General features: G+C 35.7%; 2 protein-coding genes across 5 annotated transcripts; one reads left to right on the top strand and one right to left on the bottom strand.

Annotated features, from left to right (window-relative positions):
- Window positions 1-32,116: 32,116 nt before the first annotated feature.
- On the bottom strand, window positions 32,117-42,202 carry LOC130222097 (gastrula zinc finger protein XlCGF57.1-like). Of its 4 annotated transcripts, none has more exons than XM_056454725.1 (4): window positions 42,151-42,202; window positions 41,663-41,812; window positions 36,510-36,569; window positions 32,117-33,704 (listed from the first exon to the last, which is right to left on the bottom strand). In XM_056454725.1, the coding sequence occupies exons 2-4, from the start codon at window positions 41,745-41,747 to the stop codon at window positions 32,488-32,490; spliced, it is 1,362 nt and encodes a 453-aa protein (XP_056310700.1). In that variant the 5' UTR covers window positions 41,748-41,812; window positions 42,151-42,202; the 3' UTR covers window positions 32,117-32,487. The 4 variants fall into 4 exon arrangements, 2 of the variants coding, with proteins under 2 accessions (XP_056310700.1, XP_056310701.1); XR_008836356.1 differs by lacking the exon at window positions 42,151-42,202 and adding an exon at window positions 37,308-37,410 and having other exon boundaries at window positions 33,668-33,704; window positions 36,510-37,180; window positions 41,663-41,733; XM_056454726.1 differs by lacking the exon at window positions 36,510-36,569.
- Window positions 42,203-45,486: 3,284 nt separating this feature from the next.
- On the top strand, window positions 45,487-54,687 carry LOC130222118 (gastrula zinc finger protein XlCGF57.1-like). Its single transcript, XM_056454750.1, has 2 exons — window positions 45,487-45,619; window positions 50,760-54,687. Exons 1-2 carry the CDS (start codon window positions 45,535-45,537, stop codon window positions 51,887-51,889), a joined length of 1,215 nt encoding a protein of 404 aa, XP_056310725.1. The 5' UTR covers window positions 45,487-45,534; the 3' UTR covers window positions 51,890-54,687.
- The last annotated feature ends 1,104 nt before the right edge of the window (window positions 54,688-55,791 follow it).

The raw sequence follows: 55,791 nt of genomic DNA, 5'->3' as shown, positions 1-55,791 counted from the left end.
TTACAAAAAACCATAACCACTTCAGTAGGCATTGATTATGTAACAAATTTTGTTTATGACTGCTCCGATCATGATCAAATTTATTATTTTTTTTTAGATTGGAACAGTCAGTACTTATGTGCAGTCATATGTGCTCATAGAACACTGTTTCTATAGCAATCTATGTACTTTTAATGTCATGAATTAATAATGTATAATCACAAACATCAAAGAAATAAAGAAAAAAGACAGAATCAATTTATTTTTATTTTTCATATATGTGATTATAACCACACCTATAACCATGTAATACATGAAGCTAGAATACATTTTTTTTTTTGAGTGTAAAAGCAGAACATCTGGTGTCTATTTTGAAATATTTTCTGTGCAGATATTCGTGCAACGATATATTGTGGGGGTCATGAAAATTAGATGAAAATCATTAAAAACACTGGTGGTGGCTGGCAACCTTTAAAAAAAAACATTGGAGAGGAAAGAAAGCACATAACAATTGTATGTTACAGAGTGTAAACCATGTATAAGGCCGTACTCACGCTATGTACAGTTGCCTTGAACCGGGCCAAAGCACGCTTGTCTCCCCCAATGGCCCGCACTCACATTAAATTCGGGCCTGGGCATGCTTACGTCATCGTTGCTGCGCTGCTTAGTAAGCGCTTTCGCACAGCACAGAGGTGATTTCTTAAGTTATATCATTTTAGTCATTTGATATGCAGTGACTCAGTCAACTATTTTGCAGAACAGATTGCTGCCCCGTTAGCAAAATGCAGCCTGCAGGTTAATGATGACATAACTATCATTCCACCCCAAACCACGGCACCTTAGTGAATAAAACAATTCAAATAATTAATATTAATGAATATTACACCTGCTCAATGAAAATCAAATGATTCACTACATCAATAAATCTGACATAACTTGATCAGAAATCTAAAAAGGCGAGAAAAAGATTAAGCCATCAATAGAAAATAATACTGTGGTAAAGAGTCTTGCGGGGGCAATGTTTATTTTTTATTCCCACTGCAACAGTGCTATTGTGGTCCAGTGGTCAGCACGTTGAGTTACAATGCTGCCGACCATTGTTCGAACCTCACCTGAATAATTATAATTTTTTTATTATTGTTAAGACATGTAATACTGTTAGGGTTGTTGAACATTTGAAGTTCTAAACCAGCTGTTTTCTTGAAAAAGATGTGATAGTGTCATAAGAAACTGAATTGATATAGTCAGTCGTGAACTGAGGTGGCCCGGTCTAAGGCTTAAACTCCAGGGCTGAAAAGGTGTCCCTCTCCGGCCCTGAGTCCTCGTGCTGCAGAAACAAAATATATGCTAATAGGTATATGCTAACATGCCAATAGGACATTTAATTTGGCAGTAACCTGGGTTAATTGCTTCTGGTAAACTGACTGCCATCACAAAATCGCTTCGTTTTATGCTTGAACAACTAAATGAATGCCAAAGTCTGTTTAACTGATTGTATTTTAATTACATTACAACATCGATGCTGTGAAGGGGGCCGTATAAAATGGAAAAAAAAAAAAAACACAATAAAAGGTCACTGTAAGTTTATCAGTATAGGAACAACATTAGCTTGGCATATACCCTATTATGAGGTTTGCTGAAGGTGCGCAGCTGTCGTGCAGTGAGGGTTTTGCGTCTTAAATAATCTACAACAGTTTGCATTTACTGAACAGCAAGAATGATTAATAAATCCATATCAAACAGTCCCTTATAAGTCACGTCTCGCTTTCAGTTTCAGGCTCTGGCGCATTTTGCACTCACACACAAGCACTGGCCCACCACTTCCCGATTCAGCGCACTCACACTTCTCAAACTATCCGGGAAACAAGCCTGGGCACGGTTCGGATAGCATAGTGTGAGAAGGCCCTAATATAACCCAGTGGTTTTCAACCCTGTTCCTGGGGACTTATTATCTCAGAGTTTATCTGCAACCCTTATCAAACACACCTAAAGTGGCCAATTAAGCTCCCCAAGACAGCTTGAAAATTGTAGTCAAGTGCACTTAATCCGTTTGGAAATAAACTTTACAGGATACCAGTAACAAGGTTGAAGACCTCTGATATAACCAATTGTATATTACCTTCCACATCTAGAAGCCAGTCCCTCCAGAAACAAACAATCCTGTTTTCTATGTCACGGTTCAGTAAGGGGAAAAAGGGGCGAGGACCCAAATGCAGAGTAAATTGGAATTTATTTACAATAAAACAAAACAAAAGGCAAAAACAGCAAAACAAACTACCCCGAGGGGGAAAACATGAATAATAAAGCAAAAACAAACTTGACTGGGTTGGCTGGACAAAGCAGGGCTAGACACAACAAGACAGGGAAATATCGACGACAAACTGGCACAGGACAGCAGACATGAGAATATAAGCAGGAGTGAATTAATACACAAACAGATGAACATAATTAACTAATAATGGGTAACAAGGAGGGTGGGACTAGACAATAGACGGGAGAGCACCTGACACAAAGAGACAACACAAGCCAGGTGCTCACATTAAACAGGACAAGAACACGCAGCCAATGAGAGAACTCATTAACTGAGTGTTCTTATGACTGGACAAACACTGAAGCACACAACAAAAGCACGCGACCAATGTAAACACAGAGCCACGTGCTTTGACAACAGACGCAAGACACGAGCACACGATAAGTGAACACCTTACCGTGCGCTCACATAAATGCAACGCGCATGTTTCATCTCAGCGCCAACCAAAACCAACTAGACGGAGACGCTGAGAATGAAGCAGCGCGATGCTGACGAAACAAAACACAAACACGAGTACAAGAGCGCGCGTCCCAAGGACGCGCAGACCCCGCGCGCCCGCATCAAGCGGAAACGCGCACGGTCCGCGCGCACCCTCGATGACGCGCACCCAGACAATGACAAAACAAGTGCTCGACCCAAGAAAACTCGAGCCGAGCACTACAGGACAAGCAAAACAGAGCTAGTGTCCGGACTCTGCCACCAAAACAAGAATTTACAAGACCAGAGTGGCAGAACCCTGACACTAGCCCCCCCCAAAAGGGACACCACCTGGCGTCCCTAAAGGGAACATCCAACAAGGTACAAGACAAACAAGAAACACCACAAGACAACAAAACAGGCAACATCAACAAACACAAGACAGGGAAGTGAACAGGCAAGACAACATAAAGGGGGGGAGGGAGGGGAGCCAAGCCAGGCCCAACAAAACGAACAAGGGAGGGATGGGAGGGCAAGACTAGGGAGGGACAGGAGGTACAGTCCAGGGCGGGACCAGAGGGACAGTCCAGGGCGGGCTTAATGGGTCAATAGCCCCAGCAGGAAACCAGGGCTGAGCCGGAGGGTCCGTCCAGGGTGGTAGAGGGGCACACCAGGGAGGAGCAGGAGGAATGACCCAGGGACAGTCTGTCAGGGGAGACAAGGCAGGCTGCCTGATGGGAACAGGCAGGGCTGGAGGCCTGTGGGGGGCCGGCAGGGCTGGAGGCGGCTTGACTGAAGGCCTGAAGGGCGCCGGCTGGACAGGAGGCCTGAGGGGAGCCACCAAAGCTGAGGGCGGCTTGACTGAAGGCCTGAGGGGAGCCGGCTGGACAGGAGGCCTGAGGGGAGCCGGCAGGGCTGGAGTCGGCTTGACTGAAGGCCTGCAGGGCGCCGGCTGGACAGGAGGCCTGAGGGGAGCCACCAAAGCTGGAGGCGGCTTGACTGAAGGCCTGAGGGGAGCCGGCTGGACAGGAGGCCTGTGGGGAGCCGGCAGGGCTGGAGCCGGCTGGACAGGAGGCCTGTGGGGAGCCGGCTGGGATGAAGGCCTGCGGGGAGCCGGCAGGGCTGGAGCCGGCTGGACAGGAGGCCTGCGGGGAGCCGGCTGGGCTGGAGCTGGCTGGACAGGAGGCTTGTGGGGAGCCGGCTGGGATGAAGGCCTGAGGGAAGCCGGCTGGGCTGGAGCCGGCTGGACAGGAGGCCTGTGGGGAGCCGGCCGGGGTGAAGGCCCGTGGGGAGCCGGCCGGGCTGGAGGCCCGTGGGGAGCCGGCAGGGCAAGACGTCTGGATGGTGCCGGCAAGGCAAGGAGCCGGGCTGGGACCGGCAGGGCAAGACGTCTGGATGGAGCCGGCAGGGCTAGACGTCTGGGTGGTGCCGGCAGGGCTAGACGTCTGGGTGGTGCCGGCAGGGCAAGACGTCTGGGTGGTGCCGGCAGGGCAAGACGTCTGGGTGGTGCCGGCAGGGCAATGAGCCACGCTGGGGCCGGCGGGGCAAGACGTCTGGGTGGTGCCGGCAAGGCAATGACCGGGGCTGGGTCCGGCAGGGCAAGACGTCTGGGTGGTGCCGGCAAGGCAATGACCGGGGCTGGAGCCGGCACGGAGCGGCGCTCTGGGGCTGGAGCCGACACTGGCGGGCGCTCTGGGGCTGGAGCCGACACTGGCGGGCGCTCTGGGGCTGGAGCCGACACTGGCGGGCGCTCTGGGGCTGGAGCCGACACTGGCGGGCGCTCTGGGGCTGGAGCCGACACTGGCGGGCGCTCTGGGGCTGGAGCCGACACTGGCGGGCGCTCTGGGGCTGGAGCCGACACAGGCGGGCGCTCTGGGGCTGGAGCTGACACTGGCGGGCGCTCTGGGGCTGGAGCCGACACTGGCGGGCGCTCTGGGGCTGGAGCCGACACTGGCGGGCGCTCTGGGGCTGGAGCCGACACTGCAGCAGAGGCCTTCCTCTTTAACCTCCGCTTCTGAGTGCGGGTCAGCCCATGAGGGCTGGACATGGGCTGGGAGGTGGTGCTGGTGCAAGGGATCCTCTCCTCTTGAAGGACCACTCTCTCCTTCTGCTGAACCATGTGAACAATAAACTGCTGGTATGACCAGTCCACCATTCTCTGGATCTGCAGAGGAAGAAGGGGCTTGTCCAGAGCAAAATTCAGGTGGGTTATCAGCAACCAGTCATTTGTATGTAGCCCCTCAGCTGCCAATGTAGCCCCTCAGCTGCCTTACGGAATTTATCCGCAAACTCCTCTAGATCCGAGCCGCGTTGCTGCAGTGATTGTAGGTGCAGGAACTGGGAAATGCGGCTGGAGAGGGAGGCATCTTTACTCCGCTGGGTCCTCATGTGGCCAGTTCGTACTGTCACGGTTCAGTAAGGGGAAAAAGGGGCGAGGACCCAAATGCAGAGTAAATAGGAATTTATTTATAATAAAACAAAACAAAAGGCAAAAACAGCAAAACAAACTACCCCGAGGGGGAAAACATGAATAATAAAGCAAAAACAAACTTGACTGGGTTGGCTGGACAAAGCAGGGCTAGACACAACAAGACAGGGAAATATCGACGACGAACTGGCACAGGACAGCAGACATGAGAATATAAGCAGGAGTGAATTAATACACAAACAGATGAACATAATTAACTAATAATGGGTAACAAGGAGGGTGGGACTAGACAATAGACGGGAGAGCACCTGACACAAAGAGACAACACAAGCCAGGTGCTCACATTAAACAGGACAAGAACACGCAGCCAATGAGAGAACTCATTAACTGAGCGTTCTTATGACTGGACAAACACTGAAGCACACAACAAAAGCACGCGACCAATGTAAACACAGAGCCACGTGCTTTGACAACAGACACAAGACACGAGCACACGATAAGTGAACACCTTACCGTGCGCTCACATAAATGCAACGCGCATGTTTCATCTCAGCGCCAACCAAAACCGAAACCAACTAGACGGAGACGCTGAGAATGAAGCAGCGCGAGACTGACGAAACAAAACACAAACACGAGTACAAGAGCGCGCGTCCCAAGGACGCGCAGACCCCGCGCGCCTGCGTCAATCGGAAGCGCGCACGGTCCGCGCGCACCCTCGATGACGCGCACCCAGACAATGACAAAACAAGTGCTCGACCCAAGAAAACTCGAGCCGAGCACTACAGGACAAGACAAAACAGAGCTAGTGTCCGGACTCTGCCACCAAAACAAGAATTTACAAGACCAAAGTGGCAGAACCCTGACATTCTAGGGTCCTTTTGTTAGTGCCAACTGGTGACAGCTGCGGGATGAAGAGCTCCGCTAAGTCTTTTGCTGTCAGTGGCTTCTCTTTAAACATCAACATTTCTCGAAAGAGACTTGGATGTTGTTCCAAATGTTGCAGAAGCTGCAAACATTCCAGGCCTTCCTTGAATCTGAAAAAAATAATAATATTGATTTAAGCATGAACAAACTATGGTGTTTTTTTTTTTAAGTGATAGACACACCTCTCTAGCAGTACTACATAAGGTAAGCATAAAAAACAAGGCCTTTTTTCTTAGTAAGGGCTTAGACAAGCCAGGATTAGGCCGAAGATCAATTAGGACATTTAAGTAATTTTTATAAACATGCTTAAAAAAATTATTGGTGTGCATCTTGAGACAAAACAAAGGCACTGATATTTAACAATCAATCACTGCATTTTTTTTTTTCAGTTGAAACAGCTCAGACTTACTTTTTATTAGAGGACTAGGCTTAAGCCTTGTCTGTGAAACCAGGGGTAAGAGTCTTATTTTTGTTACAGACATATTTTTAAACATATCATATTTAATAATATGTCACAACTGTGTAGGGCTGAGACCAAAATATTGATTTCTTTATTCTCATAGATTCAAATGTTTATGAGCTGCTATCCACTTTTAAATCCCTAGTATCAGTCTTGACCCCTTGGCTATTGTCAGATGAATGAACAAAACCTTATAAAATACCTGTATAACATACCATTTAATAAACGCTAATGATCTTTGAGGTTTGTAATTGTTGATATCAAATTTAAGGAATAAATAAATAATTTTGGTAAAATTTTTTGTTTGTGGCATGGCTGAGCAATGTAACTCCTTAGATCAAACAAAAATATACCAAAATGCTTTTTTCTAACGCTTTAATACTACTTACAATGCGAAGTGATCATAAAAGAACATATATATATAAACACACACACACATACAAATAACGTCCAACAACACAGGGCACATCCAAATAATACAAATAATAATTATACTCACAACAATAATAGAAACTTAGCAACAACAAAAAATAGCAAAAATCACAAATGTGATCTTGAGTTTATCCAACAGTTAAATAAACATGAAGTTAATATTCTCAGACAACATATTGGCTATTTTTGTTCTATTTATCAAAAAAAAAAGATTTTTTTTTTTTTTTTTAGCAAACTGCAAACACAGCCACGGCGCTGTTTTGCCTCTAAGCAATATGACATTGTTTCGTGTTGAATTATCAACCGTTTAAATGAGAAATGATTCAATTAATAGTGACATTCTGCCACCTACTGGCGATTTCACTTTAACATTTAAAGCACATTTTCACACACACACAAAAAAAATAAAAAATAATAATAATATAATAATGATAATAATGATATATATATATATATATATATATATATATATATATATATATATATATATATTTCAAATAACAGTAGGCTAACGTTTTAGGATTATACACTGTTTTGGTTATGTATTTTTTATTAAATGGTCGGGGTTTGGTTAATAGAAAATATTATTACAATTTAAAATAATTATTTTCTAGTTTAATATACTTTGTTTATTTATGTGATGCAAAGTTTAATTTTTAACATTTTTATGTCGCCTGATAATTCAATGGATTAACGTTGTGCTATTAAATAAGTTTTTCAATGATATTTTTACAGGATTGATTGATTGATTTGAATCCTGGCAAATTATTATCAAAAAAATAAATACTATCAACATAACATTATTGCTGAATAAAAATCTAAATTTTCTTTCTAAAAAGAAAGAAAAAAAGAATAAAATAAGTTGTTTTCTTCTTCAAAGAATCCTATTACGTTTTAAACGTAAAATGAAGACAGGTGCTTTAAAAATAACACAATAATGGTTAACGTAATGTTCTATTTTTCTAATATTTTTACAGCAAAAGTATCAGATCTAACAGGCGATTGCGATCGATGAGTTGGTCATCACTGATATGCTGTAGGCTACATTAAACATGTAAAAAAATAAAACACAATAAGACTCAAATGTAAAACGAATTTAAAAAGGATTTTCTAAAACTAAATGACATGATTATACTAATAAACAACCTAAACTTTACTTCCGGAGACATTTGTTATTTATCTTATACATTTTTATACGTTTTTATGCTATCTTGAAAACAAATATCATTATATATTTATATATTTATGTTTAATTTGCAGAACATTATTGAATATTGTATAAGTTAGCTGGCAAAAAGCTAACAGCCGCACTAAAAACTGCTCAAAAATATATATTTAAAAAAAAAAAAGGTAGACGCAGACGTCATGTAACAAGTCAGACGCTGATGTCACGTCTATTGAGAGGAATGTATGAAGGGCAAGAAAATTGTGCACTGGCTCACACACTGCACTGAGCCGTGTGAGCAGCGTGTTATGATACGTGTTAGCGAAAAAATAAATAACTTCACTGCTACACGTGAATCAACGTCACGTCAACGTCGCTTCTGCGTCTTAAATTGCATGGATTTAATAGCAAAAAAAATATTTTTTTAAGACGTCAGTGAGACGTTCAGTGAGACGTTCGGTGAGACGAGTGCACGTTGCAGCGTCAGGTTAAAGAGCTTGGAGGAACGCCATACTATAAGAGTTAACAAGTTAACAAGTGCTGGAGAGCAGGCGCCACCCCTCCCCCACTGCTATGTTGTGCTGGGGGATGGGGGCGCTGCTGCTGATCACACACACACACACACACACACACACACACACATACACACACACACACACACACACACACACACACACACACACACACACACATAGCGCAGATACCCACACAAACAAACACAGAGAGAGAGAGAGACAGAGACAGCGCGTGTTTAGCTTCGCACTCTGTTTGCACACTTACTGCTGTATGGATATCTGTTATGTTAATGTACAAAATAAACCTGATTTAACATCCACAAACCGGGATTGAAGCGTCTTCTTTTATAATTGTTCTGACCCGCAGCTGTGCTGATTAAGTGAATCTGAAGTGAATCGCTGTAATTCATTACACACATGCTCTATTTTAAAGCATTTTAAACATGTGAAACTCACTCTTGATCACATTTGATGATGATTGATGATCCTAGCGAACTGAACAGACCTTTTATTCCCGGTTGCTTGCACGTCTGGTATTGTTGATATGATTATACACGTGACAACCGGGACATGTTAATACGCACAGCTGTCAATCAATTCAGTGAGCGGGGGGACCACACTCTTACGTCAAGTTGCGGTCGATCTGAAAACCGCTCCAATTGGTCCACCATTTTTATGATGTTAAATTTGAAAAAAAAAAAAGGACTGGGTGTGTTTATATCACCCCAATATGACTGTCTATACACTATATCTACACACATGTCTGTGCAAACAGCTTGAAAAGTAGATTTTTCACCATAGGTGCCCTTTATATCAGTGTGTTACCACCATGCTATTATTTTAATCAACCTAAACTAACAATCCATTGTTATCTCAACAACTTTAGTGAATCTAGTTGACTTGACAAAAAAAAATATGTTGTGATAACAAATAAAGGATATAATTTTATACAGAATAGACAAAATCAGATAAAACAAAACTTAACAAAATTAACAGAAGTAGACAAATTCAGGCAAAACTTAACTAGGCAAAACTATACAAAATTGGACAAAATAAAACTACACAAAACTTGACAAAATCAGACAAAAAAGATAGACAAACATAGACAAAATCAGACAAAAGTAGACCAAATCGGACAAGACAAAAGTAGACAAAATCAGACAAAACAAAGGAGACAAAATAGGACAACAAAACTAAACAAACGTAGACTAAATCAGACAAAACAAAGGAGACAAAATAAGACAACAAAACTAAACAAATGTAGACAAAATCAGACAAAACAAAACTAAACAAACGTAGACAAAATCTGACAAAACAAAAGTAGACAAAATCAGACAAACAAAACTAGACAAAACAAAACTAGACAAAAGTAGACAAAATCAGACAAAAGTAGACAAAAAGAAATTAAACAAAACTAGACAAAATTGGAAAAAACAACACAAAACTAAACAAATCTAGACAAAACTAAACAAACCTAGACAAAACAAAACTAGACAAAACGAGACAAAACTAAACAAAACTAGACAAAAATAGACAAAATCAGACAAAACAAAACTAGACAAACGTAGAAAAAATCAGACAAACAAAACTAGACAAAAGTAGACAAAATCAGACAAAACTAGACAAAATCAGACAAAATGAAATTAAACAAAACTAGAAAAAATCGGACAAAACTAGACAAAACTAAACAAATATAGACATAACTTAACAAACCTAGACAAAGCTAAACAAAAATATACAAAATCAGACAAAAGTAGACAAAAATAGACAAATGCAGACAAAACAAAACTAGACAAAAGTAGACAAAATCAGACAAAACAAAAATAGACAAAATCAGACAAAACAAAACTAGACAAAAATAGACAAAATCAGACAAAACAAAACTAGACAAAAGTAGACAAAATCAGACAAAACGCATCTAGATAAAATCAGACAAAAGTAGAAAAAATCTGACAAAAAAAACTAGACAAAAGTAGACAAAATCAGACAAAACTAAACAAACCGAGACAAAACAAAACTAAACAAAAAAATAGACAAAATCAGACAAAACTAAACAAAACAAAACTAAACAAAACTAGACAAAATCAGACAAAACTAAACAAAACAAAACTAAACAAAACTAGACAAAAGTAGACAAAATCAGACAAAACAAAACAAAAGTAGACAAAATCAGACAAACAAATGTAGACAAAACCTGACAAAAGTAGACAAAATCAGACAAAACAAAATTAGACAAAATCAGACAAAAGTAGACAAAATGAGACAAAACAAAAAAAAAGATAAAAGTAGACAAAATCAGACAAAACAAAAGTAGACTAAATAAAACAAAAGTTGATAAAAACAGACAAAACAAAACTAGACAAAACAAAACTAGACAAAAGTAGACAAAATCAGACAAAACTAAACAAAAGTAGACAAAATCGGACAAAACTAAACAAATCCAGACATAACTAAACAAACATAGACAAAACAAAACTAGAAAAAACTAGACAAAATCAGACAAAACCAAAGTAGACAAAATCCGACAAACAAAACTAGACAAAACAAAACTAGACAAAATCAGACAAAATTAGACAAAAGCAGACAAAATCAGACAAAACTTGATAGACAAAACTAAACAAAATGAGACAAAACTAGACAAAATCTGACAAAACAAAACTAGACAAAAGTAGACAAAATCAGACAAAACAAAATTAGACAAAACTAAACAAAACTAGAGAAAAACAGACAAAATCGGACAAAACTAGACAAAACTAAACAAACCTAGAAAAAACAAAACTAAACAAAAGTAGACAAAAGTAGACAAAATCAGACAAAACTAGACAAAATTTGACAAAACGAAATTAGACAAAACTAAACTAAACTAGACAAACAAAATTAAACGAAAATAGACAAAATCAGACAAAACTAAACAAAACGAGACAAAACTAAACAAAAGTAGACAAAATCAGACAAAACAAAAGTAGACAAAATCTGACAAAACAAAACTAGACAAAAGTAAACAAAATCAGACAAACAAAACTAGACAAACGCAGACAAAATCGGACAAAACTAGACAAAACTAAACAAATCTAGACAAAACTAAACAAACCTAGACAAAACAAAACTAAAGAAAAGTAGACAAAATCAGACAAAACTAGACAAAAGTAGACAAAATCAGACAAAACGAAATTAGACACAACTAAACAAAACTAGACAAAAGTAAACAAAATCAGACAAAACTAAACAAACCTAGACAAAACAAAATTAAACGAAAATAGACAAAATCAGACAAAACTAAACAAAACGAGACAAAACTAAACAAAAGTAGACAAAATCAGACAAACCAAAAGTAGACAAAATCTGACAAAACAAAACTAGACAAAAGTAAACAAAATCAGACAAACAAAATTAGACAAACAAAACTTGACAAAATAAGACAAAAATAGAACGAAATTAGACAAAACTAAACAAAACTAGGCAAAAGTAGACAAAATCGGACAAACCAAAAGTAGACAAAATCTGACAAAACAAAACTAGACAAAAGTAAACAAAATCAGACAAACAAAATTAGACAAAACAAAACTTGACAAAATAAGACAAAAATAGAACGAAATTAGACAAAACTAAACAAAACTAGGCAAAAGTAGACAAAATCGGACAAAACTACCCAAAACTAAACAAATCTAGACAAAACTAAACAAACCTAGACAAAACAAAACTAGACAAAACTAAACAAAAATAGACAAAATCAGACAAAACAAAACTAGAAAAAATCTGGCAAAACAAAACTAAACAAAAGTAGACAAAATCAGACAACACAAAAGTAGACAAAATCAGACAAAACGAAATTAGACAAAACTAAACAAAACTAGTCAAAAGTAGACAAAATCGGACAAAAATAGTCAAAACTAAACAAATCTAGACAAAACTAAACAAAATGAGACAAAACTAAACAAAACTAGACAAAATCAGACAAAACAGAACTGGACAAAAGAAGACAAAATCAGACAAAACAAAAGTAGACAAAATCAGACAAAACAAAAAACTAGACAAAAGTAGAAAAAGTCAGAAAAAAGTAGACAAAATCAGACAAAACAAAAGTAGACTAAATCAAACAAAAGTAGACAAAATCAGACAAAACAAAACTAAACAAATCTAGACAAAACTAAACAAACCTAGACAAAACAAAACTAAACAAAAATAGACAAAATCAGACAAAACTAAACAAAACTAGACAAGGGTAGATAAAATCAGACAAAACAAAACTAGACAAAAAAAGACAAAATCAGACAAAACTAAATAGACAAAAGTAGACAAAATCAGACAAAACGCATCTAGACAAAATATGACAAAACAAAACTAGACAAAAATAGACAAAATCAGACAAAACAAAACTAGACAAAAGTAGACAAAATCAGACAAAACTAAACAAACCGAGACAAAACAAAACTAAACAAAAAAATAGACAAAATCAGACAAAACTAAACAAAACGAGACAAAACTAAACAAAACTAGACAAAATCAGACAAAACAAAACTAGACAAAAGTAGACAAAATCAGACAAAACAAATGTAGACAAAACCTGACAAAAGTAGACAAGATCAGACAAAACGAAATTAGACAAAATCAGACAAAAGTAGACAAAATGAGACAAAACAAAAAAAAGATAAAAGTAGACAAAATCAGACAAAACAAAAGTAGACTAAATCAAACAAAAGTTGATAAAAACAGACAAAACAAAAATAGACAAAAAAAGACAAAATCAGACTAAACAAAATAGACAAAAGTAGACAAAATCTGACAAAACAAAACTAGACAAAAGTAGACAAAATCAGACAAAACAAAATTAGACAAAACTAGAGAAAAACAGACAAAACTAGACAAAACTAAACAAATCTAGACAAAACTAAACAACCCTAGAAAAAAACAAAACTAAACAAAAGTAGACAAAATCAGACAAAACTAGACAAAAGTAGACAAAATCTGACAAAACAAAACTAGACAAAAGTAGACAAAATCAGACAAACAAAACTAGACAAAACAAAACTAGACAAAAGTAGACAAAATCAGACAAAACTAGACAAAAGTAGACAAAATCAGACAAAAAGAAATTAGATAAAACTAAACAAAACTAGACAAAATCGGACAAAACTAAACAAATCCAGACATAACTAAACAAACCTAGACAAAACAAAACTAGACAAAACTAGACAAAATCAGACAAAACTAAACAAAACGAGACAAAACTGAACAAAACTAGACAAAGGTAGATAAAATCAGACAAAACAAAACTAGACAAAAGTAGACAAAAAACATCTAGACAAAATCAGACAAAACCAAAGTAGACAAAATCTGACAAAACAAAACTAGACAAAAGTAGACAAAATCCGACAAACAAAACTAGACAAAACAAAACTAGACAAAATCTGACAAAATTAGACAAAAGCAGACAAAATCAGACAAAACGATATTAGACAAAACTAAACAAAATGAGAGAAAACTAGACAAAATCTGACAAAACAGAACTAGACAAAAGTAGACAAAATCAGACAAAACAAAATTAGACAAAACTAGAGAAAAACAGACAAAACTAGACAAAACTAAACAAATCTAGACAAAACTAAACAACCCTAGAAAAAACAAAACTAAACAAAAGTAGACAAAATCAGACAAAAGTAGACAAAATCAGACAAAACGAAATTAGACAAAACTAAACAAAACTAGACAAAAGTAAACAAAATCCGACAAAACTAAACAAACCTAGACAAACAAAATTAAACGAAAATAGACAAAATCAGACAAAACTAAACAAAACGAGACAAAACGAAATAAAAGTAGACAAAATCAGACAAAACAAAAGTAGACAAAATCTGACAAAACAAAACTAGACAAAAGCAGACAAAATCAGACAAAACTAGACAAAACTAAACAAATCTAGACAAAACTAAACAAACCTAGACAAAACAAAACTAAACAAAAGTAGACAAAATCAGACAAAACTAGACAAAAGTAGACAAAATCAGACAAAACTAAATTAGACACAACTAAACAAAACTAGACAAAAGTAAACAAAATCAGACAAAACTAAACAAACCTAGACAAAACAAAATTAAATGAAAATAGACAAAATCAGACAAAACTAAACAAAACGAGACAAAACTAAACAAAAGTAGACAAAATCAGACAAACCAAAAGTAGACAAAATCTGACAAAACAAAACTAGACAAAAGTAAACAAAATCAGACAAACAAAACTAGACAAAACAAAACTTGACAAAATAAGACAAAAATAGACAAAAGTGGATAAAATCAGACAAAACGAAATTAGACAAAACTAAACAAAACTAGGCAAAAGTAGACAAAATCGGACAAAACTACCCAAAACTAAACAAATCTAGACAAAACTAAACAAACCTAGACAAAACAAAACTAGACAAAACTAAACAAAAATAGACAAAATCAGACAAAAACAAAAGTAGAAAAAATCTGGCAAAACAAAACTAAAAAAGTAGACAAAATCAGACAAAACAAAAGTAGACAAAATCAGACAAAACAAAATTAGACAAAACTAAACAAAACTAGTCAAAAGTAGACAAAATCGGACAAAAATAGACAAAACTAAACAAATCTAGACAAAACTAAACAAAATGAGACAAAACAGAACTGGACAAAAGAAGACAAAATCAGACAAAAGTAGACAAAATCAGACAAACAAAGTAGACAAAATCAGACAAAAAAACTAGACAAAAGTAGAAAAAGTCAGAAAAAAGTAGACAAAATCAGACAAAACAAAAGTAGACTAAATCAAACAAAAGTTGACAAAAACAGACAAAACAAAACTAGACAAAAGTAGACAAAATAAGACAAAACAAAACTAGACAAAAGTAGACAAAATCTGACAAAACTAGACAAAACTAAACAAATCTAGACAAAACTCAACAAAACGAGACAAAACAAAACTAAACAAAAATAGACAAAATCAGACAAAACTAAACAAAACTAGACAAGGGTAGATAAAATCAGACAAAACAAAACTAGACAAAAAAAGACAAAATCAGACTAAACAAAATAGACAAAAGTAGACAAAATCAGACAAAACGCATTTAGACAAAACAAAACTAGACAAAACTAAACAAAAATAGACATAATCAGACAAAACTAAACAAAACGAGAATAAACTAAACAAAACAAGACAAAAGTAGACAAAATCAGCCAAATACATCTAGACAAAATCAGACAAAACAAAACTAGACAAAAAAGATAAAATCTGACAAAACAAAATTAGACAAAAATAGACTAAATCTGACAAAACAAAGTAGACAAAATCTGACAAAGCAAAACTAGACAAAACAAAACTAGACAAAAGTAGACAAAATCAGACAAAAGTAGACAAAATCGGACAAAACTAAACAAAACTAGACAAAAGTAGACAAAATCAGACAAAACGCATTTAGACAAAATGAGACAAAACAAAAGTAGACAAAATCAGACAAAATGCGTCTAGACAAAATCAGATAAAACCAAAGTAGACAAAATCTGACAAAACAAAACTAGACAAAAGTAGACAAAATCAGACAAACAAAACTAGACAAAAGTAGACAAAATCAGACAAAACTAGACAAAAGTAGACAAAATCAGACAAAACGAAATTAGACAAAACTAAACAAAACTAGACAAAATCAGACACAACTAAACAAAACTAGACAAAGGTAGATAAAATGAAACAAAACAAAACTAGACAAAAATAGACAAAATCAGACAAAAAAAACTAGACAAAAGTAGACAAAATCAGACAAAATACAACTGGACAGAAGTAGACAAATTCAAACATAATAGACAAAATGAGACAAAACAAAAGTAGATGAAATCAGACAAAACAAAACTAGACAAAAGTACAAAAAAATCAGACAAATCAAAACTAGACAAAACTAAACAAAACCAGACAAACTAAACAAATGTAGACAATTCAAACTAAATAAAACTAGACAAAAGTAGACAAAATCAGACAAAACAAAACTAGACAAAACTAAACAAAAGTAGTCAAAAGTAGACAAATCAAACAAAATAAAATTAGACAAAATCTAACAAAAGTAGACAAAATCAGACAAAACAAAACTAGACGAAAAAACACAAAATTATACAAAAGTAGACAAAACCAGACAAATCAAAACTAGACAAAACTAAACAAAAGTAGACATAATCAAACAAAACAAAACTAAACAAAACTAGACAAAATCTGACAAAACTAAACAAAACTAGACAAAAGTAGACAAAATCAGACAAAACGCATCTAGACAAAATGAGACAAAACAAAAGTAGACAAAATCTTACAAAGCAAAACTAGACAAAAGTAGACCTAATCAGACAAAACAAAAGTAGATAAAATCTGACAAAATAAAAGCAGACAAAAGTAGACAAAATCAGACAAAATGCATCTAGACAAAATCAGACAAAACCAAAGCAGACAAAATCTGACAAAACAAAACTAGACAAAAGTAGACAAAATCAGACAAACAAAACTAGACAAAACAAAACTAGACAAAAGTAGACAAAATCAGACAAAACTAGACAAAAGTAGACAAAATCAGACAAAAAGAAATTAGATAAAACTAAACAAAAGTAGACAAAATTCGACAAAACTGAACAAATCTTGACAAAACGAAACAAACCTAGACAAAACAAAATCAGACAAAACTAAACAAAACTAGACAGAAGTAGACAAAATCAGACAAAATGCATATAGACAAAATCAGACAAAACCAAAGTAGACAAAATCTGACAAAACAAAACTAGACAAAAGTAGACAAAATCTGACAAACAAAACTAGACAAAACAAAACTAGACAAAAGTAGACAAAATCAGACAAAATTAAATTAGACAAAACTAGACAAAAGTAGACAAAATCGGACAAAACTAAACAAATCTAGACAAAAGTAAACAAACCTAGACAAAACAAAACTAGACAAAACTAAACTAGACAAAATCAGACAAAACAAAAGTAGACAAAATCTGACAAAACAAAACTAGACAAAAGTAGACAAAATCAGACAAAATTAAATTAGACAAAACTAGACAAAAGTAGACAAAATCGGACAAAACTAAACAAATCTAGACAAAAGTAAACAAACCTAGACAAAACAAAACTAGAAAAAAGTAGACAAAATCTGACAAACAAAACTAGACAAAACAAAACTAGACAAAAGTAGACAAAATCAGACAAAATTAAATTAGACAAAACTAGACAAAAGTAGACGAAATCGGACAAAACTAAACAAATCTAGACAAAAGTAAACAAACCTAGACAAAACAAAACTAGACAAAACTAAACTAGACAAAATCAGACAAAACAAAAGTAGACAAAATCTGACAAAACAAAACTAGACAAAAGTAGACAAAATCAGACAAAATTAAATTAGACAAAACTAGACAAAAGTAGACAAAATCGGACAAAACTAAACAAATCTAGACAAAAGTAAACAAACCTAGACAAAACAAAACTAGACAAAACTAAACTAGACAAAATCTGACAAAACAAAACTAGACAAAAGTAGACAAAATCTGACAAACAAAACTAGACAAAACAAAACTAGACAAAAGTAGACAAAATCAGACAAAATTAAATTAGACAAACTAGACAAAAGTAGACAAGATCGGACAAAACTAAACAAATCTAGACAAAAGTAAACAAACCTAGACAAAACAAAACTAGACAAAACTAAACTAGACAAAATCAGACAAAACAAAAGTAGACAAAATCTGACAAAACAAAACTAGACAAAAGTAGACAAAATCAGACAAACAAACCTAGACAAAACTAGACAAAAGTAGACAAAATCAGAAAAAACTAGACAAAAGTAGACAAAATCAGACAAAACTAAACAAACCTAGACAAAACAAAACTAAACAAAAATATACAAAATCAGACAAAACTAAACAAAACGAGACAAAACTAAACAAAAATAGACAAAAGTAGACAAAATCAGACAAAACAAAACTAGACAAAATCAGACAAAACAAAAGTAGACAAAATCGGACAAACAAAACTAGACAAAATCGGACAAACAAAACTAGACAAAACAAAACTAGACAAAAGTAGACAAAATCAGACAAAACTAGGCAAAAGTAGACAAAATCAGACAAAATGAAATTAGACAAAACTAAACAAAAGTAGACAAGATCGGACAAAATTAAACAAATCTAGACAAAACTAAACAAACCTAGAGAAAACAAAACTAAACAAAACTAAACAAAACGAGAAAAAACGAAACAAAACAAGACAAAAGTAGACAAAATCAGCCAAATACATCTAGACAAAATCAGACAAAACAAAACTAGCCAAAAAAAGATAAAATCTGACAAAACAAAATTAGACAAAAATAGACTAAATCTGACAAAACAAAGTAGACAAAATCTGACAAAGCAAAACTAGACAAAACAAAACTAGACAAAAGTAGACAAAATCAGACAAAACTAGACAAAAGTAGACAAAATCAGACAAAACGAAATTAGAAAAAACTAAACAAAACTAGACAAAATCGGACAAAACTAAACAAAACTAGACAAAATCAGACAAAACGCATCTAGACAAAATGAGACAAAACAAAAGTAGACAAAATCTGACAAAACAAAACTAGACAAAAGTAGACCTAATCAGACAAAACAAAAGTAGACAAAATCTGACAAAACAAAAGTAGACAAAATCAGACAAAATGCATCTAGACAAAATCAGACAAAACCAAAGTAGACAAAATCTGACAAAACAAAACTAGACAAAAGTAGACAAAATCAGACAAACAAAACTACACAAAAGTAGACAAAATCAGACAAAACTAGACAAAAGTAGACAAAATCAGACAAAACGAAATTAGACAAAACTAAACAAAACTAGACAAAATCAGACACAACTAAACAAAACTAGACAAAGGTAGATAAAATCAAACAAAACAAAAATAGACAAAATCAGACAAAAAAACTAGACAAAAGTAGACAAAATCAGACAAAATCAGACACAACTAAACAAAACTAGACAAAGGTAGATAAAATCAAACAAAACAAAACTATACAAAAATAGACAAAATCAGACAAAAAAACTAGACAAAAGTAGACAAAATCAGACAAAACACAACTAGACAAAAGTAGACAAATTCAAACAAAATAGACAAAATGAGACTAAACAAAAGTAGATGAAATCAAACAAATCAAAACTAGACAAAACTAAACAAAACCAGACAAACTAAACAAAAGTAGACAAATCAAACTAAATAAAACTAGACAAAAGTAGACAAAATCAGACAAAACAAAACTAGACAAAACTAAACAAAAGAAGACAATCAAACAAAACAAAACTAGACAAAAGTAGACAAAATCAGACAAAACAAAACAAGACAAAACTAAACAAAACTAAACAAATGTAGACAAAATCAGATGAAAGAAAATTAGACAAAACTACACAAAAGTAGACAAAATCAAACAAAACAAAGTAGAAAAAATCAGACAAGAAAACTAGACAAAAACAGACAAAACAAAACTAGACAAAATTAGACAAAATCAGACAAAACAAAACTGGACAAAAATATACAAAACTAGACAAACATAGACAAAACAAAACTAGACAAAACCAAACAAAAGCAATAAAAGTAGACAAAATCAAACAAAACAAAACTAGACAAAAGTAGACAAAATCAGACAAAACAAAACTAGACAAAAGTAAACAAAATCAGACCAAACAAAATGACAAAATCAGACAAAACAAAAGTAGACAAAATCAGACAAAACAAAACTAGACAAAACTAAACAAAAGTAGACAAAACAAAACTAGACAAAAGTAGACAAAATCTGACAAACAAAACTAGACAAAACAAAACTAGACAAAAGTAGACAAAATCAGACAAAATTAAATTAGACAAAACTAGACAAAAGTAGACAAAATCGGACAAAACTAAACAAATCTAGACAAAAGTAAACAAACCTAGACAAAACAAAACTAGACAAAACTAAACTAGACAAAATCAGACAAAACAAAAGTAGACAAAATCTGACAAAACAAAACTAGACAAAAGTAGACAAAATCAGACAAAATTAAATTAGACAAAACTAGACAAAAGTAGACAAAATCGGACAAAACTAAACAAATCTAGACAAAAGTAAACAAACCTAGACAAACAAACCTAGACAAAACTAGACAAAAGTAGACAAAATCAGACAAACAAAACTAGACAAAACAAAACTAGACAAAAGTAGACAAAATCAGACAAAATTAAATTAGACAAAACTAGACAAAAGTAGACGAAATCGGACAAAACTAAACAAATCTAGACAAAAGTAAACAAACCTAGACAAAACAAAACTAGACAAAACTAAACTAGACAAAATCAGACAAAACAAAAGTAGACAAAATCTGACAAAACAAAACTAGACAAAAGTAGACAAAATCAGACAAAATTAAATTAGACAAAACTAGACAAAAGTAGACAAAATCGGACAAAACTAAACAAATCTAGACAAAAGTAAACAAACCTAGACAAAACAAAACTAGACAAAACTAAACTAGACAAAATCTGACAAAACAAAACTAGACAAAAGTAGACAAAATCTGACAAACAAAACTAGACAAAACAAAACTAGACAAAAGTAGACAAAATCAGACAAAATTAAATTAGACAAAACTAGACAAAAGTAGACAAAATCGGACAAAACTAAACAAATCTAGACAAAAGTAAACAAACCTAGACAAAACAAAACTAGACAAAACTAAACTAGACAAAATCAGACAAAACAAAAGTAGACAAAATCTGACAAAACAAAACTAGACAAAAGTAGACAAAATCAGACAAACAAACCTAGACAAAACTAGACAAAAGTAGACAAAATCAGAAAAAACTAGACAAAAGTAGACAAAATCAGACAAAACTAAACAAACCTAGACAAAACAAAACTAAACAAAAATATACAAAATCAGACAAAACTAAACAAAACGAGACAAAACTAAACAAAAATAGACAAAAGTAGACAAAATCAGACAAAACAAAACTAGACAAAATCAGACAAAACAAAAGTAGACAAAATCGGACAAACAAAACTAGACAAAATCGGACAAACAAAACTAGACAAAACAAAACTAGACAAAAGTAGACAAAATCAGACAAAACTAGGCAAAAGTAGACAAAATCAGACAAAATGAAATTAGACAAAACTAAACAAAAGTAGACAAGATCGGACAAAATTAAACAAATCTAGACAAAACTAAACAAACCTAGAGAAAACAAAACTAAACAAAACTAAACAAAACGAGAAAAAAACGAAACAAAACAAGACAAAAGTAGACAAAATCAGCCAAATACATCTAGACAAAATCAGACAAAACAAAACTAGCCAAAAAAGATAAAATCTGACAAAACAAAATTAGACAAAAATAGACTAAATCTGACAAAACAAAGTAGACAAAATCTGACAAAGCAAAACTAGACAAAACAAAACTAGACAAAAGTAGACAAAATCAGACAAAACTAGACAAAAGTAGACAAAATCAGACAAAACGAAATTAGAAAAAACTTAACAAAACTAGACAAAATCGGACAAAACTAAACAAAACTAGACAAAATCAGACAAAACGCATCTAGACAAAATGAGACAAAACAAAAGTAGACAAAATCTGACAAAACAAAACTAGACAAAAGTAGACCTAATCAGACAAAACAAAAGTAGACAAAATCTGACAAAACAAAAGTAGACAAAATCAGACAAAATGCATCTAGACAAAATCAGACAAAACCAAAGTAGACAAAATCTGACAAAACAAAACTAGACAAAAGTAGACAAAATCAGACAAACAGAACTACACAAAAGTAGACAAAATCAGACAAAACTAGACAAAAGTAGACAAAATCAGACAAAACGAAATTAGACAAAACTAAACAAAACTAGACAAAATCAGACACAACTAAACAAAACTAGACAAAGGTAGATAAAATCAAACAAAACAAAAATAGACAAAATCAGACAAAAAAACTAGACAAAAGTAGACAAAATCAGACAAAATCAGACACAACTAAACAAAACTAGACAAAGGTAGATAAAATCAAACAAAACAAAACTATACAAAAATAGACAAAATCAGACAAAAAAACTAGACAAAAGTAGACAAAATCAGACAAAATACAACTGGACAGAAGTAGACAAATTCAAACAAAATAGACAAAATGAGACTAAACAAAAGTAGATGAAATCAAACAAATCAAAACTAGACAAAACTAAACAAAACCAGACAAACTAAACAAAAGTAGACAAATCAAACTAAATAAAACTAGACAAAAGTAGACAAAATCAGACAAAACAAAACTAGACAAAACTAAACAAAAGAAGACAATCAAACAAAACAAAACTAGACAAAAGTAGACAAAATCAGACAAAACAAAACAAGACAAAACTAAACAAAACTAAACAAATGTAGACAAAATCAGATGAAAGAAAATTAGACAAAACTACACAAAAGTAGACAAAATCAAACAAAACAAAGTAGAAAAAATCAGACAAGAAAACTAGACAAAAACAGACAAAACAAAACTAGACAAAATTAGACAAAATCAGACAAAACAAAACTGGACAAAAATATACAAAACTAGACAAACATAGACAAAACAAAACTAGACAAAACCAAACAAAAGCAATAAAAGTAGACAAAATCAAACAAAACAAAACTAGACAAAAGTAGACAAAATCAGACAAAACAAAAGTAGACAAAATCAGACAAAACAAAACTAGACAAAAGTAAACAAAATCAGACCAAACAAAATGACAAAATCAGACAAAACAAAAGTAGACAAAATCAGACAAAACAAAACTAGACAAAACTAAACAAAAGTAGACAAAACAAAACTAGACAAAAGAAGACAAAATCAGACAAAACAAAAGTAGACTAAATCAGACAAAGCTTGACAAAATTGGACAAAATTAAATAAAACAAAACTAGAGAAAAGTAGACAAAATAAGACAAAACAAAACTAGAGAAAAGTGGACAAAATCAGACAAAAAACTAGGTAAAATCAGAAAAAACAAAAGTAGACAAAATCAGACAAAATAAAACTAGACAAAATCAGACAAAACAAAACTTGACAAACTAAACAAAACTAGACAAAAGTAGACAAAACAAAACTAGACAAAAGAAGACAAAATCAGACAAAACAAAATTAGACAAAACAAAACCAGACAAACTAAACAAAACTAGACAAAACTAGACAAAACAAAACTAGACAAAAGAAGACAAAATCATACAAAACAAAAGTAGACTAAATCAGACAAAACCTGACAAAACAAAACTAGACAATTCTATACAAAACTAGACAAATGTAGACAAAACAAAACAAAAGTAGAAAAAAGTAGACAAAATCAAACAAAACAAAACTAGACAAAACTAAACAAATGTAGACAAAATCAGACGAAAGAAAATTAGACAAACTAGGCAAAAGTAGACAAAATCAGACAAAACTAGACAAAACTACACAAAACTAAACAAAAGTAGACTAAAGTGGACAAAATCAAACAAAACAAAGTAGACAAAAGTAGACAAAATCAGACCAGAAAATTAGACAAAAATACACAAAATCAGACAAAATAAAAGTAGACAAAATCAGACCAAACAAAACTCGACAAAATCATACAAAACAAAAGTAGACAAAATCAAACAAAACAAAAGTAGACAAAATCAGACAAGAAAACTAGACAAAAATACACAAAACTAAACAAAACTAGACAAACTAAACAAAACTAGACAAAAGTAGACAAAAAACTAGACAAAAGTAGACAAAACAAAACTAGACAAAAATAAACAAAACTAGACAAACTAAACAAAACTAGACAAACTAAACAAAACTAGACAAAAGTAGACAAAACAAAACTAGACAAAAGTAGACAAAATCAGACAAAACAAAACTAGACAAATCTGTACAAAACTAGACAAATGTAGACAAAACAAAACAAAAGTAGAAAAAACTAGACAAAATCAAACAAAACAAAACTAGACAAAAAAACACAAAATCAGACAAAAATAGACAAAATCAGACAAAATCAAACAAAACAAAACTAGACAAAAATACACAAAATCAGACAAAATCATACAAAAGTAGACAAAACAGACGAAACAAAACTAGACCAAAGTAGACAAAATCAGACAAAAAAACTAGACAAAATCAGACAAAACAAAAGTAGACGAAATCACACAGAACTAAACTAGACAAAAGTAGACAAAATCAGACAAAACAAAACTAGACAAAACTAAACAAAAGTAGTCAAATGTAGACAAAATCAGACAAAACAAAACTAGACAAAACTAAACAAAAGTAGACAAAATCAGAAAAAAACTAGACAAAACTACACAAAACTAAATAAAAGTAGACAAAAGTGGACAACATCAAACAAAACAAGACAAAAGTAGACAAAAGTAGACAAAAGTAGACAAAATCAGACAAGAAAACTAAACAAAAGAAGACAAAATAGTAGACAAAGTCAGACAAAACAAAACTAGACAAAACTAAACAAAACAAAGTAGACAAAAATAGAATAAATCAGACAAGAAAACTAAACAAAAGAAGACAAAAAAGTAGACAAAGTCAGAAAAAACAAAACTAGACAAAAGTAGACAAAATCAGACCAAACAAAACTAGACAAAATCAGAAAAAACAAAACTAGACAAAAGTAGACAAAATCAGACCAAACAAAACTAGACAAAATCAGACCAAACAAAACTAGACAAAATCAGAAAAAACAAAACTAGACAAAAGTAGACAAAATCAGACAAAACAAACCTAGACAAAACTAAACAAAACTAGACAAATGTAGACAAAATCAGACCCCTTGTCAAAAAATCCTATTGGAATTTCAGTTTATCCTTTAGGATCCTACAGGATCTTAAAGGATTCCTAAAATTCTAATAGGCATTCAGATTTTTTCTTATATGATTTCCACTTTGTACTATAGGATTGTAAAATTCTAATGGACATTCAGAATTTTTTATTGGATTTTCACTTTGTCCTATAGGATTTTAAAATCCTTTTGGGCGTTATGACTTAATTTATTGGAATTTCAACTTTGTCTTTAGGATCTGATTTTGAGTTTTAGAATTATTAGACTGGGGTGTCCAAACTACGGCCCGCAGGCCATCTACGACCCGCAATCAGTTTTGTGGTGGCCCGCGAGGCTTTTTATAAATATTAATAGAATCTGGCCCGCTTTACAAAAAGGAACGTAATTCAATAAATAACCACCGGGTGTCGCTATGGAATGCCTTCAATTAGGCAGCAGTTCCTGTTATGAAGTAAAACGAACCGAACAAACTGAAGGAAACATAATTGATAATCATGTTTTGGCGAGCCATGGCACAACCAAGAAAAAGAAAAATCACCAGTGAGTGCAGGAAATTTCAGTCACGTTGGGGCAAAGAATATTTCTTCACAGAGGTCAGCGGAATATGTGTCTGTTTAATTTGCCAGGAATCAGTTGCAGTAATGACGGAATATAATATTAAAAGACATTATGAAACAAAACATCAGGCCTTCAGCTCTTACTCTGGTGCTGAACGATGTCAAAAAGTGAAATAATTAGCAGCTGCTCTATTAGCTCAACAACAGCAGTTTTTTTGTGTGCTAATAAAGTGCAAGAAAATTCTACGCTGGCTAGTTATGAGGTATGAGACCATTCTGCTTACAACCTCAAAACAACAACAATTATACTCCTATATAACATCTTTAAGTGTAACGGTGGCCAGCTAGTGAAGTGCTGTGCAGGTAAACCTCACTCCTCTGACCTCTAAAGGTGCTCTGGTGACAGATGCTGGGAGCCATGGTTTTTAGCATTTTTGTTAGAGCAACTGCCATGCGAAACGTCGCCGGTTCGATCCAAGCTTAGAGCAGGTTGGGTGGTGTAGGGCCTGCAGGGTTACACAGGCCTGGGTAACCTCACTGTTCAAAAAACCATCACCCAACACCTCATTGGATGAAAAATACAGACCAGTCTCTCTCCTTCTATTTATTGCCAAAACACTTCAAAGGGCTTTTTTCAACTAAATTATTTCCAAATTTTTAACTCACATCAAACTGCCTGAAGGATATCGGTTTGGAAAAAACATCACCAACTGCTTACTCATCTGCTTACACCACCTTACCTGCAACTCCACACATTCAACACAATTTCTCAATCCAGCTGGGATCATCCATCCCATGTAGTTCGGTAAGAAATCTTAGGGTGATTCTGGATGATCAGTTGTCCTTCAAAGAGGACATTGCTAACACAGCTCCATCATGCAGATCTGCACTTTTCAACATCAGAAAAATCTGACTCTTCTTAACACCAGTTAAACTCTGCGGGCCCGGTACCGTGACGTCATCGACTTTCGCTTTAAGATTTATAGGGCTAGCATTGCACCAGACCCCCTTAACTGGCTTTGTTAGAAAGTGTAGAATCTATATTTTATGCACATATGCATCACTTTGGTTTTTAAGTTTAAAAGTTATTTACACTTAAATACACAGTATTTTGGATACCCGAGCTGGGTATTGAACATTGGTTCATTTTCATATTTTTCATATGGTTCATATATGACACATGTACAAGTTATAGCTCAAATGAAAGCTCTTGCCGGTGTTCATACGGTTCTAGCATTCTTTTTACTGAATTCTATTCTCATATCAAACGGTTGTCAAATGAATCGCGGTGTTTCCATGGAGCAGAAGTGAAAACAATACATTTATGATCAATAAGCAGCCCCAGATAGCACAGACAGCTGTCATCTCTTACCTTATGCTGTGCACTTCAGGGCCTTTTCCCCTCTGTTTTTGAGGTGGTGTGCATAAGTAATCCTTTTATATGTCTGACGTGGTCCAAACACAGTGAATTATGTTTGATCAAACAAAAGAATAGTGAAATATAAAAATAATAACCGGTCCCTGACCTCTCATCAGTTGGAATACAATAACTTTTGCATAGATTATGGTAGAGACATTTTTCTTTTTTCCTATGATTACAGACATGTGCAGGAACCACCAAAATTAATTACAGCAAGCTAGACCACACAGAACCTATAAGGTACACTTTCAAATTTGAGTTTATAAAAAAAAATACAAAAAGCACCTCTTTTTTAGGTGTTTATTATAACACAGACAACATATACAGTTATTTTAAACACTTTCAATAGTGTTTTATGAAAATTCAAAGGGTTTTCTTTAAAATTATACCAAATTTTTGCATTTACACCTCTGTATGTGGATTTGGGAATCTTTTAAATTTGGGTAGGCAAAATCCAGGCGGAAATCCCAAAATAGCACTAGAGTTTAACTGGTTAACAGATCATGCTGCACAACTTTTACTGCAAATTCTTATCATTTCAAGGCTGGACTTCGACAGTGCCCTTCTAGCTGGACTCCCATCCTGCACCCTTAATCCTCTACAGATGCTCCAGAACGCTGCAGCTCACCTGGTCTTCAATGAGAGCCCATGTAATTCCTCTCTTTATCTCTCTGCATTGGTTACCGCTCGAGGCTCGTATCAAGTTCAAATCACTGGCACTGTACCCCCCTACCTCCACCTACTGCTGAAGGTCTACATATCCTGCAGAAGCCTCCAGTCTGGGAGTGAGCACAAGCTATAAATCACTTTCCAAAACCTTTCGCTCCCTCATGCTCGCTGCTGCTCTCTGCCCCCTCTTGCCTTGCTTTCGGACACTGCACTGTCACGCAATCAGGTTGCAAAGAACTTTCCATGCAACACCGAAACTGCAAAAAAACCTTCTGTAAATCGACTCGCAGCAGAGTCTGTCACCCCGGTAACCCAGGACAACTTCCACTCACATGCGAGTGAATCCCAAGATTGTCACTTAAGTCGAGTCACCAACCAATCAGGAACGCCAAGTTTCGTCGAGGCCAGTCAGCGAAAGAAACTCAAACAAATGTTGTCTCTTGATGATCTGGTGCAAATTGATCTTAAGCAGTTATAGAGAAGCCAAATCTCTGCTTTTGTGGTTTCTCAGGTGTGATTCTAAGATTTAGTAATAAGAGATATAATTTATTTGGGACGGTTGTCAACTCATTTTGCACAAGCACCAGAATTGAGAACCACTGCTCTGAGGTAGTCAAAATAACAAATTGTTAGGGGTGTCAAAATTACTTGTTTCTTCGGTGCACCGCGATGCAGACGCTGACATTTCGGTATCGGTTCAGGTCATAACCGGTTATTGTGTACTGACGTCATTTATCTCATATGCGCTATGGCGAGGGAGGCGAGCACGAGTATTTACAACGCTCCATCTAATTAAAACTCAGAAACTGTGCACAATTTCACTACCTGTGTGTTTGCTGGATCAGTCTTTCACTAACACAGCAGAAGCCCCTATTTCACTGTGATTGAGAGAATGAAAATACTTCATTTCTTTCTTTCTCTCTCTCACTCTTTCTCTCTCACTGTTGCCCATTTGACCTGCTGGCGTGACTTTTTCTCTACTCGGCTGTTTTACAGCGATACTTCTGGATTCAGGCACGAGCACGTGCCTGCAGAGTTTTCTCCACCTTATCTATGATGGATCAGCTGTGATCGCCGCTGCCGCCTGCCACTTATCAGTGTTACTCATCTGTAAAGAGCACAGCGTGCAAGAGCCAATCGCGGGTGTGACCAATCAAAGGGGTGTAAGAGAACTAGACAAAGATCAGAAAGTGAGCGGGATATTTATATTTGTTTAAATTAATTGCTATAAATGCTCGTGTTATTTAAAGGTAGTTTATATATCTGACTGTTTATATTAAATGACAAAATTGTATTACAAATAGTATATAAATATATTCATACATTTTAATACAAGAATTGCTGCTATGAAGAAAATATAAAACTGTGTATGGAAAGCATTGTCAATGCACCGTGATATCTAATTGAACCAAATCAATTGCATGATAATTGTAACCGAACTGAACCGTGAGACCAGTGTAGGTTCACAGCTCTACAAACTATCATACTCAAAATGAATGTCCTTCCTAAAGTTACTTCTCTATTTCAGTATATCCCTGTAAATTTTTATTTACGATATTTAAAACATTTTGATGATTTAGTCAATTTATTTGGAACAATAAGCACCCTAGGTTGCATAGGAGTACACTGCAACAGCCAGTTGATAAAAAAAGGGTTGAGACATCTCGTGCACTGGTCCATCCCTCCTGAGAGAGCTCCATCTTGGTTTATAGTTGAACAAGCCATCCTACTTCCCCTTCCACCACTACAATGTCTATCTATCTATCCATTTATTCATTTTATTTTGTAAATGTGTTTCTTTTAAGGCTGATCTCAAAAATATAATAATTTTTACTGACAGAATTTTAGGTGCAGGCTAGAACTGTCTCTTCCATTTCCATATAACAGCGTTTTGGCTTCACAGGACATGGACCTTCAGCATGCATTGGGACAGTTTGCTACTGAGTGTGACATGGAAGGGAAAGAAACAGCACCTCTAAGTCAGAAAGCATGGAGCTTGACTGGAAAAAGATAGCCATCTCCAGTTTGGTGTTGAGTTCTTACCCTAAATAGAGTATCTGCGATTTTTTTCTTTTTACATGAGGAATGGAATGTAAGATTTCAAGATGGATCAGTGCAGCGGCAGCAGTAATGCAGTTGATGTGATTGTCTGTTATGGTGAAGGAGCTGAGACAAAAGGCAATGTTCTCAATTTATCGCTCAGTCTTGGTTCCTACACTCACCTATGATCATGACTGAAAAGACAAGATCTCAGATACAACCGGACACATTTTACAAAGTGTTATGGCCCGCTTGTTTGAGTCGCAACATAAAAGAGAGATGAGCCAACAAAATAGCCTGAATGCAAATTATTTATTATAAAATGTCACTCATAGAACAATCAATCAAAGCAACCAACAAATGTCTAGGGATAATAATGAAGATAAAGAACTCAGGATATAATCACAACAACACTTTAACTACATGATACAAGTAATGCAAAACAAAACCATAAGGTTAAAGAGTCAATGAGAGGGCAGGTCTAGACATGGGGACCCCCGAGTAGCCACAGCTTCCTGGTGTATCTAGCACAACAACTTTTATAAATCCATTGATGAGTAATGCAGGCATCCAATCAGGATTTACCACATACTCCAATCTGGAGTCTTGGGATCATCACAGTGTATTAATATTGTAAAACTTAATACCTGTCGCTCTGCCTAAATCATAAAATATTCATCAAGTTTGTATTCTACTCAGAAAAGTAAATGTAGTAAACTAGAAAGAATCTTGAACCTAAAAATAAAGAAACTTTACTAATAAAAGATGCAACACTGGACAATTGAATGAGCTTTCTAAACTTGAGGCCCTGGTATACTGCAAACTAACCGTCCTGGAGCTCCACCTTCTTTGATGTGCAGCGTCTTCCCAGTGATTTGTTTCTCATTCAGGGAGTCAGACAGAGAACATCATCCAAAACAACACTAGCTACATGAATATACTGGAGAGTAAAGTACAGATGTATCCGCACCTGTACAATCACTTGCAAAGAGATTTCAAGCTGCAGAGGTGGTTTGCCAGATGTGTATGAAACTGTTCTTCTCTCAGCCGCCACCATCGTGTTTACAGTAAACGCGAGGACACATTTACAACCCCACCTACTGCAGTGTAAGAGTGTTGGAAAACAGTATACCGTCACTCAGCCTTTTCAAACATTATTCAGACATGTCAGAGTGTGAACACTTGTACGGTCTTCTCCAGTGTGAATCGTCTGGTGCAGTTTTAATTTTGGAGCTGTAATAAAAGTCTTCTCACACTCAAGCACATATACTCTTTCACACCAGTGTGGATCTTCATGTGTTCGTTAAGGATTGCTGATCAGCTAAAACTCTTCCCACACTGAGTGAATGTGAATGGTTTCTCTCTAGTATGGGTCTTTATGTGTTTATTAAGGTCTGAGGAGTTGCTGAATCTCATCCCACACCGAAGCTGCGGTCACACTAGAGTTTGAGCATGCGAAATTCTGTTGTATGGCGCTGCGAAAAGGGTAGGGCTGTGCAATTAATCGAAAATCTGGTTTTGATTTTGGCTTCTACAGAGTATGGAAAACAATTGATCGAGATAAACGATTAATGCATCTTATACCGCCCCCTTTATAGTTGTACACATTTGTTGCTGATTTCTTTTATCTTTGCTGTGATTACAGCACATTATATTTTACTAGATATTTTTCAAGATACTAGTATTCAGCTTAAAGTGACATTCAAAGGCTTAATTAGTGTAATTAGGCAAGTCATTGTATAACAGTAGTTTCTTCTCAGACAATTAAAATATATATTGCTTAAGGGAGCTAGAAATACTAAGCTATTAAAATAGATTTCAAAATATTTAAACCTGCTTTCACTTTAGCCGAAATAAAACAAATAAGTCTTTCTCCAGAAGAAAAAATATTATAGGAAATATTGTGAAAAATTCCTCTGTTAATAATGATTTGGGAAATATTTATATATACAAAAAAAAAATTCACAGAAGGGCGAATAATTTTGACCAACTGATAATTGTTTTGAATAATCGTGATATAAAATTATGACCAAAATGATCGTGCTTTTGATTTTACCCATAATCGAGCAGCCCTAGAAAAGGGGCGGGATTAAACAAGATGATTAGACATTAAAAAAAGTGAGCGATTGGTCTATATTTTTAATTTCTGTCCAGAGAGGTCATGTTTTGATCTACAATTGGTCTTACACAGTCAAGTGATGTGATTTCACAGGTCAAAGTTCACCAAGCTTGAACTTTGCAATGCAGTGAACTGCAAAACACACAGACTTGCGTTTTCGGTCTGAGACATACATGGAAGTCTATGGGGAGAAAAGTCCATTGTGACCGCGGCTTAAGTGCAATTGAATGGTTTCTCTCCAGTGTGGATCCTCATGTGTTTATTAAGGTTTGATGATTTGTTAAAACTCTTCTCACACTGAGTGCATGTGAATGGTTTCTCTCCAGTGTGGATCCTCAGGTGAATCTTAAGATTGCATTTTCTTCCAAAACTCTTTCCACACTGAGTGCAAGTGAATGGTTTCTCTCCAGTGTGGATCCTCATGTGTTCATTAAGGGATGATGATTGGTTGAAACTCCTCTCACACTGAGTGCATGCAAATGGTTTCTCTCCAGTGTGGATCCTTATGTGTTTATTAAGGTTTGAGGAGTAGTTAAAACTCCTCTCACACTGAGTGCAAGTGAATGGTTTCTCTCCAGTGTGGATCCTCATGTGCAGATTAAGGTGTGATGATTGGCAGAAACTTTTCCCACACTGAGTGCATGTGAATGGTTCCTCTCCAGTGTGGATCATCATGTGTAGATTAAGGGATGATGATTGGCTGAAACTCTTCCCACACTGAGTGCACATGAATGGTTTCTCTCCAGTGTGGATCCTCATGTGGTGATTAAGGTGTGATGAGCGGCTGAAACTCTTCCCACACCGGGTGCAAGTGAATGGTTTCTCTCCAGTGTGGATCCTCATGTGTTGATTAAGGGATGATGATTGGCTGAAACTCTTCCCACACTGAGTGCATGTGAATGGTTTCTCTCCAGTGTGGATTCTTAAGTGTAGATTAAGGGATGATGATAGGCTGAAACTCTTCCCACACTGAGTGCACATGAATGGTTTCTCTCCAGTGTGGATCCTCATGTGTTGATTAAGGGATGATGATAGGCTGAATCTCTTCCCACACTGAGTGCACATGAATGGTTTCTCTCCAGTGTGGATCCTCATGTGGTGATCAAGGTGTGATGAGCGGCTGAAACTCTTCCCACACCGGGTGCAAGTGAATGGTTTCTCTCCATTGTGGCTCATCATGTGTAGATTAAGGGATGATGATTGGATGAAACTCTTCCCACACTGAGTGCATGTGAATGGTTTCTCTCCAGTGTGGATCCTCATGTGAATTTTAAGACTGCTTTGTCTTCCAAAACTCTTTCCACACTGTGTGCAGGTGAAACGATTCTTGTCTCTCCTTTTCAAAATACCATCAGTCTGTAAATGAGTTTTTTCCTCAATTTTGACATGATGATCCTCTTCTTTATTCCCCTCATTCTCTTCAATTTGGTCTGAAATAAATAAATAAAACATTAGTTTTCATTAAGTCTTAAAATGTCTCATTAAAAGCTGAAAAGTGAAAAGACACTGGAAACATTGGCTACACACACTGTAATTTTGATGCACATTTAATGTAAAATAAATCAGATCATATTTTGTTTGGTCCATTAACATGTACAGATTAAATGCATTCATTGTTATTTATCTAGTGCTTTTACAATGTAAATTGTGTCAAAGCTGCTTAACATAGAAGTTATAGTAAATTGAAACTGTGTCAGTCCAGTTTTCAGAGTTTCTTACATAATTGATCATAAAAGTCCTTTTGGTCATATTGATAAGACAGATTTAAATGCTGTAAATTGACTATTTTTATTCGTATATATTAATAATTTCAACAAAATGTTTTTCTAAAATTTGTTAAGCAGACAAGGTGTCATGTTAAATAGAGTAGACCATCGCTTTAGAACTCAAAATATAACTTTATTAAAGCATGCACTCGTTAGCGATCTTTCTGCCTGTGTCAGCCTGCTCATGCTGGCTCTGCCCCCTTTGCCGCCGCAACCCTGGACCTTGACACAGAACAGCCAATCTCAATAACCTGTTCACATCTCCCCTCTTTAAAGCGATGAAGCCCCCCTATAGTAAATGTATAACAAGTTCCCTTTTAGCAACATGGAACAAAGCAAATTACTTTTCCAACCTGGTAACATATCAATATCAACTTAAAAATATCCTTTGCTTACAATCGTCAACCTCTTAACCATAACCTGTCAACATCACAGAACATGTTTTTAAGTTCACTTTTTTTCCCACAATCTTACAGCATACTGTAGAAGTTAACGTGCAAGTGGATCCTTTGCATCTGTATGGTTAGTATAAACACCTACCCCAAAACAATCCTTAAATTTAACTGGCTGTTTTACTTCTCTACCAGTAAGGGTTCTTTTGCTAGAGGGTGTATAAGTGTGTAGTGCACTGGAAATTGTGGTAGGAAACCGATTTGTAGTGTCTGTGAGTAAATCAGTCTCAAGTGAGGGTCTGTCTTTAGCTTCACTGTTCTCAGTCACAGCCTGTCCATGTCGTGTCTCAAGTGTTTTCAGGAGTTTAGGAGTATCGGGGACACTCTGAATGTGTCTCTGTTTCGGCAAGAGATTGTGCCTTCCTTTGTTTGCACAATATACTTTCTTTGGTAGTATTGGAACTGTCTTTCTGATCTGACGTCTGATCATCCGTTGAGCTGGGCTCAGTCCCGTGGCATTGATGCACTGTCAGGTTACGCTCTGTATCAGACTCAGTGTAATGAGTCAGAGGATTTCTGGAAAGAGTGTCTGCCACCACGAGCTGTTTGCCTGGTACATGCACTGCTTTGACATTAAATCTCATCAAATGTATCAGTAACCGTTGGCACCTTAAGGAAGCTTTGTCAACATCGTTTGTGTTAATCAATGGTACAAGTGGCTTATGATCAGTCTGGAGCTCAAATTAGTCCATATCTTGCAAGTAACGCGAGAACTGTTCACATGCCCTCACTCCAGCTAGGCATTCAATCTCGATTTGCGAGTAGCGGCGTTCAGTCTCAGTTAAAGTCCTTAAACAGAAATCATTCGGAAGTAGTCCTTCTTCCTGCTGCTAAAACAGGGCAGCACCTAGACCATAACTACTTGCGTCAACGCTGACCACTGTGGTCTTGGAAGTATCATAGAACGCTAACGCTGGTGCTGTGGTCAACATGCTCTTCACCCTGTTAAACACCTTCATATGTGCCTCGCTTCAGGTCCATTCAGTGTCACCCCCAAGCAGCTCAGTCATTGGATGAAGAACTGATGAAAGACCTGGAAGGAATTTACAGAGTGCCTATTTTTCTTAAGGCAACTTAAGAAAAACCAACTTTCATCAGCTGTCTTGGTGAACTTCTACTGCTGCACAATAGAAAGAATCCTGACCAACTGCGTCACAGTCTGGTATGGAAGCTGCTCTGTTGCTGAGCGTAAGGCACTGCAGCGGGTGGTGAAAACGGCCCAACGCATCACAAGGACCACACTGCCAGCCATTGAGGACATCCAGAAGAAACACTGTCTGCGCAGAGCACACAGTATTCTTAAGGATTCCTCTCACCCTGCTCACAGACTGTTTTCTCTCCTCGCTTCAGGCTCCCCCGGACAAAAACCAGCAGACTGAGGAACAGCTTTTTCCCCAGAGCTGTCTCCCTTTTGAACTCTGCCCCTCACTGACTCTTTTACCTGTATCCTGCACTTGCTGCTATTGCACTGCTGGTAAGACCTAAACTGCATTTCGTTGCCTTGAACTTGTACATGTGTAATGACAATAAAGTTGAATATAATCTAATCTAATCTAAGATGGTGCCTTTATAGTAATGAGCGTGCAGTCGATTGCTCCAATTACATTGGGAAAACCAGCAATCGCTGCAAGTTGCGCTTTAATGTTTGGCTGGTCAACTGCATGGTATTGAAACCTTATATACCTGCTAGACATGCGGATGATCCCGTCCCATACAGCCGACATGGCACGGCTCAAAGATACTTTGTAGAGTGCAATTTAACACAATTGCCTCTATGAGTTGCCAATGGAAAAAAACAAACACACACAAGAAATGTACGTACACCAGAGATGAAGTTGGCGTGGACCAAAGCACACGTTCATTTTATCGTTAGTAAATCCAAACATGAGCGTGAAATCTGGCGTACGCAAAGCTTTTGTGTGTATGCAGTGTTGATACATGAGGCCCCTGAGCAATGGCACTGTGTACTACCGTTTTACTGTGTAAAATCCAGCAGATCATGCGTTGCGATCCTTACCTGCATCATACCTGGCACAGACTTCCTGGTTCACCGGTCCCTCCTTCCTTTGACAGCCACCTGCAGAAAAAAACTAATTCAAGTGAGATGTTTAAGCTAATTGAACCTGAGAATGATGCAGAAATTCGTCCTCAAATACAAACATGTGCAACTTACCTGGAGGAAGCAGGACTTATATCTACCAGATTTCAAAGGTTCTCCACCTTCACCTCTTTAGTAAGAGGATTAGCATTTATAGTTCACATCGCAAAATCCTTCAAGCAAATGCAAGGGTTGGCACAGATGAGACTTACCACATACTCCAGATGAGATGGACCAAGCAACGAATGTTGTAATTAAAGCAACACAAAAGGGTCTGTCACTACTAGGTGGCACCAGAGGAGGACAGGCAGAGAGCAAAAGGTGCGCCATCATATTTGGCTACATGAGCTCGAAAGCTGAACACATCGAGGTCATTGAATCTATGGATGCATCAAGTTGCACAAATGCTCTCAGGCGGTTCTTTGCAATTAGAGGCCCTGCAAAACAGCTCCACTCCGATTGCAGTACCAATTTCGTTGGGGCATGCAAGGAACTTGATATGGACAAGATGGTGCAGAGGTAGTGAGCAAGGATGCAGCTGGGAATTCAATCCACCTCACAGCTCTCACATAGGAGGCCCAAGGGAGCACCTGATTGGTTTTGCAAGAAGAATTTTAGATTCAATGTTTCTGCAGCTAAAACCTCGCTTAACCCATGAAGTTCTTTGCACACTACTAGCAGAAGTTACTGCTATTATTAATGCACGTCCACTCTTACCTGTGTCGGCAGACCCGCAAAAACCATTCATACTTTCACCGTCAGTGCTCCTTACACAGAAGACAAGAGTTCACCTCCCCCTGGAGATTTCTCTGACAAGGACCTGTATACAAAGCAATGGAGACAAGTTCAGGCGCTTGCAAACCAGTTCTGGACACGCTGGAGCCGTAAATACTTACCTTGCTTGCAACACAGACCAAAGTGGACAGTACCTCACAGAAACCTTCAAGTGGGAGATCTAGTTCTGCTCAGGAATAAGCAGATAGCTTGCAACTATTGATCCATGGCCAGAGTCTCTGCTGTATTCTCAGCAAAGGATCGATTTGTGAGAAAGGTTGTAGTTTCAACAACTGACCAAGGGAATATAAAAACCTTTCAAAGGCCGATTTCAGAGGTTGTTCTGTTTCTTCCCAAAGACTGATCTGGAAATTGGGGTATAGTCCAGAAATTCATAGTGACCTTACATAGGTCAGATGGGGATTGTGTTGCCCTTTAAGAAGTTTCACTTTAAAATATCTTCTTTAAATATTTTTTATACATATTCCCTGTGTATAATGTGAAATTCATAATTTAATAAATTAATCTACTTCATGTGTAAAAAGGAATACTTTTATTTTGCGTTACGACAAACTTCCTTTTAAGTCACTTCCTGCTAGTGATCATGGATCTTTGTGGGAGCCTTGTCAGACATGTGCTCTCTCGGACAATAAACCATCTGCTTAAAATCACCATAGAGGCAATGTCGTAAGTTTATGTTTTGAACATTAGACATGTTAAAGACATTATGTCAGTGATTATTTTGTAAAAAGAAATACAACGTTTTGTAAAAAAGTTTGTTTGTTAGTGTAATTCCTACTGCAAAGAGAACTGTAGTCCATTTATGTTATGGATATGTAAGTGCAAATACCTGTCAAAACAATATCTGAAAACTGTTTTATTACTTTATTGCAGTTTTCACCTTAAATGCTAATAAGAAGAGTGACAGTAAACGATCAACCTTGCTATGACTCTTCATTGGCTATGGTTTAACTCGACTGTGAGCGATGTTGTACTTTGAGAGTCATTGGCTGCTAATATGATTTCGCTATTTAGGGTTTCCAAATAATACTTTTATAAAATTATATTATTAAGGGGAAAGTCTGAATGTGCGTATATAAAACCAACTTTACCTCTATGTTTATCTATCTGCACACTTCTGATTATTAATATCAACCTGTACATATATTCACTTATTGTAAATCTCTGTTCATAGCTAATAAACCTGTATATAATGTTCATAGTACATCCATCTCATCTGTAAATATCACCATAGTTTTTCTGCTCTTTATTATAACTTATACCTGTGTCCTGCACTTGCTGCTTTTGCACTGCTGGTTAGACCTAAACTGCATTTCGTTGCTTCTTTTTCTGTCAAATCCAGATACATGTATTCCAAAAGCTCTTATAATAAATTCAAAATTTGGAAATGTTTCTGGATACAAAGTCAATCTAGCAAAGAGTCTCTTTTTCCCTATCAATAATAGAGCACAGCAAATGCCCTTCCAATCCTTTCCATTTTCAGTAAGTCCTGATAAATTTGTATATCTGGGTGTGAGTGTGACACGCAAATATAAGGATTTGTTCAATAATAATGTTAAAACGACATTAGACAAAGCCAAATGAGACATAACACAGTGGTCAACCCTTCCTTTATCTTTGGCTGGGAAGATCAATTCCATTAAAATGAAAATACTACAATGATTTTTGTTTCTATTTCAGACCATGCCTGTTTTTATTCCCAAGTCATTTTTCAAGGAGTTGAATAATTGTATTTCTACATTTCTCTGGGATAAGAAAATTCCTTGCATAAAAAAGGAATTCTTGGAAAAAAAGAGTGTGGATTGGCAATGCCAAATATTTTATGCTATTATTGCTGGTTCGAGCCTCGGCTGGGTCAGTTGGCATTTCTTTGTGGAGTTTGCATGTTCTCCCCGTGCTCGTGTGGGTTTCCTCCGGGTGCTCCGGTTTCCCCATCATGTTCAAAGACATGTTCTATAGGTAAATTGGGTAAGCTAAATTGTCCATACTGTATGAGTGTGAATGGATGTTTCCCAGCGATGGGTTGCGGCTGAAAGGGCATCTGCTGCATAAAAATGTGCTGCATAAGTTGGCGGTTCGTTCCACTGTGGTGACTCCAAATTAATAAAGGCACTGAGCCGAAAAGAAAATTAATGAATTAATTAGCGTTTCCAGCCAATGAATCAAAGCGAACAAAATCATCACTTCCTGACTAACTGGTGCCAAATATCAACAGTAAAAACAGAATTTACTGCGGTAGAAGAAGCTACATGAATCTTTTCTTTATTTAATAAATGACTTTCACCTCAGAGGACAATGCCAACACACTGTGAACACGTGGTGGCATTTGAAGCCATGAGAATCGGAGAACAGACGCTCTTGATACGATTCAAACGCTCTGGAGGTAATTAATAATCTAATAACTTTAATACTGAAACATTTTAGAATGACCAAAACAACATTTCAGATGGTTTACAGTGTGCTCAGTCTGCTGGTTTGTGCATTCACGCACATTTTCATCATCATATGATCTCTTATAACAAACCTTTTTTAACACACATACTGGAATTTGTTCCGTAAAAGTGCTTGCGTAGTTTACGTGAGTTTATCTTTTCTCAAAAGTTATGTGCATCATGACGTTTCAACTGATTTTTTTATGCTCATAGCCTATCCAAAATGCACATAAAAATAAGTAGCTGGAAACGTTAGGCTAAGTGAGAAATACCGCTTCATCTTTAAAAAACATCGGAGGAGACCAACAGAAACTCAGAGATTAGAGAATAAAACCTGCTACTGACCAGGTTAGGTTCACAGAGCAAGTTACCACGGTAACTGACTGAGTTAAAGTTATCTCTCTTTAAGAAACAGGCTTGACTTGAAACGGAAACCCAGAGTTTCTCTCATTTCAGGGATTAAGTACTCTGAGTTTTCACTTAACCTCCTGTCTCACGTCGTCCTACAGCAACATCATATAGTTTAGAATACTGTACAATGTTTTATAATAATTAATTACTTTAGTGTCCATTTCATTCAGCATGTTTAAAATTGGGGGCATCCACGTATTTTCACATACTTTAAACCAGGGTTTCTGCAGGTTTCACCAAGTTAAATTTAAGACTTTTAAAGACAATTTCAAGACCATTATGAATGAAATTTTACACTAGGGCTAAAGAATTTTTCAAATGGCCCAGATAGAAAGGATTTTATTTGCCCTATCAAAAAATAAATAATAATAATAATTTTATACATTTAATAATACAATATTAAATGAATAATAAAAAAATGTTAATATTTTAGAGATTTCTTAGCAAAAGATCTTAAATATTGTGTAAAAACAAGCAAGCTTTACTTGTATCCACACACTTTTTTCCAACATAAACTTTCTTTAAAATAAAAAAACCAATGAACAAATGCTTTAAAAGTTTTAAAAACTATAATAAACTAAATCTATGCACAACAATCTGTCCAGGTCAATGTCCTCAGCAGTAAATACATGGAGCACTTTTAAACAAATGTTATTGTAAGGAAAATAATTAAACCATTATGATAAATAGAGTTAAAATGACATTTTGAATAAAAAGTTGAAAGTTTTATTGAGATGGATTGTTGGTGATTGTATGGGTTTTGACCAGATTGGGCAGCAAAACATGAACAAAGGAAAATGAAGACTTGTTTAAAAAAGATTTAAAGATCTACAACACAATATTTCAGTAAAATTAAGACTTTTTAAGACCCCGTAGAAACCCTGTTTTAACACAATAGCCTGGGTAATTAGTTATTATAATAATGATGTAATTCTAACTCAGATACTATCTGTGAGAACTAGTAACAACTACTAAAAACAAGTTTAAACCCAGTAAGTTGATGAAAAAAGGGAATTGTGATCAACGTGACATATGCAAATGGAAAGTACTAAGTCAACACTATCACTGTAATAGCAGATATCTTCTATGAGAATACTGTAGGTCAAATATGCTCAGCTCAATTAAACTTTTTTTTAATATAGCGCCTGTGCTCAAGGACGCTTTATAAACAATAGAAGAACAGGAAAAGCAATAACCTTCAGAAGGTAGAGAAGACGAGAGAATAATAATACATAAAACGAATGACAAAAGACATGAGAACAAGTAACAAGAAAGAAACTCATTCCTGTCTTTCAATGAGTGCTTATGTGCATTTAGGAGAACTAGGCAGCACACTCAGGGCTGCAAGATGGATTTAATTTAGTATTCTTATTATTAAAATATATCTGAATGAGGATCAAATGACTGAGTTGGTCTTTGAGAGTGAAAACCAACCTGTTTGTTCCTGCAGATCTTCCTGTTTGACTCTGAATGTTTCTTCAATCTTCACATCTTCACTCTCCTCTTTAATAAACGCCATCTTTATAACAGTGTGGAGATCAGTCGCTTCAGCAGGAGTTTTTCTCTGTGTTTGGACACTTTATCCTGTTTAAAATGAACAAAACAATAAAAAATGTCCTGTTTAAATAAATAAAACAATGAACAGAAACAAAATAACTTCTCTTCAACACTTGCTTCAATGGTTACTTTATATGAGAGTAGAATGAACTGACATTATGCTATTTAATAAACTAAACCTTCATTAAAACACTTATTACACACATTTCTGTTGTTCAAACAATAGCCCTCACTACTGTGAGTAAAACAGTGCTACGTTGTATAAAGGGTTAAAATAATAACATCAGGTACAAAATTTAGCATTGGATAAAAATCTGAAACTTTAATCAATCGCTTTATATTAATGTAAACGCTTTAAAACAAACCTTTCTCCGGTCGAATTACAGTGCGGGACGGCGCGGCCTTGTGACGTCACACGTCACGCCAAAATAAAAGTCTTTTATGTTTAGCGTTTTTGCCACTTACTGTTGCAGTCATGACTTATTGATACATTTCTCCCTCGTTTTCCACTTTCTCACAGACACACATATATTCAGCATTTGGAGTTCAAAACCTTTATTATAAACATTTTAAGACATTTTAATTTTAATTCTAAACTTTTTTTAATCCACTAAGACTAAGTGTTTAAAGCAGATAATCTCAACATTCTAAAAAGTATAACAAATAATCTGATGAGTGTTTTGAGCTGAAACTTTACACACACATTCTGTGCACACATTAACAAACATTAACAAACATTAAATAAGTGCACTTTAAGTAAAAAGTACCCATTACTACTACATGTTTTAGTTTCACTAGCTGGGTCATTATCGCTATAAAGTGCCTTTGATGTCCCACAAGATTGAATCAGTCCTATATAATGCACAATAATGAAACTCTGAGTTTTGATATAATTAGTTAAACCTTTACACACATGCAGGTAGAATTATAAGTGTTTTGTTTGTTTTAAATATGTTTTTGTCTGTTTTTGCCATATTCTTTCATTGAATAGATGTGATTTTGCCATGTCCCACACACTGCTCAGACAACTTCAGTGAGTCTAAAAATTAGGTAAATTAGATCAAATTAAAACAAAAGATTTATAAATATTCTTTTATATTTAGCAAGTTATTTGACAAAAAAAAAATCATTTTAATATCATTAATCATTTTGCACGTGTCCTTAAAATTGCTGTCCACCGTGACATGATGTGGTAAATGCCTCTTTAAGATGTACTCTGATGTACTCATTGGCATCCCCCTGCCCATTTTGCTTTTCTTCAGAGCAGGTTAAAATATCTGCTGTGCACTCAGTAAATATCTACACTTATGTTTCCTATTTTTCCTCATGTTGTGTTTGAAACTGAATGTTGTCAAGCTTAACATGTCCACTCTGTCATAGTGAAATATTAATTAATATAAACTTAAAAATAAAGCTTTTAAACTGAGTACAAAGAGCTTAAATAGGGAAACACTTTACCAGCTGCAGGTGCTACATGTGTTGAATAAATGCTGTCTTTAGCCAAAAATGTCCTCCTTGTCATTGTCCACCCTGTCACAAATCCTTCCTTGACAGGGTGGACATAGGTGCATTGTTACTGACACTTTATATTCTTTAATATTTTATTGTTAATTAGTTCATGTTTTTTATGTCACAACACTCATACACTGCAGGAGTAGATGCAATATGAGTCGTGGACAATACAAACCTTTTGGCAATATCTGTCTCAGTCTATATTTAGGATATCCTTTTAACGTCCTTATAATGGAGCTCATTGACTGAAATAAAACTACAGCCCTAGGTATTTGTACAATTATGTGAACATCTGTAATCTAATTATTTACCTTATTCTGAAGAAGAAAAAAAAAACAGTATTAAGGTGTTTAACTTGAGTTGTCTCCAATATTCCCTTCACTCCTCTAATACAGTGTACAATTTTAAGATTTACATTCATTAGCAAATTTAGTTTAATTTGAAGGACAATAATAGTTAATTCTACCATTAATTTGCATATTGATAAAACCTAATTGATAACAGAAGAGACGGCATGGTGGCTCAGTGGTTTGCAGTATTAGTGAAAACACAAGTTGAATTCTTGAACACTTTATAACCCTTTTATATGAACCCTTTAATATTTCTTGTTGTACCTGTTGTTTTTCAAATGTTCTTCTATATTTAGTTCACTGAATAAAGCCTTTGTCCACTCTGTCATGCTAATGTCCACCCTGTCATCTTGTTTTCCAAAGTCATGTTCAACTTTTATGAAAATAAACAAATTATTTATAACCTCAGCAAAACATCTTGTGTGATTTCTTAATTAACCAAAAAGGGCCAGTTAATATTGTCTGAAATCTTGACAAAATATTTTAGATCTTGGGGTTTATTTAGAAAAGTATGTGCACTGATTGCATATTTTATTGGAAAATTTATGTTTTGTCTATTATTTCATTATTATAAATAGATTTTTTCCATGAAGTTAGGTTGGTAAAGGGACACATGACCTTTCTGAAAATATAGATATAATCACACTGCAATGAAAATATACTTATAGAATTTGTTCATGACAGGATTGACTTACTTACAGCCTAAGGTCTAATTAATACAACAACTATGTGGTTAAATAAAAAATCTCAAACTGTTTTTTTTTATTTTTTATTTTAATGTCTCAAAGGCACTTTATAGTGATAAAATGACCCTAAAAACGTTTTTCAAAATTGTCTTAAAAATGTTTACATTAAAGGTTTTGATCAACAACTCTAAATACTGAATATCTGTGTCTGTGTGAGAGATAGCAGATATGTTGTGTAAAGTGGGAAACGAGGGAGAAATGTATCAATAAGTCATAACTGCAAGTGGCAAAAAAGCTAAACAAAAAGGACTTTTATTTTGGCGTGGCGTGTGACGTCATAAGGCTGCGCTGCTCCCGCGATGTGATTCAAGTGGAGAAAGGTTTGTTTTAAAGCTTTTACAGATATAAAGCGATTGATTAAAGTTTCAGGTTTTCCCTCCGGTGCAAAATATGTACCTGTTGTTGACAATATTATTTACCCTTTATAAAACGTAGTACGATTTTACTCACAGTAATCGATGGCTTCTGTTTGAATAAAGTAATAGAAATGTGTATAATAAATGTTTTAATGAAGGTTTAATTCATTAAATAGCATAATGTCAGTTCATTCTATGTATACATCACTGTATATACAAAAATGGAGTACTGGTTTTAATCAGCTCATTTGTGGCTATTGCTTTGTGCTCGGACTTACCTGATTTCTTTATTGAGGTAAAGTTGGTTTTATATTCGCACATTCAGACTTTCTCCTAAACTAACTTAATATAACTTTTTTATATAATTATTTGCTAATTCTAAACAGGGAAATCATCTTATCAAAATACAACATTGTTCACAGTCAAATAAATAGTAATGTTGTTTTCAAGTCCTACTTAGATGAGATTTCAGACTCAAAGTACCATAGTAAACAATACAGGGACCATGTCACAAGTTGTCACTGAACAAATGTGCGAATATAAAACCAACTTTAACTCAATGATTTCTTTCTGATTTCTTGTTTCTTTCATCTTTTTGTTAATTACTCTCATTTAAAGAAACTGTTGAAGCAAGAATTGAAGAGAAGTTATTTTGTTTCTGTTCATTTGTTTTATTTATTTTAAACAGGACATTTTTATTGTTTTGTTCATTTTAAACAGGATAAAGTGTCCAAACACAGAGAAAAACTCCTGCTGAAGCGACTGATCACCACACTGTTATAAAGATGGTGTTTATTAAAGAGGAGAGTGAAGATGTGAAGATTGAAGAAACATTCACAGTCAAACAGGAAGATCTGCAGGAACAAACAGGTTGGTTTTCATTCTCAAAGACCAACTCAGTCATTTGATCCTCATTCAGATATATTTTAATAATAAGAATACTAAATTAAATCCATCTTGCAGCCCTGAGTGTGCTGCCTAGTTCTCTTAAATGCACATAAGCACTCATTGAAAGACAGGAATGAGTTTCTTTCCTTCTACTTGTTCTCATGTCTTTTGTCTTCGTTTTATGTATTATTAGTCTCCCATTTTCTCTACCCTCTTAAGTTTGTTGCTTTTCTTGTTCTCCTACTTTTTGTAAAGCGTCCTTGAGCACTGAGGCTATACAAAATAAATAAAAACAATAGATTAAAACAAGTTTAACTGAGCTGACGATATACAGTATTCTCGTAGAAGATATCTGTTATTACAGTGATCGTGTTGGATTAGTACAAGGGTGTCCAAACTCGGTCCTGGAAGGCCGGTGTCCTGCAGCTTTTAGCTCCAACTTGCCTCAACACACCTGCATGAATGTTTCTAGAAAGCCTAGTAAGAGCTTGATTAGCTAGCCCAGGTGTGTCTGATTGGGGTTGTAACTAATCATTGTAGGACATCGGCCCTCCAGGATCACAATTTGATCACAAATCCCACACGTTGATCACAATTTCTTTTTTTTCATGAACTTCTTTATGGATTAAAACTTGTTTCTAGTAGTTGTTACTAGTTCTCACACATTTTTTTCACCTGCTACTCTGCCAGGAACTTTGCCGCTTGAGAGCAACTATTATAATAATCTAAACATTTGATTAGAGATGGATCGCAAGATGTGCTCAAAAGAGCGGCTACATGTGGTGAAGAACGATGGCAAGGCTAAGTGTAATTATTGTAATAAACTAATAAGTTATAAAAAAGAGTGTCGCGACCAACATGACAAAGCATCTGCGGTTGGGTCACATACTTCACGAATATTGAATTAAAAGAATTGCGTGTTCGGTTCTTTGTGCTTCCCGCGGGTGCAACTAACAACAGTTGTGCATTTTAGTTTAACTTCTTGAGCGTGATGAGCAGTTCGGTCTTAGTTTTTATTTCAATATCTTGAGATGAAACTAAAGTGCGCATTCTCTCCGCCTCCTCATTCATAAACAGCGGAACGCGCTGCTGAAGCATGCAGGAGAGACGGCTTTACACTCCGTCATTCATAATCTTAGCTTTTGTATTGAGTCGAAAGAATATATAAAGTAGAATGTTCTTTTAACAGTCCCGATACGTTTAATCTTTTCCTTTTGCTAAATTTTTGTCATTTCTCTTCTGCAAATTAGATTTTATAAAAATCTGCTTGATTCTTTTTAAACCGAGAGCAGAGCCCGTCAATTGGTGTTTTTCTATAAGATACACCTTTGTGAATGTTTTATTTTATGTGTTTAGTCTTTAATGTGTTTTTAATCATGTTATTTAAAAATAAGCGTGTATATACCTATTAAAACTGAATACAGAGCATGGTCTAATCAGATATAAAGAAAATTAGTTTTCTATTTCATTATTTCATGCATAAAATAGGTTAGTCTTTTTATAAATTCAGTTAATTGATTTGAAACTTTTAATAGCATTTTTTTCTTGTAAATGATAAAAGTTGCATCAGATTGATGAAAACTAACCTGAATACCTGCTTGAACAGGGCCACAATTACTTTTTTTTATATTGAAACAATTGGATAGTGTCTTTCTGTCTACATGACTGGCAAACGTGTCAGAAAAAAAAAAAAAAACTGCTGAATCTCCACGAATATTTTGTTGACTTATAAAATAAATGTCTGTTTTAGTGATGTTAGTAATGCATAAAAAATGCAAAGCAGAATTCTCCTGAGCTCATTAATCCACTGATGACAGCCACTTTGTGTTGGCTTTTGAGCTGGTTAATGAGGTTTGTTGTGTTACCTTGGGAAGTTTGAACTAAACAGGAGGAATGCTACCTGATCAACATTACATTCCTCAAAAAAACACTTGCAATCTAGATGCAGTCACCTCATGCTTGTGTTGCAGTATAATTTGTAAACTCCACGCATTAAAATATTGGCTTGGTGTTTATACTGTAACATTGTGACGATATTTATTTATTGATTGTGGGCCACAAATATCGTTGTCATGATAATAATATTTAGTTCCATTACAATCACATTTTTTAACCGCAAAGCCATGGCACCAAATAATCATGCATTCTAGATTGTTGGTGTTTTCCCTGTTGGGAAGAGGTAAAATGTGTCATTTTTACTGTTGATCATCAGTTGGCAGCATTAACCCTTTAGATAGGCCTGTTCAAAAAAGTTTTTGTCTTTTATACAGAGTTCAGTGGAGTAAAACAGCAGATTATAGTGTGTGTGCATAAATACACTTTGTAGGGGGACCAACAATTTTAACCCAAAAAAGACCAGTCTATCAGATGAAGGAGAGCAGGAGACAGAGATTCAATTAAAAGAAAGTTTTCTGTAGTTAGTTTGCAGTTTCATCAGCAGAGGCCAGCTTTAACACTCGCCAAAAGTTTGTAGACCGCTCTACATACAATCTCAGAACAACAACAATTAGACTCTTACATAATGTCATTAACTGTGTCATACATATAGGTGTTTAACCCCCAGGGTTCGAAGACTGCGTATACGCGTTTTGATGCGTCTTCTCCTCATAACGCCAAAAAGAACTTAAATTACACTTTCAGTTTTGATCGTACAGATAAGTTCAATACATCAATTGAATCTGTTAAGTGTCTAGTTTTTATTGTGTACACTTTCAATGCCAACAAACGTGTGTGCTTTTGCAATATAAGGATAATAAAAAGTGTAGGTATTCTCTCTTTTCTCTCTCTGCAAACTGTTTTTAGAAATGCATCAGTAAAGTGCACTGACACTCCACGAAAACAAAACACCGATAACTGGAAAGGAATATCGGTTTCAGTGTTTCCTCTAGGTTAACAGTTTGGGGAGGGGCATGGCATGGCTGTTCAGACTGACACTGACACAGAAGTCATGGTGTTAATTTGTTTCTTTGGAATGACAGCAGTAAAAAACAACAATTATTTGAACTGTACAAGCGAAACATTTACTTTTTTTCTTCGAAACATATCTTTTTTTTATCTACAAAGTGTGCAGCTTTAGTCACTGTAGTGTATCTTGGGCTTAATTACTTACTAAATAAAGTATACTTTATACTTGACCTTAACTTAAGTATACTTCTTTTTTCTAAGGGTGTATTTACTGACTTACCAAGATCAGTCTTGTACAGCAAGGGGCAGTATTGCTGCTCTGACAGCCAAGTTGGGTCAAAGCTAGGGATGTTCTGATCAGGATTTTTGCAGCTGATATCGAGTACCGATTCCTTGTCATGGTGATCGGCTGATACTGACCACTAATTCTAATGCTTCAAGCTTTATAATGCGTTGAGCACATTTTCCCTCTAATTATGAACCTTAAGAGAAGATCTCGCCTTACCGAAGAGAATAAATGAAAGGTGCTGCATATATTACCTTAAACGCCTCTTTCGGTGTGAACGTGTCATAGCCAAAAGCAGCTTTACAGAAAATAATTCATCCATTCATTTCACTCTGGCTAAGTGCCTTATTTATCAGGGGTTGCCACAGCGTAAAGATCCACCACAGAAAATAATATATACACAGATATAAATTGCAATTTGCAAACACTGCAAATGATAAAAGAAGAATTCAACAAGTCTCAATGAAGAACAAGTTTGGAGCGTATGTTTGATTCATAAGAATTAAAATGCACACCTATAAACCTAATACTTCTTTACTAAAAGGAAAGAGGTCTCTAAACTATAGCAATGAGTGTATTACAAGAATGTATATTATTAAATATTCATGTTATAAAATAAAGTTTTATGTATCTAATATTTCCAGCCAGCTTTTAGTGAACTTGCAATATTGTCAAAAACACAGAACTTTCAGTTGTTATATATGTAAAAAGGGCTAAATACATGCAGGACCATTCAAATATTTTGCTGGTCTCCAACTAATGACAGCAGATCACTCAGAATTAGAGCAGTAATGTTATCGCGAGTGCAAATCCCTCTATTTATTTAACCGAATAAATGTAATGCTTATTTGCTGTGCCTCTCGTGATCTGTTGTCTTGCTCATTCACTCTCGTCGCCATGATTTCCGAGTATTTTAACTTATTTTGGAGGATTATTCCGGTATAAATTTGAGGGGGACTCGCAAAGCTTCCAGGAGAGGTCAGGTTGGATGAGACTCTAGAAGGGGGAGAATGCGTCACAGCAGCTCAAAACACTGGCACGGGTCGCGCCAATAAACTAAACAGAGGTCCCATTGCATCTGTATTTTAGCTGCTGTGACCAAGAGCATTATGCTCCCACACATCATTTACCTTTGTTTGGCTGCTGTAGGCTATGCATAATATACGGAAGTGCATGAATATGACGAAAAGGGAGTAAATTTGCCCAGAGTGTATTAATGTTTTTTTTTTTATTATTTCAAAGCATTTTCCCAGAATATGTCAAAATAAGATGTCCCCATATATCAGTCCGTTTGCTGAAACAGAGAAAGTTTTGGCCAAATTAATCCTCAAAATTACCCCTGAATAGATGAAAATGACCCAACAGCACATAATGGTAAAGGTGCACATTCCAGACTTTATGCAGATGCTGTACAGGTGTGTCTCATGTCTGTGAGGCAAATATTCAGCTGTTTGTTCAGCTGTTACCCCAGAACCTTTTTTCTGATGCATTTACCAGTCAGGCACAGAATGAACAAGTATTCCCTGTCTGCTTTACAAATTTTATAAAAACATTTTGTTGTAATTTTGAATATTTATGAATAAAAATAGGCCATTTACAGCTTTCAAATCTGTGTCTGATCAATATGACCAAAATGACTTTTATGATCAATTATGTAAGAAACTCTGAAAACTGGACTGACACAGTTTCAATTTACTATAACTTCTATGTTAAGCGGCTTTGACACAATTTACATTGTAAAAGCACTAGATAAATAAAGATGAATTGAATTGAATCTGCTTTAATGTGTACACGTTAATGGACCAAGCACAATATGATCTGATTCATTTTACATAGTGTGTGTAGCCAATGTTTCCAGTGTCTTTTCACTTTTCAGCTTTTGATGAGAGTTTTAAGACTTAATGAAAACTATTGTTTATTTATTTATTTCAGACCTAATTGAAGAGAATGAGGGGAGAGAAAAGGAGGAACATCATGTCAAAGTTGAGGACAAAACTCATTTACAGACTGATGGTATTTTGAAAAAGAGAGACAAGAATTGTTTCAACTGCACTCAGTGTGGAAAGAGTTTGGCAAATAAAAGCAAACTTAAGATTCACATGAGGATCCACACTGGAGAGAAACCATTCACATGCACTCAGTGTGGGAAGAGTTTCAGCCAATCATCATCCCTTAATCTACACATGAGGAACCACACTGGAGAGAAACCATTCACATGCACTCAGTGTGGGAAGAGTTTCAGCCACTCATCAAACCTTAATAAACACATGAGTATCCACACTGGAGAGAAACCATTCACATGCACTCAGTGTGGGAAGAGTTTCATCCGCTCATCATCCCTTAATCTCCACATGAGGATTCACACTGGAGAGAAACCATTCACATGCACTCAGTGTGGGAAGAGTTTCATCCGCTCATCATCCCTTAATCACCACATGAGTATCCACACTGGAGGGAAACCATTCACATGCACTCAGTGTGGGAAGAGTTTCAGGATATCATCATCCCTTAATCTACACATGAGTATCCACACTGGAGAGAAACTATTCACATGCACTCAGTGTGGGAAGAGTTTCATCCGCTCATCATCCCTTAATCTCCACATGAGTATCCACACTGGAGAGAAACCATTTACATGCACTCAGTGTGGGAAGAGTTTTAACAGCTCATCAAACCTTAATCAGCACATGAGGATCCACACTGGAGAGAAACTATTCTCATGCACACAGTGTGGGAGGAGTTTCATCCACTCATCACACCTTAATCAACACATGATGATCCACACTGGAGAGAAACCATTCACATGCAACCAGTGTGGGAAGAGTTTCAGCTCATCATCAACGCTTTATAGACACATGAAGATCCACACCAGAGAAAAACCATTCACATGCACTCAGTGTGGGAAGAGTTTCAGCCAATCATCACACCTTAATAAACACACAAAGATCCACACGAGAGAGTATATGTGCTTGGAATGTGAGAAGACTTTTAATACAGCTGCAGAATTGAAACGGCACAAGAGTATTCACACTGGAGAAAAACCAGTGTTCACAGTGCAGTAAGGGGTTTACTCACTTAAGAACCCTGAAAACACATGAGAGGATTCACACTGGAGAGAAACCCTAGACATGATCAGTGTGTACAGAGTTTCACTCATTTGGGGCAGCTTAAGAAACACATAGGATGGTTTCCGGTATGGCGTCGACACATGTAGCAGCATAGAAAGAGCACTCCCATACACACTGGTTTTAATCCTCCTTTTTACATCATATATGATAACCTAAACCATATTTAAATAACATAGAGGGGGACAAAAACAACCACTGAGACCTGAAAAAAATGAGAAATCAACAGATGAAAATTAGAGACGGACGGGATAGCTGATGGCCTGTCAGCTAGCATTGCAGCAATACATACGGACATCAAAGCTTTCTAGATAGATATTAAATGTGATTTAACCGCCTTCCAAGATTCTCTCGCAAAACATGTGAAAATGGAACTAAGTAACTTTAAACAAGAAGTCAATCAAAAACTGGATGGCCTTATTACGGACCTAAATGCTACAGCAGGTCAACAAAGTGGAGAAGCGAGTTAGAGAATTGGAGGAGAACATTGCTGAGATGAAAAATGCTCGATCAAACCATCCAAATTCAAGAAAATTTACAAGAGAAACTGTTAGATCTAGAATCATGTAGAAATAATATTCGGATTTTTGGAATCCCGGAAGGAAGCGAATGGAATAATATCCAAGACTTGGTGGAAGGATTATCAAAATGGAGCTGTCACTCGACAAATTGGACCTTAAAAGCCAAAGGTGTTACCGGGCACTCGGACCAAAACCACCCACTGACACCACCCTAGATCAGTGGTGGTATTCTTCCTGGAATACAAAACAAAGAAACTGGTCCTCCGCATGGAGAAAGAAAGTAATACACTAGAACGAAAAAAGGATTTTTTTTGACCAAGACTGCCCACCTGAGATCCAACAGAAAAGACGGGCTTTTGCTCCGATAAGAAAAATTCTGAAAGAAAAGGGGATTAAGTTCCAAACACCACCGCCAGCGAAACGTAGAATCTTTCTGGAAAACGGCCCGGTCGTGTACAATTCAATGACGGAGGCATCAAGAGATCTGAAAGAAAAAGGACAGATAAACAGCGAAGAAGAAACTATTGTAGGGATCTCTGGGAAAGTGAAACAAAGACCTTGGCAAAAGGAGTGACATGGAAGAAAAGTAAGGAAAAACATCAAGTGAAGATCTGGGAAAAACTATGTGAATTTCAAAGGGACAACACTAGCTCCATTTGAAAGAAGGGTAAAACCTGACAGTTCCTAACAAAGAACTCTGAGAGACTGGTAAAACTTCTTGACTTAATTCACCGATGATGGACATTTAAATCGTTTGAAGGAAGAATGGTATTTAACCGAACTGACCAACAACACAAGATGAATGATTAGAGCACACCAAGACTCGAGTCATTGAGTAACATACTGGTAGGAAGACATGAAGGAATTCTAATTTATACAACTAAAATCCCATGCTATAATTAGAAAGTAGAAATATTTAACTTGAAAACCTAGCCAGAAATACAAGAATATAATAATGCCAGATATGTGTGCTGAATATATTCGTTAACATTTTTTGTGCAATAGGCACAGCAAGGAAGGTGCCCTTTAGAGAAGGAAAGCTTTCCCCTCTCATTAAGAAGTTATTTCAAGACTTCAAGGTTTGGAGACCTTTTTCGTTATGTTACGTTTTTATGTGGTTCAAGATATTCATGTTTGTTTTTTACATTCCGGTCACCGTGATCTTCGCAATAACATCTGATTATAGTATACGCAAAAACAGGAATATAGAGTAATTACTTTGAATAATAATGGGTTACTAAATCCGATTAAAAGAAGCAAACTAGTGGCTAAAATGAAAAGAGAAAAGCAACAGATAATCTTCTGGCAAGAGGAAAATGGGATTCTGGAAAAATGGGATTTAAGGTTTTCTTTTCCTCATATAATAATGGTCGTAAATGAGGAGTAATGACATTAATCTAAAATAAAACCAACTTTCAATTAATTTCTAAGATTAATGAAAGAGAAGAACGATATATCCTAATAAAAGGAACTATCGACCAAATCGAAGGTACTTTAATATATATAAACCACCTGAAAAAGACAAAGCATTTCTCAAAAAAAATATTTACCATTATAGCCAAGGAGGCCTCGGGTACGTTGATCTGTGGGGGAGACTGGAATGTACAACTTCATTATAAATTGGACTCATCTTCTAATAAGTAAATTAGTAAAGAAACTAGACAAATAAGATTCATGATGAAAGAATTAGGCTTAATAGATGTATGGAGAGACATATACCCTTCTAAAAAAGAATATACTTCCACCCACATGTCTCATTCTAGAATTGATTTTTTTTTATGTTTGGGTCAGATCAACATAAAATAAAAGACTGTAAAATAGGAACAAGAGACATCTCAGATCATGCAGGGGTATATTTAACAGTGTACCTGACCTGGACAATAAACCCAAAAAGACATTTTGGCCATTTAACCCTAATCATTTGAATGATTTAACATGTGTAGAATATGTTAAAAAAGAACTATTAGAATATTTAAACATAATGATAATGGAGCGGTGCCAAACAGCATTTCCTATTGTTTACATCTTTGCTACAATACTGTTAAGGCTAGACACTGTCATGATACATTTTAACAAATAAAAACTCACAGGCTACAGCTTCTGCTTGTTGGAGCTACTGCTTCTTTGAGGAGATTTTAACTGAATCTAGCACTAAACTGGGAGAGATTCTGGAAGCTGTGTTTTGTCAAATCATGCTTGCTATGTATTTTATAATTCTCTGGAACATAATTAAAATTGAACTGTAAGCACTTCTGTCTCTGTGTCGTGTCATTTGGAAGCTCAAATACAGAAACAGAAGAAGCTCTGTGGAAATAGCAGTGTTTAAACGGCATTTCAGCTTTCTCTGCTGTAACATTACAGTGCCTCTGGCTACGCCCCTTAGCTGCGCAGTGTGTGCGCGTGGTAAAAGTATGTTTGTGATCTTACTGGCCCGGAAGTATTTTTTGTAGTCCCCAAAATTTGTTTATTGTAGGCTTTGCTAAGCTACTCTGTAAAAACCAAGGTCTCCATTTGCGTTGAACTTTGAGCATTTTACATTCAGAGATGCTGTTTATGTTCACACAGCTACATTACACATTAACTAAAGTTTAAAATATGATATCGTAGTGGACCACCCCTTTAATCCATGAATAACATTACGTTTAGAATCTTAACATGATTAAAATCACAAGCAGATCTGGCCAATTCATTCACAAAGTCTTTGCCACAGAGCCCATTCATAAGAGAGAGGGCGGGACCATCTTAAGATTATTAGAGCTAATTGGATGGTGACGCTTCTCCTTTCAGCTATTGGCTCAAATGAGTGTCAATCAAAAATGCAAGAGACTGGCGGCCATTTTGTTGACCAAAATCTTTAGTGTTATGACTGGAGACGCTGCTCCACTGAACATACTGCAGTGAGTAGTTTGGATAATAGCAGTGCATTCCGTGGATGTTTTTTCAAAAGAAAAAAATAGTTAGTCTTTGTTGGAGTGTAGTTATTTTTGCGGAGCTTCCCTTTGAAGCGTGCTATATATGTTACCACGGGTGCACCTCTAGGAGAGCGGTGAGAGTTCGACTTAATTGAAATGGCTTGGATCATCGGCATCTTGAGAGTTCATGGACAGTGATTGAGTTGTAGAATTGGGTTGAAGACACAGCGAATGTGTTGTGTGTGGCAGTTAGAAGTGGAAGTTTTTGATGTTGTTGAAATTTTTGTTAGAGTTATGGTTGGAGATGTAATTATTGTAGCTGCACAGTGCGTTCTTCAAATTGAAGAAACCTTGGCTCGTTATAGTGGGTTAGGAATCGTCTGATTGGTGGATCATACATAGTTAA

This window comes from Danio aesculapii, chromosome 4, assembly GCF_903798145.1.
Source record: "Danio aesculapii chromosome 4, fDanAes4.1, whole genome shotgun sequence".
Classification (NCBI taxonomy): Eukaryota; Metazoa; Chordata; class Actinopteri; order Cypriniformes; family Danionidae; genus Danio; species Danio aesculapii.
This window is presented reverse-complemented; position numbering and strand designations above follow the sequence as displayed.

Coding starts and splice junctions, on each gene's coding strand:
- LOC130222097 (XM_056454725.1), bottom strand. CDS start 41,747: ATGGCGTTTATTAAAGAGGAGAGTGAAGATGTGAAGATTGAAGAAACA. Junction 36,570..41,662: donor AGATCTGCAGGAACAAACAG/GTTGGTTTTCAC, acceptor TTTTTTCTGCAG/GTGGCTGTCAAAGGAAGGAG. Junction 33,705..36,509: donor CTGTGCCAGGTATGATGCAG/GTAAGGATCGCA, acceptor TATTTATTTCAG/ACCAAATTGAAGAGAATGAG.
- LOC130222118 (XM_056454750.1), top strand. CDS start 45,535: ATGGTGTTTATTAAAGAGGAGAGTGAAGATGTGAAGATTGAAGAAACA. Junction 45,620..50,759: donor AGATCTGCAGGAACAAACAG/GTTGGTTTTCAT, acceptor TATTTATTTCAG/ACCTAATTGAAGAGAATGAG.